This window comes from Pristiophorus japonicus, chromosome 6 (genome assembly GCF_044704955.1).
Source record: "Pristiophorus japonicus isolate sPriJap1 chromosome 6, sPriJap1.hap1, whole genome shotgun sequence".
NCBI lineage: Eukaryota > Metazoa > Chordata > Chondrichthyes > Pristiophoridae > Pristiophorus > Pristiophorus japonicus.
Window position 1 is genome coordinate 248167151 of NC_091982.1, and position 54545 is coordinate 248221695.

Below are 54545 nucleotides of genomic sequence, written 5' to 3' on the forward strand. Positions count from 1 at the left end.
ATGAAAGCTGTGAGTTGGTCAAAGCCGGAGAAGAGTTATGTCTGTTTATCAAACTTTATTTAATGCAAATAAATTGGCAAATTAACATTCAATGCTGTGATGTGGCTTTGGCATCCGGGATACATTAGCTTACAATAGCTGTGATGGATATATAGTGTGTGAAAATTATAACATGCAAAGTAAAAAGCTTAATGGAATCCAAGAGCTCCTGATGTAGCTGTGATGGCCCCCACCGTCGAATTTCCCAGCAGCATTTACTTGCAGGCCTGCCACCTCCAGTTACACCACCAGTTCAGAGTGTGCATATGGTCCAGGCGAATAACCCCCAGCGTATCGCATGCTACAGTGTCAGCCATGGCTCAGTGGGTAGCACCCTGCCTCTCCGTCAGAAGGTTGTGGGTTCGAGTCCCACTCCAGGGACCTGAGCTCATAAATCTAGGCTGAAACTCCAGTGCAGTTCCAAGGGAGTGCTGCACTGTCAGAGGTGCCGTCTTTTGGATGAGATGTTAAAACGAGGCCCCATCTACTCTCTCTGGTGGACGTTAAAGATCCCATGGCACTATTTCGAAGAAGAGCAGGGGAGTTATCCCCGGTGTCCTGGCCAATATTAATCCATCAATCAACATAACAAAGGGCAGACGGGGCCTTGGTTTAATGTCTCATCCGAAAGACGGCACCTCTGTCAGTGCAGTGCTCCGTCAGTACTGCACTGGAGTGTCAACGTAGATTTTTTTTGTGCTCAAGTCCCTGGAGAGAGAAAGGGAAGAGAGAATAAGCTTGGAAACCAGTCACACAAGTAAAGCAATTATGGTTTTCCTTGTGCGCCAGTCATCATTCTGTGAGCTTGTTTGAGATGTGGGACACACCCATGGCCTCGGGCTTAAGTTTGTTTTCGGTGGGATGAGAGGGTGGCGGAGAGGGAGGGAATATATCGAGTCTCCTCCTTTATTCTTTTGTTTCTCCTCCCCCTCCCTCTCGCACACCCTCCCTCCTTCCCTCCGTGTTTACAAGTCAAACTACTCATTTGCTCAGAGTGTCAGATGGTGAGAGCTGCATTTCTCAGTTCAATCGGGTGGAAAGAGGTTTCTGTTGACAAGAAGGGAGTACTGAAGGGACATGCACCTGGCCGAGTGGCTTTAAGCTACGGTAAGAATCCATTTAAACAGAGTGGGAACACTTGGTATTGTACAGAGTGAGAATTTTTTTGAATGATGTTTGTTTGATTCCTGTGGGTAGGTTATTTTCAATGAGAACAAGTGATTTTAAATCGCCTCCTCCTACCACCTGTTATCGTGAAGCACAAATGTTTGTTGTGCCATTTCCAGGGCTCTGAAGGTTGAATTTTATCAGGTCAAATTATTGGCTTGTGCTGCGAAAAATCAACACGTGTAAGTACAGAATATCCGTAGCCCTGTAGGTTCCGGCACTTCAAGTGCATATCCAAGTACTTTTTAAATGTTAGAAGGGTTTCTGCCTCTACCCCTTTCAGGCAGTGAATTCCAGACCACCACCACCCTCTGGGTGAAAAAAATTCTCCTCAACTCCCCTCTAATCCTTCTCCCAATTACTTTAAAGCTATGCCCCCTGGTTATTGACCTCTCTGCTGAGGAAAATCAACTCAATTTTACGTCCACCTGAGAGAGCAGATGGGGCCTCGGTTTTACCTCTCATCCGAAAGGTGGCACCTCTGACAGTGCAGCACTCCCTCAGCACTGCACTGGAGTGTCAACCTGGATTTTTGAGCTCAAGTCCCCGGAGTGGGATTTGAACCCACAACCTTCTGACTCCGAGGCAAGGGTGCTGCTGACCACTGAGAGGTAATGCAATCGTCTGGCACCACCCCACTGCCGCTCGCGAAGCGGCATTCCTTCCCAGTATCTAGAACCGTGTCTGTGTCAGCTCTTTACCGGCGCAATCACAATCGTAAATCTAAAAGTAACGGTGCAGGTTAATAAGGCTATTAAAAAAAAACAAAGCATTGCGGTTCATTTCTAGAGGGATGGAATTGAAAAGCAGAGAAGTTATGTTAACTGTATATAGAGCCTTGGTTTAGGGTGACCATATTTTCTAAATATGGACACACACAGGGTGGGAGCACAGCCAAGCAGCGAGTATGTGCTTCTGCTGGTGGAATACATGTTGAGACAACGCCATTTTCACTTTACACCGAATCTTAATCACGCGTGTGTTCTGCCAAGAGTACTGTACCATCTATACTCGTCCCCGAATACCCGAACTATTAATTTCTCAATTTCAAATCTGTTCCAAAAGTCTGAGATTTTACCTACAAGGTGTGAACCACTCTCAGTCTCAGAAGGTTTCAGAAACCTCTTCCTGGTGAGAGAATTTACAGCTCACCTTCATCATCATCATAGGTAGTCCCTCGAAATCGAGGAAGACTTGCTTCCACTCCAAAAGTGAGTTCTCAGAAGACTGAACAGTCCAATACGGGAATTACCGTCTCTGTCACAGGTGGGACAGTCAGTCGTTGAAGGAAAGGGTGGGTGGGGAGCCTGGTTTGCTGCAAGCTCCTTCCGCTGCCTGCGCTTGTTTTCTGCATGCTCTCGGCGACGAGACGCGAGGTGCTCAGCGCCCTCCCGGATGCTCTTCCTCCACGTAGGGCGGTCTTTGGCCAGGGACTCCCAGGTGTCGGTGTGGATGTTGCACTTTATCAAGGAGGCTTTGAGGGTGACCTTGAAACGCTTCCTCTGCCCACCTGGGGCTCGCTTGCCATGTAGGAGTTTCGAGTAGAGTGCCTGCTTTGGGATTTTCGTGTCGGGCATGCGAACAATGTGCCCCCCCCCCCAACAGAGCTGGTTGAGTGTGGTCAGTGCTTTGGATGTTGGCCTGATCAAGAACACTGACGTTGGTGCGTCTATCCTCCCAGGGGATTTGCAGAATCTGGCGGAGGCATTGCTGGTGGTATTTCTCCAGCGATTTGAGGTGACTACTGTGTATGGTCCATGTCTCTGACCTACACAGGAGGGCGGGTATCAGTACAGCCCTGTAGACCATAAGCTTGGTGCCAGATTTGAGGGCCTGATCTTTGAACACTCTCTTCCTCAGGCAGCCGAAGGCCGCGCTGGCACCCTGAGGGCGGTGTTGAACCTCGTCATCAACATCTGCCCTTGCTGATAATAGGCTCCCGAATTATGGAAAGTGGTCCATGTTGTCCAGGGCTGCGCCGTGGATCTTGATGACTGGGGGCAGTGCTGTGTGGCGGGGTCAGGTTGGTGGAGGACCTTTGTCTTACAGATGTTTAGTGTAAGGTTCATGCTTTCGTACGCCTCGGTGAAGATGTTGACGATGACTTGGAATCCAGCCTCTGAATGTGCGCAGATGCAAGCATCGTCCGCGTACTGTAGTTCGACGACAGAGGACAACAGACGACAGAGCTCGCCTTATTCAGTAAAAGGAACCCGATGCACCAACTTCACTCGCCCACCAGCTCTCACTGTGCCCTCGGCTTCCCCCACACATTTTAAAGGTTCCGCTCGCCCCTCCACCCCCGCCCCCCCCGGCCAGTTGGCCGAAACACGGGGTCAGTGCCCCAGAGTGCAATGCGGCCCAAGCTAGCGAGACAGTGCCCTTTCTCCGCCACACTGCATTATGGGAAGGCTGGTCCGCCATCATCGCCTCCGCTCAAGCGGCTCCTGGAACCCGTTCCTGAGCTCAAACTGGATGGGAATGGGATGAGAATGTGTACTCTCACATTTCTGGTATCATTCTTGTAAATCTTCTCTGCGCCCTCTCCAATGCCTCTATATCCTTTTCATAATAAGGCAACCAGAATTGTACGCTGTACTCTAAGTATGATCTAACCAAGATTCCATACAGGTTTAGCATAACTTACCTACTTTTCAATTCCATACCTCTAGAAGTAATCCCTAGTGCTTGGTTTGCTTTTTTTTATGGCCTTCCTAAGGGGCGATGGAACTTTTAGTGATTTGTGTATTTGTACTCCGAGATCCCTTTGTTCCTCTACCCCAGCTAAACTCACACCTTCCAAGTAATAAGTGACCTCCCTATTCTTCTTACCAAAATGTACTACCTCACATTTATCTGTGTTGAATTTCATTTGCCAATTATACACCCATTCTGCAAGTTTATTAATGTCCTCCTGTAATTTGTTGCAGTCCTCCTCAGTATTGACTATCTCCCTCCGGCCCCCCGCACCACCCCCCCCGCCCCCCCCCCAATTTGGTGTCATCCGCCAATTTAGAAATTGTGTTTTTGATTCCAAATGTCTAAATCGTTATTGTAAACAGCAGTGATCTCAGCACTGATCCTTGTGGAACACCACTACCCACGTTCTGCCACTGAATAGCTACCCTTTACTCCCACTCTCTGCTTTCTGTCTTGAAGACAGCTAGCGATCCATTTTGCCACTTGTCCCCTGACTCCGCATTCTCTGATCTTATTCATCAATCTATTAAGGGGTACCTTATTGAAGGCCTTTTGAAAATCTAGATAAATCACATCTACTGCATTACCACCGTCGACTCTCTCTGCTATCTCTTCAAAAAATTCAATAAGGTTGGTCAAGCAAGATTTTCCCTGGACATGTTCTATCTCCCTTCTTAAATATAGGTATTTAAAAAAAACAAAGACTCTATATGGGGACGAGTTTTCTGAACCGGCGACCCTTCTGGAGACATTGTTTGCTCGGGGACACAATACCTAATATGGAGACCGTCCCTCGGAAATGGGGTCGAATGGTCAGCCTACCTTGGTTAGACCACACTTGGAGCACTGTGAACAGTTCTGGTCTCCATGTTATGAAAAGGGATAGAGAGGCACTGGAGAAGATTCACAAGGATGATGCCAGAACTGGGAGGTTATAACTACCAGAAAAGATTGAACAGGCTGAGCTCTTTTGTCTAGAAAAGAGAATGCTGAGGGGCTGACCTGATAGAGGTCTTTAAGATTATGAAAGTGTTTGATGCGGTAGACGTAGAGAAGATGTGGGGAAAACCAGAAATAGGGGCCATTAAAAAAAATGATAGTCACTAATAAATCCAATAAGGAATTCAGGAGAAACCTCTTTATCCAGAGAGTGGTGAGAATGTGGAGTAGTTCAAGCAACTAGAATGCATTTATGGGGTTGCTCGATAAACACATGAGGGAGAAAGGAACAGATGATATGTTGATAACGTTAGATGAAGGTGGGCTGGTAGGAGGCTCATGTTGATTGTAAACGCTGTAGACTCAAAGTAACTTGATATATACCACTGTCACCACCCACCCACCCCGCCCCGCTCTTACCCCATCACCCTGTATCAATCCCAAACTAATCCCACTGTCCCGCTCTCTCCCCATAGCCCTGCATCAATCCCAAAACTAATCCCACTGCCCTACTCTCTCCCGATAGCCCTGTATCAATCCCAAACTAATCCCTCTGCCACACTCTCTCTCCATAGCCCTGTATCAATCCCAAACTAATCCCACTGCCCCGCTCTCTCCCCATAGCCTTGTATCAATCCCAAACTAATCCCACTGCCCCGCTCTCTCCCCATAGCCCTGTATCAATCCCAAACTAATTCCTCTGCCCCACTCTCTCTCCATATCCCTGTATCAATCCCAAACTAATCCCACTGCCCCGCTCTCTTCCCATAGCCCTGTATCAATCCCAAACTAATCCCACTGGCCCGCGCTCTCCCCATAGCCCTGTATCAATCCCAAACTAATCCCTCTGCCCCACTCTCTCTCCATATCCCTGTATCAATCCCAAACTAATCCCACTGCCCCGCGCTCTCCCCATAGCCCTGTATCAATCCCAAACTAATCCCTCTGCCCCACTCTCTCTCCATATCCCTGTATCAATCCCAAACTAATCCCTCTGCCCCACTCTCTCTCCATATCCCTGTATCAATCCCAAACTAATCCCATCGCCCCGCTCTCTTCCCATCGCCTTGCATCTTGTCCTGCTTCAAATCTTTATGCAAATTTCCCTGGAAAGCTATTCAGGTCTCTGCCTCCAACATTCCCTGGAGCAAACCATTCCATGCTGTGAGATTCTGAGTAATGAAATCGGATCGAACCACTTGTCTCACTCTGTGACAATTGTAAATTGATGTTCCTCCTTTATTACTGACTCACAATCAAAAATCTTCACAATTTTTTCTTTTAAAAAGCCTCATTAAATCTCAGTGTCTCAAGTGTCTCCTCCGAACTATAGTTTCCCATCCATGGTTAAATGTAGATTAGCCTAGAAATTGCTGTCAGTTACATTAACGAAAGAAAGACAGACTTGCATTTCTATTGCACCTTTCATGAACACCAGACATCTCAAAAGCGCTTTACAGCCAATTAAGTACTTTTGGAGTGTAGTCACTGTTGTAATGTGGGAAAAAAATCCCTGGGGAGCATAGATGCACTAATGTAAGTGTTCTCGATTAGGCCAACATCCTCAGCATCGAAGCACTCACCACACTCGACCAGCTCCATTGAGCGGGCCACACTGTCCGCATGCCTGACACAAGACTCCCAAAGCAAGCACTCTACTCAGAGCTCCTACACGGCAAGCGGGCCCCAGGTGGGCAAAGAAAACATTTCAAGGACACCGTCAAAGCCTCCTTGATAAAGTGCAACATCCCCACTGACACCTGGGAATCCCTGGCCCAAGACCGCCCTAAGTGGAGGGAGAGCATCCGGGAGGGCGCTGAGCACCTCGAGTCTCATCGGCGAGAGCACGCAGAAACCAAGCGCAGACAGCGGAAGGAGCGTGTGGCAAACCAGACTCCCCACCCACCCTTTCCTTCAGCGACTGTCCCACCTGTGATAGAGACTGTACAGAGACCTGAGAACTCACTTTTAGAGTGGAAGCAAGTCTTCCTCGATTTCGAGAGATTGCCTACGATGATGATAAATGTGGGAAACATTGGGCCATAAGCTGCGGTCGGAGGCTTCCCGCGGGCGATTGCCTCCGACCACAAAAATATTTACGAATGTACCTCGTGGTCCTGGAGGAACGAACACTGTGGCTCCAAGACCTCCATTTGCAGCCCAGCGCAGGGGCCCACATATTCCAGGAACGTATGTGCATCCTGTGTTCACGTGGGCCGGACCAACCAATGAAAATGACGTGTCCCCATTCACAGTAATGGTGAGTTCCGTTTGTACGGAGATCACCATTTCTGTGAATGGGGATACTTCCAAAAACACATAAACATGTTAAATAAATAAGAAAAACACTTTGCATATTTAAAATTAATTAAAATTGAATTTAATTTTAGACAAAAAAATTTTTTTTGAAATGTATTTTATATGTTTTAATAGGGACAGGGTTTTTAATATAAAAATTATTGATAACATTTAATTTTTCTATCTTTTAAAACTCTTATGCCGGTAAAAGCAGGCCTTACCAGGCGGAAGAGTTTGAAGGACATTCACTGGGCAGAAGTTGGGCAAATGGCCCAAATCTCGTCCGCAAAGGCCCTTCTCCCGGGGATGCGTTGGAACTGTCAAACCAAATGTTGACAGTTCGCAAGTGCCGGATTTCGGCGCATGCATATCGTGTGCCGAGAACCGGCACTTGCGCGGCTTCTATGGGTGCGTGTGCACATCATACCCGCCCGTAGAGACCGCAAATTTTTCCACCATTAATATTAGCTGTCAACCGTGGCACAGTTGCAAGACTCTCACCTCTGAGTCAGACGGTTGTGGGTTCAAACTCCACTCAAGAGACTTGAGCATGAAATCCAGGCTGATACCCCAGTACTGTACTGAGGGAGCGCTGCACTGTCAGAGGTACTGTCTTTCAAATGAGACGTTAAATCAAGACTCCGTCCCCTCTCTCAGGTGGACATAAAAGATCCAACGGCTTTATTCGAAGAAGAGCAGTGGAGTTCTTCCCGGTGTCCTGGGGCCAATATGTATCCCTCAATCAATACCTAATAACAGATTACCTGCTCACAGCCGTTTGTGGGAGCTTGCTGAGCACAAATTGGCTGCTGCATTTCCCACATTACAACAGTGACTACACTTCAAAAAGAATTTCATTGGCTGTAAAGCACTTTGGGATGTCCCAAGGATCGTGAAAGGTGCTATAGAAATGCAAGTCTTTCTTTATTTCATGTATGGTTTAAAAAGCCATCAATTGACAAATGAGACAGGAACCTACAAATATTTTTTTTTTAAATTGCATTTTTTTTTCACAGCTTCCTATGCAGCTAAGTCCAGGAGGACAGTATTTCAGACCCATGTATCCCACACCCTGACTTCACATACTTTTATAGTCCAGTTCGCGAATCAATGTCTCAAACCTTATACCAGCAGGAGCAAACCTAGGAATTGCAATAAAGCCAGTGTAATCTAATATTCCCTACATTACAACAGTGACCACACTCCAAAAAGTACTTCATTGGCTGTAAAACGCTTTGGGACGTCCGTTGGTCGTGAAAGGTGCTATCGAAATGTCTTTCTTGTTTGATGGACGTGTAGCATTTAATACCATTCTTGTGTGGACTATTGTAATGCAGTGCTTAACCGAGTTATTTGAAATATTTTAATTTCTGCGGTTAAGTGGTGGATTCGTTACAAGAGTCGGGTTTCTGCTAATATCAGTGACGGTAATTTAGACAATATTATTATGTATAGTTAGCTATACGGGTACATTTTCGCCAACACTTAGCCAAGTCAGAAGAATTCCTGGGTTGGGTGAGGCCTCGCGATGGATATGGAGACACATACTGTAAATCTGGTTCAGGGGAAAAGCTCAACAACAATTCAATAGTTGCTGCAAGCTAAAGCCAGAGTGAGCAACATTCCGAAGATATTATCGCTGTGACTGTCAAGTCATGGCCTGTTACTTTGGGGTTTGTGCGTCTAGCTAGAGGGATCCTCAGTTCCATTAAACTGTGTTGGCTCCCACCAGGAGTGTCGCCTTTATACACTGACGCTGGAAACTGTAGTTCCTGCCTACATTATATAGAGACTGCAATCCCAACACGGAGAGGAAACAGGGATTGGTTCTGGTGCAGTAGCCACTGGACTCACCATGATCAGGTGTGGGGAGAGTAGATGCCAGTGAGACGGAGGGGGAGGGTAGATGGGGGGGGGGGGTGCAGGGGGGCTCTGTCTTAAGCTGAGAAAGACTGCTCACAACCTTGGTGTTGTGTTGGACTCCCATGATGAGTTTCCATCCACACATCCGCTCCATAACTAAGACCGCCTATTTCCACCTCTGTAACATCGGCAGTCTCCGCCCCTGCCTCAGCTCATCCGCTGCTGAAACCCTCATCCATGCCTTTGTTACCTCTAGACTTGGCTATTCCAATGCACTACTGGCTGGCCTCGCATGTTCCACACTACGTAAAATTGAGGTCATCCAAAACTCAGCTAGCCGTGTCCGAACTCACACCTAACTCTGTGCTTGCCGACCTACAATGGTTCCCTGTCTGGCAACATCTCAATTTTAAATGCACATCCTTGCTTTCAAATTCCTCCATGGCCTCACCCATCCCCATCTCTGTAACCTCCTCTAGCCCGACAACCCTCCGCAGTCCCTGCGCTCCTCCAATTCTGTCCTCTTGCGCATCCCTGATTATAATCGCTCCACCATTGGTGGCTGTGCCTTCAGCTGCCTGGGCCCTAAGCTCTGGAACTCCCTCCCTAAACCTCTCCGCCTCTCTACCTCTCTCTCTTCTTTTAATACACTCCTCAAAACCTGCAATGTTGTATAAGTTTTTGGTCACCTGTCCTGATATTTCCTTAAGTAGCTCGGTGTCAAAAATGTTTTTCACTGATATCACTCCTTGCCTTGGGACATTTTACCATGTTAAATGCGCTATATAAATGTTATTTGTTGGTGCTGTAGTATGGATGGGGAGGGAGAATGGATAGGGGGAGTGGGTAGGGGGAGTGGGAACGGGAGTGGGAGTGTGGTTGGGGAGGGGAGAGGCAGGGGTAGTATAGATGTGGGGGGTGGGGGGAGAGTATGGATGGGGAGGGGGAGAATGGATGGGGGAGGGGAGAATGGAGGGGATGGGGAGAATGGAGGGGGAGGGGAGAATGGATGGGGAGAGGAGAATGGAGGGGAGGGGGAGTATGGATGGGGTGGGGAAGTATGTATGGCGAGAGGAGAATGGATGGCAGTGAGAGGGGGATTTTGGGGCCAATTGCTCCCCAGTGTTTTCACAACCCGTGCAAATTCGAAGGAAGTGTCAGTCGGACTTTTCTTGCAATGGGCTCGGATATGACAGGTTTGTTCTCCCCATCCATATCCATCTCGTCTCCTTGTGATTGTCTTGCCACAATGCTTTTAGGATTGCAGCAGCTAATTGAAATGATCCAATTTATGACTGGCTTTGATTTCTGAAAGTCCATTTGAAAAGGTTTTCTTGCAGTCTCAATGGTTTCAAATCTCTTCAATAATTCAGGAAAATCAACTGGGCGAAACCTTCATGCTTGTAGCAGAGTAACGGCCAGCATCCATTCCGAGCCAGGAGCAGCACGGTGAGACACTGCACCTGCACAGAGGATGAGGTATGAAGGGATATAACCAGCCCCCGCTGATTCCAAGTGCAACTGAAGCTGGTGGGATGGCGGGGGATGAGAGAGGATTGTTGCCACGATACATCCCGCCAGGTCGGTAACTTTCCACTGCAAGTACAGAATGAGGATCACCCCGGAGTCTCCAGGAGTAGAAGATTAATTTCCTGGACAATGCAGCGAGCAAAACCTGGGAGGGATATTAAATGTTTTTTTTAATACTCTTTAAATATTAATCTTGGAATAAGGGCCAGCCTATTTAAAACTGAGATGAGGAGGAAGTTCTTCTCTCAGAGGGTTGTAAGTCTGTGGAATTTGCTGCCTCGGACAGCTGTGGAAGCTGGGTCATTGAATACATTTAAGGCGGAGATAGACAGTTCCTTAACCGATAAGGGAATAAGGGTTATGGGGACCGGGCACGGAAGTGGACCTGAGTCCATGATCGGATCAGCCATGATCGTAATTAAATGGCAGAGCAGGCTCGAGGGGCCGTATGGCCTACTCCTGCTTCGATTTCTTATGTTCTTATGAATAATTTTGCTAATTAGTTTCAGAAATATTGGAGCGAAATTGCCCTGGCCAATATTTATCCCTCAATCAACATCAGCAGCTGGGCTGCGATTTTTTGCGCCGGGCGCAGGAGTCCGGCCCCTGCCGCTGAATTGGGCTTACCGCCGCTCAATGGAAGTGGAGAGCCCTCTCACACGTTCCACTTCCTTTGGGGGTGGTTCCCGGGGCGCTACTGGGGCGGGGAGTGAAGCTCTACGCGGATGCTCCACCAAGCACTGATGAGCTTCAACACCACTCCCTTAAAGGGGTCGGCCGCTGCGCACTCTGCAAGGCCTCTGATGGCCTCCACTAAGCCACCGCGGCAGCGTCTGACTGGGCCTGCAGTCCAGCACCCAAGGGCTGCAGGATGGCGGCCCGGACCACGCTAGGGCTACCATACTGGGGCCGACCCAAGAGTCGGCAATCCAGTAAAGATGGTGGCGCAGGGCGCTGGCGCCCTCCCCTTTAAGTACCACCCCCAGAGCGGGTGTCGGCCAACATCGCGGCCCGTGGGGCAATTTCTCCCGCAGGGCGATACACACGGGCCGCGGCACTGCATGGCAGTGCCTCCGCAAACTCCCGGGCAGTTTCCCAGGAGCCGAAAGCATCTCCCCCACCCCACCCCCCCCACCCCATCCCCACCTGCCCAGGGCGAAAAGTATCTAAAAAAAGGGGCAATTTCACCCCAGAAATTGAAGCTTTTTTACTGGGAGCGTGGCATTCGAGGCGAGAGGTCATGTAATCAGAGCTAGCCACCCCATTAGGAGGGGAGGTCGAGGAGTTTACTCTGCATTATGTGTGGTGGAGAAGTGGAATTATGTGTCCACAACTTGAGGGGAATGCAGCCGGGGGGAGATGGGGGAAGATCTGGTCAGTGGAGTCCCGCCGTGTCCTTGTGGGGCCTGCTGGTACATTCAAGCACGTGTACAACCTCAGGACACTGCAAAATGCTTTGCAGTCACTTCAAATACTTTTTGAATTGTAGATCCTGTTGTAATGTGGGCAACGTGGCAATGTGATTATTGACTAGATAATCGGGGTTTTAGTGACAATTTTTTTGAGGAATATTGTCCAGGACACTGGGGTGAACTCCCCTGCTCTTCTTCAGAATAGTGCCATGGGATCTTTTACATCCACCTGAGACAGCAGACGGGGCCTGGGTTTAACGTCTCATCCGAAAGACAGCACTTCTGACAGTGCAGCACTCCCTCAGCACTGCCCCTCTGCTCCCTGCCGTGGGACTTGAACCCACCACCTTCTGACTCAGAGGTGAGAGTGCTGCCCAGTGAGCCAGGGCTGACATTCTACACCTGTCTCTTTCACTCTGAGGACTGCACAGGAGGGCAGGAAAAAGAGTGGGAGAGCGATAGTGATAGGGGATTCAATTGTAAGGGGAATAGATAGGCGTTTCTGCGGCCGCAACCGAGACTCCAGGATGGTATGTTGCCTCCCTGGTGCAAGGGTCAAGGATGTCTCGGAGCGGGTGCAGGACATTCTGAAAAGGGAGGGTGAACAGCCAGTTGTCGTGGTGCACATTGGTGCCAACGATATAGGTAAAAAAAGGGATGAGGTCCTACGAGACGAATTTAAGGAGCTAGGAGCTAAATTAAAACGTAGGACCTCAAAAGTAGTAATCTCGGGATTGCTACCAGTGCCACGTGCTAGTCAGAGTAGGAATTGCAGGATAGCTCAGATGAATATGTGGCTTGAGCAGTGGTGCAGTAGGGAGGGATTCAAATTCCTGGGGCATTGGAACCGGTTCTGGGGGAGGTGGGACCAGTACAAACCGGACAGTCTGCACCTAGGCAGAACTGGAACCAATGTCCTAGGGGGAGTGTTTGCTAGTGCTGTTGGGGAGGAGTTAAACTAATATGGCAGGGGGATGGGAACCTATGCAGGGAGACAGAGGGAAACAAAATGGAGACAGAAGCAAAAGACAAAAAGGAGCTGAGTAAAAGTGGAGGGCAGAGAAACCCAAGGCAAAAAACAAAAAGGGCCACTGTACAGCAGAATTCTAAAGGGTCAAAATGTAATAAAAAAGGCAAGCATGAAAGCTCGGTGCCTCAATGTAAGGAGAGGGCTCTCAGCTAGTTAGAGTGGGTGAGAACTCAGATGAACAGGACCCCAAGAAAGAATGCAAAAGGCAGGAGGCAACAGAGCAGAGTAGCACTGGTGTAAGTGTAAACCACAAGGTGATAGGAAGGGACAATATGTATGAATATAAAGGGGCTGCAGGAGGGGTCAAAACTAAAAATCATGGTTTAAAAACTAGTATTAAAACACTCTACTTAAAAGCACGCAGCATTCGAAATAAAGTAAATGAGTTGACGGCACAAATCATTACAAATGGGTATGATTTGGTGGCCATTACAGAAACGTGGTTGCAGGGTGGCCAAGACTGAGAATTAAACATACAGGGGTATCTGAGAATTCGGAAAGATAGACAAGAAGGGAAAGGAGGTGGGGTAGCTCTGTTAATAAAGGATGATATCAGGGCAGTTGTGAGAGACGATATTGGCTCTAATGAACAAAATGTTGAATCATTGTGGGTGGAGATTAGAGATAGTAAGGGGAAAAAGTCACTGGTGGGTGTAGTTTATAGGCCCCCATATAATAACTTCACGGTGGGGCCGACAATAATCAAGGGAATAATGGAGGCATGTGAAAAAGGAACGGCAGTAATCATGGGGGATTTTAATCTACATATCGATTGGTCAAATCAAATCGCACGGGGTAGCCTGGAGGAGGAATTCATAGAATGCATACGGGATTGTTTCTTGGAACAATATGTTACAGAACCTACAAGGGAGCAAGCTATCTTAGATCTGGTCCTGTGTAATGAGACCGGAATAATAAACGATCTCCTAGTAAAAGATCCTCTCGGAATGAGTGATCACAGTATGGTTGAATTTGTAATACAGATTGAGGGTGAGGAAGTAGTGTCTCAAACGAGTGCACTATGCTTAAACAACGGAGACTACAGTGGGATGAGGACAGAGTTGGCTAAAGTAGACTGGAAACACAGACTAAACAGTGGCACAATTGAGGAACAGTGGAGGACTTTTAAGGAGCTCTTTCATAGTGCTCAACAAAAATATATTCCAGTGAAAAAGAAGGGCGGTAAGAGAAGGGATAACCAGCCGTGGATAAACAAGGAAATAAAGGAGAGTATCAAATTAAAAATTAATGCGTATAAGGTGGCCAAGCTTAGTGGGAAACTAGAAGATTGGGAAAATTTTAAACGACAGCTAAGAATGACTAAGAAAGCAATAAAGAAAGGAAAGATAGATTACGAAAGTAAACTTGCGCAAAACATAAAAACAGATAGTAAAAGCTTTTACCGATATATAAAACAGAAAAGAGTGACTAAAGTAAATGTTGGTCCCTTAGAAGATGAGAAGGAGGATTTAATAATGGGAAATGTGGAAATGGCTGAGACCTTAAACAATTATTTTGCTTCGGTCTTCACAGTGGGAGACACAAAAACCATGCCAAAAATTGCTGGTCACGGGAATGTGGGAAGGGAGGACCTTGAGATAATCACTATCACTAGGGGTGTAGTGCTTGACAGGCTAATGGGACTCAAGGTAGACAAGTCCCCTGTTCCTGATGAAATGCATCCCAGGGTATTAAAAGAGATGGCAGAAGTTATAGGAGATGCATTCTTTATAATCTACTAAAATTCTCTGGACTCTGGGGAGGTACCAGCGGATTGGAAAGCAGCTAATGTAACGCCTCTGTTTAAAAAAGGGGGCAGACAAAAGGCAGGTAACTATAGGCTGGTTAGTTTAACATCTGTGGTGGGGGAAATGCTTGAAGCTATCATTAAGGAAGAAATAGCGGGACATCTAGATAGGAATAGTGCAATCAAGCAGACGCAACATGGATTCATGAAGGGGAAATCATGTTTAATTAATTTACTGGAATTCTTTGAGGATATAACGAGCATGGTGGATAGAGGTGTACCGATGGATGTGGTGTATTTAGATTTCCAAAAGGCACTCGATAAGGTGCCACACAAAAGGTTACTGCAGAAGATAAAGGTACGCGGAGTCAGAGGAAATGTACTAGCATGAATAGAGAATTGGCTGGCTAACAGAAAGCAGAGAGTCGGGATAAATGGGTCCTTTTCGGGTTGGAAATCAGTGGTTAGTGGTGTTCCACAGGGATCGGTGCTGGGACCACAACTGTTTACAATATACAGAGATGACCTGGAAGAGGGGACAGAGTGTAGTGTAACAAAATTTGCAGATGACACAAAGATTAGTGGGAAAGCGGGTTGTGTAAAGGACACAGAGAGGCTGCAAAGAGATTTAGATATGGTTAAGCGAATGGGCTAAGGTTTGGCAGATGGAATACAATGTCGGAAAATGTGAGGTCATCCACCTTGGAAAAAAAAACAGTAAAAGGGAATATTATTTGAATGGGGAGAAAATACAACATGCTGCGGTGCAGAGGGACCTGGGGGTCCTTGTGCATGAATCCCAAAAAGTTAGTTTGCAGGTGCAGCAGGTAATCAGGAAGGTGAATGGAATGTTGGCCTTCATTGCGAGAGGGATGGAGTACAAAAGCAGGGAGACCCTGCTCCAACAGGGTATTGGTGAGGCCGCACCTGGAGTACTGCGTGCAGTTTTGGTCACCTTACTTACGGAAGGGTATACTAACCTTGGAGGGGGTACAGAGACGATTCACTCGGCTGATTCTGGAGATGAGGTGGTTACCTTATGATGATAGATTGAGTAGACTGGGTCTTTACTCATTGGAGTTCAGAAGGATGAGGGGTAATCTTATAGAAACATTTAAAATAATGAAAGGGATAGACAAGATCGAGGCGGAGAGGTTGTTTCCACTGGTCGGGGAGACTAGAACTAGGGGGAACAGCCTCAAAATGCGGGGGAGCCAATTGAAAACCGAGTTGAGAAGGAATTTCTTCTCCCAGAGGGTTGTGAATCTGTGGAATTCTCTGCCCAAGGAAGCAGTTGAGGCTAGCTCATTGAATGTATTCAAGTCACAGATAGATAGATTTTTAACCAATAAGGGAATTAAGGGTTACGGGGAGAGTGCGGGTAAGTGGAGCTGAGTCCACTGCCAGATCAGCCATGATCTTATTGAATGGCGGAGCAGGCTCGAGGGGCTAGATGGCCTACTCCTGTTCCTAATTCTTATGTTCTTATGTTCAAAGCACATGTCCTTGCAGGACAGAGTCCTGGGGGGACGGGAGCGGAGTGGGTACTCATGTTGAAGTTGTTCCTAAAATTCCCAGGCAGCCGATGAACACACTGTTACACCGCTCAGACTAGACATCACCCTTTTACAAAAAACAAACCTGTTGCTGTGAGTTGCTTTTGAAAGCACTCAGGAAGGGTTAAGGCTTCTTTACAGAGTAAAGGTAAATGCCAGAATGAGGGATAATCAGCTTTCATCATAAAGAACAAAGTCCAGTCTCGGTGGTTCCTGAATAACACGGTGTAATAATTGAGATTGCAACAGGAGATATAAAACAGATCCACTTCCGTCAGCTTTAAGATATGGAACGATCGGATTCGATTCACTCCTTTCACACTGCAGTTGGTGAAAGCTGAGGGCCTCTGGGCTTCGGTATTTCAGAGAGGAGAACAAAATTGCTGCATGAACTTTGAGCTCAAGTGTCACTTTTGCAAGTTATTGTTGTATTCGCAGATTACACTGAGGGCGGACACTGCAAAGTGAACTTGCTACACTTCCGGGAGCATTGGGCGTAAATGCAACTTCACCGTGCTCGATGGGCGCAAATGTTCGCACCGTTTCTTTGCTCGGTCGCCGATCAAAGGCTTCACTTCAGTATTGACATCGGGGTCATGGGTCAGTTCCAGGATCCACATGTAAATCCTGTGAAGACAAGCCGGCACTTTGTGATTCTATAATTCCCCAATCAGCGCTCCTAAAAACGCAGCTGCTGTTGCCTGCCTCTGGACTCCATTTGCGCCATAGAAATTTATGGCATAGAAGGAGGTCTTTCGCTGCATCGTGACTTGTGCCAGCCAAAAAAGTGCTTTTGTTACTGGATTACTAATCCAGAGGTCTGGACTAAGGATCTGGAGACATGAGCTCAAATCCCACCACGGCAGCTGGGGAACTTAAATTCAGCAAGTTATATATATCTGGAATAAAAAGCTGGTATCAGTAATGGTGACCATAAAACAATTGGGTTGTCGTAAAATCCCATCTGGTTCACTAGTGTCCATGTGCCAATTTCAGATCGGGACTCCTAAATCTGTTTAGACAGTCTGTCATTCGCAAGCTGTGATGAGTATTTCTGGGTCTCTGCACCAAGTCCCATTCACCCCCTATGCTCGCTGACCGACATACACATCCCCCAGTTCAGGAATGCCTCAATTTAAAAATTCTCATCCTTGTTTTCAAATCCTGTGGCCTCGCCCCTCCCTATCCGTGTAATCTCCTCCAGTCCCACAACCTCCCCCCCGGCACCCCCCGCCCCCCTGAGATATCTGCGCTCTTCGCATTCTGGCCTCATGAGCATCCCTGATTATAATTGCTCAACCATTGGTTGCCGTGCCTTCTGTTGCCTGGACCCTAAGCTCTGGAATTCTTTCCCTAAACCTCTCCACCTCTCTACCTCTCTTTCCTCCTCTAAGATGCTCCTGGAAGCCTCCCTCTTTGACCAAGCTTTTGGTCATCTGCACTAATTCTCTTATGTGGTTCGGTGTCAAAAACTTTTGTCTTATAACACTTCTGTGAAGCGCCTTGGGATGTTGCGCTAGATAAATACAAGTTGTTGTTGTTATTGATGATCACACTATTGCTGCACCACACTATTCTGGTGTTGGTTGTTGTGGTGGCTGTGCAGATCTGGTTGCTGTTGAGTCACCCTTAGAACTACACCATCGCACTGTCTGTAATTTATAATCTAGGCCGCTCGCTTCGTTCGGCCAAGCAAACAAAATTCATTTTTCATTACTTGGGATTAGAAAGTTTTTATAACTGGTATTTTAGGTTCACAAACTGCGAGTTGTTCTGTTCATTAATCGTGTGTTCTGAAGTCTGAGTAAGTGACATTTCACTGTTATTAGGCAGGGTACAAAACAAAGATAGAAAGACTTGCATTTATACAGTGTCTTTTACAACCACGGGATTTCCCAAAGTGCTCTACAGTCAATGAAGTACATTTTGGATTGTAGTCACTGTTATAATGTAGGAAACATGGCAATAAATTTGCGCACAACAAGCTCCCACAAACAGCAATGTGATAATGACCGGATAATCTGTTTTTAGTGATGTTGATTGAGGGATAAATATTGACCAGGACAGCGGAGAGAACTCCCCTGCTCTTCTTTGAAATAGTGCCATGGGAGCTTTTACGTCCACCTGAGAGAGCAGGTTTAACGTCACATCCGAAAGGCAGCACCTTCAACAGTGCAGCACTCCTTCAGTACTGCCCCTCAGACAGTGCAGTACTCCCTCAATACTGCCCCTCCAACAGTGCAGTGCTCCCTCAGTACTGACCCTCCAACAGTGCGACGCTCCCTCAGTACTGCCCCTCCGACAGTGCAGCGCTCCCTCAGTACTGCCTCTCCGACAGTGTAGCGCTCCCTCATTATTCTTCCACCGACAGTGCAGCGCTCCCTCAGTACTGCCCCTCCGCAGTGCGGTACTCCCTCAGTACTGGCCCTCCGATAGTGCCGCACTCCCTCAGTACTGCCCTGGAGTGTCAGTCTAGATTTTTTGTGCTCAAGTCTTTGGAGTGGGACTCGGAACTCACAATCTTCTGACTCCAGCGCAAGGTTGCTACCCACTGAGCCACAGCTGACACTTAACTGTTAACTGCTTGGCAGAGTAGATTTACAGAATGGTGCCCGGCCGTGAAACCAGCAGATTGTGCACCCATTATACAAACCACACCAGTTTCATTTCCAATTGCTCGTTAACTTCAGCTTTAAGCCCTGAATGGCAAGTTGAAACTCCACCCCCTGCATTTCAGAGTTCTCTCTGTTTTCTCTTCTAATATAAACCTCAACCAGCAGCATATACTTATGGTGATCTAATCTATGACTGCATTGTCATAAATATAGTTATTAGTAGCACAGGAAATGATTGCTTGAGTCTTGAAAAGGAAGAATGGATTGCAGTTATATAGCACCTTTCACAATAACCGCTGGTAGTATCAGCTTAGATTGTGTGTTCAAGTCTCTGGGGTGGGGCTTGAACCCATGACCTTCTTGAGGTGTTCCAAGTGAGTGAAGAGTTCTGACCACAACTTCGGGAATTGGCGAATGCACGGTCTAATGCGAAAATCCTGAAGTTGCGGGCAGTTATTGACAACTCCAAGACTGGTTGCACTTCACCCCCCCCCCCCCCCACCCCCGACAAAAACTTTGAATCTTCCGCAGTAAGTCCCCTGTTAAATTCCCCACTAAAAGTGAGACCCAAAGCGATTGGGTGTAACTGGGGTTTTGACAGCAGTATTGTTGCTAAATAAATGTTGAGGGCCTGGAAAACTCATTTTAATTTTGTGCAGTGTAAAATTTGTTCATTAAAACGAAAATTTGTTTAAGAAACTTAAAAAAACTGTTTACATTTTTTTTTTAAGTTTGTTTGTCTTTATTTCAGGTTTGCCTTTGCCCCATGTGAGAGCCCCTCTTTGTTTTGCCCTTTCTGACATTTTTTAAAAGTTTAAACTTTAAGGGGTTGAAATTGGGTCCCGCTGTCTTTGAGGCAGCATCAACGCCCGAGTGCTGATTTTACCGCCGGGCGTAAGGCACAGGCTCCAACTGCCAGATTCAGTTTTTACAACCAAAGATGAGAGAGCAGCGCTAAACAGTGGCATTGTACACTCACCCTCGGCCGGGAGCTCAGGAGGCCGACTGAGTTTCGCCTCGTGAGGCTGCCACCATGCTCGCTGGGAAACGGGAAGAAAAGGGAAGAGAGAATAAAAACCTCAAACTTCTCTGACCCATACACAAATTTCCCCACTGTTGCAACTAATGAGAAAATGGAAGAAATAAAGAAAGAAAAAAACTTACCTCTCTGGCCGATTCCGCCCGAGTTCCGCTGTTTAACCACCGTTGTTTTCAGGCTGTACGGCCGCCTGCCAGTACGGCAGCCGTACAAAGCAAATATCGCGACAGAGGCGCTGTACGCTGGATGACGTCACCGCGCGGGCGGCATTAACCGGTGCGGCATTGCCTCTTGGCGTCTCTGCCAAAGAGCCGGCTCAATTTCAGCTGGGGCATGGACGCTGCTTTCCGTCGAAAGTAGGTGTTTGCCGCACGTTAGCCGCCTCCCGCACGCGGTAACGGGTATCGCTATGAACTGAATTCCGACCCCCTAAGTGCTTACTCACTTCCTGGTTCGCTGTCTGTGGGAATTCTGCATTTTGACATCGGCAGCTTGTTGACATCACAGCAGCTCGCACTGGGGGGTCCCCACTAACCTCCATTGATCTGAATTGAAGGGCGGAAGCATCTCGACACAGGGATTGCGAGAGCTTTGTGCAGAGCGTACTTCGTGGCCAGCTTTGCCGCCGGCCGCAAATTCCTGGCCAATATTTCTTTATTTGATTACTTAAGGGGCAGCTCTGAGCTGTCAAGGCACCACAATACACCGACAGATATAAAGCTCAAACCTGCTGTTATACTTGCAGCTCTCCACATGGGATAATCTGATATCACCTGTAAGAATTGTTCTCGAAATGCACATTGAGTTATAATTGCACTCAGAGTGCAGGTAAACCTCTTGTTAGGGGATGGAGGAACCTCATTTAATTACAGAAATGAAACTTTGTTTTGATTGGTTACTGGCTGAAAGCCTGCTCAAGCGACCAATGATATGACTGCTGATGCTGTGATATGATCCTGTGCTTGTTATAAACCGGGTCTGAGTGTGAGGATGACTGCGTGGAAGGTTTGTACCAATTCTTTACAATGAATCATAATGAGGTATCTTGTCTTAATGATTGATTTTTCTTAGTGATTTACAAAGGTTTCAGCATGGGTGAGTGAGCACTACTAACTTCCTGGGGTCAGTTGTTTTGTTTCTGTCGAGACAGATGTTTATCAGATAACAAACTTGTGCTTGTGTGTTCATGTTGGGAGGAAGTAAGATATCAAATGAGAATTAGTACTTTGTTAAGAGTTTCTGACTGAATTGACTTGTACTTAAAATCAATTTGCTGAGTTCTTCGGGGGTTTTGGCTGCCGGCTTTTCGTGTGCAGGTAGGTCCTTCATGAGCGCGTAAGTCTTTGGTCCGCAGCTGGTCAGGGGATGAGCCCTTCGCTTGTCGGCCGCTCCATCCCCCAGCCATTCTTTTGTGGCGGGGCTTTGCTGGAGCCTCTCGATGGGGTCGTCCCAGTCTTCCCCAACACCGTTTCTCTGTGCTGCCGGTGGCCATTCTCGTGGGTCGTGAATTCCCGTTTCTCGTCGCCAATGTAAAGTCCTTGCTCTACGGTGTGAAACCACACGGGGCACATTCTGGGGACAGGGTCACTCTGACCATAACGCTTTATTCACAGGACTCCAAAGACGATGACCCCACGTGGGACCTCCCTTTTTATACCTGTGTGATCAGGTTGGGAGTGTCTCCCACAAGTTCACCCCTTGTGGTCAAGGCATGCAACTAGGTTGAGTGTACACAGTAATACAGTGGTGTTACATTGTGGTTACATACATGACAAAAATCAGCCAAAGGTCCTGCTTCTGATCACTGACCAATGACCCCTGGGTTAGAGAGAGGGGAAATCAGCAAGGGTTAGATAAAGAGAGAGAAAGAGAGAGATCTCTGTGTTACAGCACAGCACAGCACAGGACAGGAGCAGGAACTGAGGCCATTACAGCACATACATGCAAATATTGGTTCACAAGGCACTGTCTGCGATCTCGGTGAGAGACACCATTTCTCGTCCAGCATTTACCAGGGAATACAGTTGGGGATTCGAGCAGAATCGGAGTGAGGTGGTGAAACTGCGACCCATCACCATGAGGGATTGGCTTTCCCTGGTGTTGCCCTGTGTCTGTGTTACTGGGACTGGTAAGTCAGTGTCTTTCCCTATTCCTATTCCTCCCGTGTGTAATAGTGGAATGAAAGTACAGAGGCGCTGCCATTCAGGGAGTGCAGCAAAGGTTCACCAGACTGATTCCTGGGATGGCAGGACTGTCGTATGAGGAGAGATTGGGTCGACTATACCTGAATTTAGAAGAATGAGAGGGAATCTCATTGAAACGTACAAAAATTCTGACTGGGTTGGATAGACTGGATGCAGGGAAGATGATTCCCCTGGTTGGGACGTCTTGAACAAGGGGTCACAGACTCAGGATATGGGGTAGGAAATTTAGGACTGGGATGAGAAGAAATGTCTTCACTCAGAGGGTGGTGAACCTGTGGAATTCTCTACTACAGAAGGTTGTGGAGGCCAAGTCACTGAATATATTTAAGAGGGAGATAGATAGATTTGTAGAAACAAAAAGCATCAAGGGGTATGGGGAAAAATTGGGAATATGGTGTTGAGATAGAGGATCAGCCATGATCATATTGAATGGCGGTGCAGACTCGAAGGGCTGAATGGCCTACTACTCCTCCTATTTTCTATGTTTCAGGCCATCCACACCCTCCCCTCTCATTCTTCCACCCCACCGGCAGGTGTCTTTGTCCGCCTCCCAAGGAATTGCTCCCGAAACCCATCTGCCTTACTCCGTGTTACTGCTTCTTTGAAAAAATGTATCCAAGGTTCCTGCTGCTGATCACTGTCCAGTGATACCTGGGTTAGAGAGAGGGAAAATCAGCCAGGGTTCCTGCTCCTGATCACTGTTCATTTATCCCTGGGTTAGAGAGATGGAAAATCAGCCAGGGTTCCTGCTCCTGATCACTGCCCAGTGACCCCTGAGTTAGAGAGAGGGGAAATCAGCCAGGGTTCCTGCTCCTGATCACTGTCCAGTGACCTCTGAGTTAGAGAGAGGGGAAATCAGCCAGGGTTCCTGCTCCTGATCACCGTCCAGTGACCCCTGGGTTAGAGAGAGAGTAAATCAGCCAGGGTTCCTGCCTCTGATCACTGTGCAGTTACCCCTGGGTTAGAGAGAGGGAAATCAGCCAGGGTTCCTGCTCCTGATCACCGTCCAGTGACCCCTGGGTTGGAGAAATGGGAAATCAGCCAGGGTTCCTGCTCCTGATCACTGTCCAGCGATCCCTGGGTTAGAGAAATGGGAAATCAGCCAGGGTTCCTGCTCTTGATCACTGTCCAGCGACCCCTGGGTTAGAGAAATGAGAAATCAGCCAGGGTTCCTGCTCCCGATTACTGTCCAGTGACCCCTGGGTTAGAGAGAGGGAAATCAGCCAGGGTTCCTGCTCCTGATCACCGTCCAGTGACCCCTGGGTTGGAGAAATGGGAAATCAGCCAGGTTTCCTGCTCCTGATCACTGTCCAGTGATCCCTGGTTTGGAGAAATGGGAAATCAGCCAGGGTTCCTGCCCTTGATCACCGTCCAGTGACCCCTGGGTTAGAGAGAGGGGAAATCAGCCAGGGTTCCTGCTCCTGATCACCGTCCAGTGACCCCTGGGTTGGAGAAATGGGAAACCAGCCAGGATTCCTGCTCCTGATCACCGTCCAGTGATCCCTGGGTTGGAGAAATGGGAAATCAGCCAGGGTTCCTGCTCCTGATCACCGTCCAGTGACCCCTGGGTTGGAGAAATGGGAAATCAGCCAGGGTTCCTGCCCCTGATCACTGTCCAGTGACCCCAACTGTTAATGGAGTGAGCGAGGGTTACCTCTCATTGCCTGGCTGATATCTCGCTTCAGAGTGAAGTCCAAGACCGTTGGCATTCTTGGGACCAGGCATCACCCTCCTCCCATCCAAACGGCAGCCAGATCAGGTTGGGACGGCAGGTTCCCTTCTCTGAAGCACGTCAGTTAGTTTTTTTTGGCAAGGATTCACAAGGATGTTACCAGAACTTCACAGATCGACCAGCTGACGGGCCCTTCCCTCCAGAACCTGCTCATTTGTTTCATACTGACCTGCAAGTTCGGTCGAGTAGGAGAAAATTCATCCAGTTAGATTTGAAAATAACAATTTGCCTTTATATAGCGCCTTTAATGTAAGAAATTGTCACAAGGCACTTCACAGTGGCATTATCAAACACAATTTGACAGTGAGCCATGGAAGGACATATTAGGATAGCTGACCAAAGTTGGTCAAAGAGATAGGTTAAAAGGAGGAGAGAGATGAAGAGGTTTCGGGAAGAATTCCAGAGGTTGGGCCTCAGGTAGCTGAAGGCAAAGCAGCCAGTGGTGGAGTGATGAAAATCGGCGATGTGGATGAGGCCAGAATTGGAGGAGCGCAGAGATCTCTGAAGGTTGTACGGGCTGGAAGTGGTTACCGAGATAAGAAGGGGCGAATCCGTGGAGAGATTTGTAAACAAGGATGTGAATTTTAAAATCATTGCTGGACCAGGAACCAATGCAGGTCAGGGTGATGCTGTAAAGAAAAACTGCATCTAATAATAAGTAAAAACAGGATGATTGAAAGGTTCAGCAGGTCGGGTGACATCTGTGGAGAGAGAAATGGAGTAAATGTTTCAGGTGCTGCCTAGTCTGCTGAGTGTTTCAAGTATTTTTTGTTTTTACTTCCGATTTCCAACATCCGCAGTATGTTGCTTTTGTAAGAGCGGGTCAGAGGCGGGGTATTCTGCGGCGAGTGTCTCACCATCTGACTTCCCAAAAGCCTTTCCACCATCTAGAAGGCACAAGTCAGGAGTGTGATGGAATACTTTCTATTTGCCTGAATGAGTGCAGCTCCAACACTCAAGAAGCTCAACACCTTCCAGGACAAAGCAGCTCACTTAATTGGCACCCATCCACCACTTTAAACATTCACTCCTTCCACCACCGGCATACCGTGGCTGCAGTGTGTACCATCTGCAACTTGCCAAGGCTTCTTCGCCAACTCCTCCCAAACTACCGACCTCTACCACCTAGAAGGACAAGAGCAGCAGGCGCATGGAAATACCACCACCTGCAAATCATGCACCATCCTGACTTGGAAATAAATTGCTGTTCCTTCATCGTCGCTGGGTCAAAATCCTGGAACGTCCTAACAGCACTGTGGGAGCACCTTCACCACACGGACTGCAGCGGTTCAAGAAGGCGGCTCACCACCACTTTCCCGAGGGCAATTCGGGATGGGTATTTAAGGAAGGATATACTTGCATTGGAGGCTGTTCAGAGCAGGTTCACTAGATTGATTCCACAGATGAAGGGGTTGATTTATGAAGGTGGGTTGAGTAGGTTGGGCCTATACTCATTGGAGTTCAGAAGAATGAGAGGTGATCTTATCAAACCAATAAGATAATGAGGGGGCTTGACAAGGTGGATGCATTGAGAATATTTCCACTCATAGGGGAAACTAAAACTTGGGGACATAGTCTGAAAATAAGCGGCCGCTCATTTAAAACTGTGAAGAGGAGGAATTTCTTCTCTCAAAGGGTAGTTAATCTGTGGCATTCTCTGCCCCGGAGAGCTGTGGAGGCTGGGTCATTGAATATATTTAAGGCGGAGATAGACAGATTTTTTAGCAATGAGGGAATAAAGGGTTATGGGGAGCGGGCAGGGAAGTGGAGCTGAGTCTATGATCAGATCAGCCATGCTCTTATTAAATGGTTTTAGCAGACTCGAGGGGTCAAATGACCTACTCCTCCTATTATGTTATTTTCTTATTTAATAAATACTGGCCTTGCCAGTGACTTTCACATCCCATGAACACTTTTTTTTAAATGAAGAGGGATGGGAGGAGGCTCGTTGCTTCTGTGCTGTACATTCTACGTAATTCTATGTTCTCAGTCTTTTGTTTATTCTTCACAACCTTCGGTTGTGTGCGCTGTTAGCAGGACAATGCAGTTCTGTGATGTCACAAAGTGGTGGAACAGAGGTTTAATTTCCCCACTCTGCTAAATTCTCAGACAGATCACGGTGGGGATGTGCCTAGTCTCCACTCAGCATGAAATGTTTTGAATGTGTTGAAACCTTTGAATGTGTCTTTCGAAAACCGCAAAACATCCGCAGAAAGCTCAACAGCGGCCAATTAAAATGACGGCCCAGAAATCCCGGTCGGCTGCTTCCCGCGGGCGATTGAGGGAAAAACTTAAAGATGTGCACTTCCCTGAAGCTGCTGCGTCCAAGCCTCCACTGACTGCACGTTGCAGCGCGTACACCTCAGGACGTGCACAGGGCTAGAGCTGCAGTCACATGGCTCTGGGCAGCCAATCAAGGTAAAGTATGTTCTCATGGCAACGCCATAAATTGGAGTTCCCATGAAAAACCTCCCACAAACATGAAAACACTAATATAAAAATACAACACATATTTTTATTAATTTAAATTGAAGTTATTTATTGATTATGAAAAAACTATTTTTCCGAGATTTTCTAATTATAGTTTAAAATAAATTTACCGTAGTGGGGAGGGTTTTTAACAATAAAATGTGTTTTTATAATTTTATTTTAAAATGTTTTCGTGTATTTTAAAACTTTTGCGCCTGTACAATTAGACTACGTGCCTGCTTTTATCAGGCGCAAAGGTTTCAGGACATTGGCTGGGTAAGATCTGGGCAAATACTGCAATCTTGCCCATGCAAATGTCCTGGCTGCCGAGATACAGAGGATCTGTCGAGCTCCAGATCGGAAAAGCTGGTTTTCAGCGCATGGGCATTGTACGCTGAAAACCGGCTTTTGCAATGCTTTCCCGGGTCCGTACACACTCCGTACGGACCTGGGAGGCCGGAATTTCTGGGCCGATATTACTAGTCCAGTCAGCACAGCTGAAGCTAAGCTTCGTACCTGCAGGAATCAACAGAAGTTGTTCCATAATGTGTTTTGTGGAGGGGGTAAACTCATCCTCGAGTTTCTGTTGCAAAGTGGATATATGTTTGTGTTGATTTTTGTAAATTGTGTTATTGTGCACAAAGTAAAGTGCACAAGAAGCGAACTTCGAAGGCTACACATGGTATTGCATTTTAACAGAAAGCCATCAGTTTAATCTCATTCGTCTTGAAGATTTTCTTGAAACAACAAGTTTGCTTTGACCGACACAACAGTAGTGTTAATTAATCAATTATCCTGAGGGAGTTTATAATCCCGAGCATCTTGTGGTACTGTTGGAGGCGGCACCATTGTCCCACAAGAGTACCATTGTGACACCTGACTGGTTAAGGTCTTGCTATTCAATCTGCAGCATGTGGCACACAGGCAGGCAGCCTCCTGCAGGCCTTCTCGCCACACGTCGAAGGACAAGATCGCAATCTGTGGACAGTGACTTTAATTGGCAGCTATTTCTGAGACTTTGGAAAAAAGAGGGCAGGTCCTTGATGGACTTGAGCCCTGTGTGATTGACAGCTTGGTCGGAAGAGACTTCGTCAACAGTTATAAGATGCCAATTCTCAGAGAGAAGACATTTACCGAAACAGTCATCATATCTGTAACTATAGTCACCAGCTATAAGGCTGAGTTCTGTGCCAGCCAGATGAGCAGAATCAGGTTAGTCTAAAGTTATAGTAAGTAAATGTACGGGTAACAACTATATTTCATGAGTAAGCAGGTCAAGTCTTTGTTGTTTTATATATCGAAAACTGTACTGTTGGTTTAACTTTCTCATGTGACCAAAACCAGTAGTTGGTGATAAATCTTCAAGTCAGCTTTTCATAGAATCACAGAATTAGAGAAGTTTACAACACGGAAAGATGCCATTTTGGCCCATCGTGTCCGTGCCGGCCATCAAGAAGCTATCCAGCCTAATCCCACTTTCCAGCTCTTGGTCTGTAGCCATGTAGGTTACAACACTTCAAGTGCACATCCAAGTATTTTTTAAATGTGCTGAGGGTTTCTGCCTCTACCACACTTTCAGGCAGTGAGTTCCAGACCTCCACAACGCTCTACGTGAAGAAATTTCCCTTCAAATCCCCTCTAAACCTTCTATCAATGACTTTAAAATTATGCCCCCTGGTTGTTGACCCCTGCTAAGAGAAATGGGCTCTTTCTATCCACTATATCCAGGCCCCTCATGATTCTATATACCTCAGTGAGGTCTCCCTTCAGCCTCCTCTGTTCCAAGGAAAACATACCCAGCCTATCGAATCTGTCCTCCTGGCTAAGATTCTCCACTCCTGGCAACATCCTCGCAAATCTCCTCTGCACCCTCTCCAGTGCAATCACGTCCTTCCTGTAATGCAGTGACCAAAACTGCACGCAGTTCTCCAGCTGTGCCCGAACCAGTGTTTTATACAGTTCAAGCATAACTTCTCTGCTCTTGTATTCTATGCCTCGGCTAATAAAGGCAAGAATTCCGTATGCCACCTTAATCACTGTGTCTATCTCGCCTGCTACCTTCAGGAATCTGTGGACATGCACTCCAAGATCCCTTTGTTCCTCTACACTTTTCAGTGTCCCAGCATTTAATGTATATTATCTTGCCTTGTTAGCCCTCTCCAAATGCATTGCCTCACACTTTTCCAGATTAAATTCCATTTGGCACTGTTCTGCCCACCTGACCAGTTTGTTGATATCTTCCTGCAGGCCGCAGCTTTCTTCCTCATTATCAACCACACAACCGATTTTAGTATCATCTGCAAACTTCTTAATCGTACCCCCTGTGTTCAAGTCCAGATCATTGATGTATACTACAAAAAGCAAGGAACCCAGTACTGAGGCCTGCGGAACCCCACTGGAACATCCTTCCAGTCACAAAAACACCCACCAACTATTACCCTTTGCTTCCTGCCTCTTGGGGTGGTAACTCAGTGGAATTCCTCTCCTCCTCAGCTGTGGGTAGCATTCTCATCTCTGGGTCAGATTATTGTGGGTTCACGTCCCACTCCAGAGACTTGTGCACATAATCCAGGCTGACACTGCAGTGCAGTACTGAGGGAGTGCTGCACTGTCGGGGGTACCGTCTTTCAGATGAGACATTAAGCCGACGCTCCATCTGCTATCTCAGGTGGACATAAAAGATCCCACAGCACTATCTCGAAGAAGAGCAGTGGAGTTCTCCCTGGTGTCCAGGCCAATAATTATATCTCAATTATCATAACTGATTATCTGGTCATTTAAGTAATTGATGTTTGTGGGAGCTTGATGTGCGCAAATTGGCTGACACATCTTCCATAAGGAAGGATATACTTGCATTAGAGACTGTTCAGAGAAGGTTCACTAGGTTGATTCCGGAGATGAAGGGGTTGACTTATGAAGAAAGCTTGAGTAGGTTGGGCCTATACACATTGGAGTTCAGAAGAATGAGAGGTGATCTTATCGAAACATATAAGATAATGAAAGGGTTCGACAAGTTGGATGCAGAGAGGATAATTCCACTCATAGGGGAACCAAAAACTAGGGGGCATAGTCTCAGAATAAGGGGCCGCCCATTTAAAACTGAGATAAGGACGAATTTCTTCTCTCAGGGTTGTAAATCCATGGAATTCTCAGTATCAGAGAGCTGTGGAGGCTGGGTCAGTTAATATATTTAAGGCGGAGATAGTTAGATTTTTGAGCAATGAAGGATTAAAGGGCCCAAGTTTCAGCTCGAGTTGCTCCTATTTTTTTTGGAGCAACTAGTTTAGTATGAAGTATCTTAGAAATCGCTATTCTCGGCATTTAGTTTGCTCCAATTCTAGTTAGGTAGACTAGTTTCATTTTAGTACAGTTTATTTTTCAAAAGGGTGTGTTACCAGACACTTCTACCTGTTTTGCAAGTTTAGGCAACGAAAAATTACCCCAAACTAACTTAGACCTGAGTAAGTGTCGATTTTTGTATGCTCAGAAAAACCTTGCCGACACTTTATAAATTAGGCGCAGGTAGCAAGAGATGCAGGGGGCAGGGGGTGCGGGAAGGGAAGTTAGGGGATTTTACAAAGCATTAACGCTTCACTTTTACCAATAAAGAGCCGTCATCAATAATAAATGACAAATAAATCAACAAATCAACCAATAAAGCAATCAATCAAAAAAAAAATTAAAAGTTTCTGCTCATCTGCTGCAGCACCGGGAGCCCTCCAACAGCCTGGCGAAGAGCTGGTCGGGTGGGGCCCACCACCGGAGAGGAGTGCTCGGGCGGGCCTCGCCACCGGGGAGGAGTTCAGGCGGGGCCCACCACCAAAGAGCTGCTGGTCGGGTGGGCCCCGCCGCAGAGGAGGTAAGGGCAGGCCGGCTTCTCGGCCCGGAATAGGGGCAAAGTCCCTTCGGCCAGGGATAGAGTCGCCCTGAGAAAGGACGCGCTGGGAGGGCCAGGAGCTACTGCGCATGCGTGCAGCTGCTGGCACTCTTTTTGGCACAGGGCTGTAGCTCCGCCCCCAGCTGCTTGAGTTGCGCTGCGTTGATTGTGAAACAAGCCTGCTGGACTCCGAGAACCGCGAGGTAAGTTTTAGCCGCTTTTTTTACTCTAAAAACAATAGGCGGGCCTCGCGGACTGTGCCGTTCAGGGAGGACATCTGAAATTTGGGCCCAAAGGGTTATGGGGAGTGGGAAGGGAAGTGGAACTGAGTCCCAAGATCAGATCAGCCATGATCTTATTGAATGGCGGAGCAGGCTCGAGGGGTTAAAAGGTCGACTCCTGCCCCTATTTCTTATGTTATGTTCTTATTACAACAGTGACTCCACTTCGACAGTACTTCATTGGCTGTAAAGTGCTTTGGAACACCCTGAGGCCGTGAAAGGCACTCTTAAAATGCAAGACTTTCTTTGTCTTTTTTTATATTCTCTGCTCCTAGACGGCCCAAAAATCCGTACTTTTCCACCACACATTTCCTTAATGTAAAATTTTTGTGAGAAATGTCACACACAACTCCTGGCAAATCTTGCTCTGAAAATGTTGCTTGCGCTGCGTGGCATCATCCCACCATTCAGTCTTTCCAGGTTGTCTTGTGCATCTTTCACGAGCTGCTTGGCTTCATCCCGTAGGTTCTCCGCTTTGTGTTGAGCATCGAAAACCGTGCTACTCTTCTGGTCTATAAGACCATGCACAATTTTATACTTGCCTGTGAGCTGTCCGTCCAACATCTGGAGTAGAGCGGTGATAATCGAGTCGGCAGCACGTTATACGTCTCTCCCCATTTTCATTTCATTTGAAGTTACTCGGGAGAGATGTAGGCCGATTGGCTGTCACCTGTTTTACACCATTGCACAAAGTCAAAATCTACGCCCCATCAGTTTTACACCACAACGAACGGAAAATACCAATCAGTTTCAGCTCAAGAACTTTTCTCTCTCCCAAAGTAAAGCTCCATCACATTTCCAATGGGACTCTATTGTCTGGGATAGTACATTGGCAGGATTTGTGTGCAAAATTGATTGGTGCACTGAGCAGTCAGTTCCAGTGCAAGCTTTCATCAATTATAAAACAAGATGAAACAAAATGCCGGCAACGCATAGCACATCAATTTTTAGGGGCGATTTTAATCAGGTTTCCACCAGGTGGGCGGGCAGTTAAAATCGTCCAGGGGACTTAGCTGTTGACGTCCTGCTCACCTTCCACAGGCTACGGTTATAACCTGCTCTTTCGACCAGGCGAGAAGGACTCTCGCCAGAAACTGGCAGGGTCATAGAATTGTATAAACAGAAAGAGGCCATTCGGCTCTTCGTGCCTATGCCACCTCTTGGAAAGAGCTCGCAGGGTCATAGAATTGTATAAACAGAAAGAGGCCATTCGGCTCTTCGTGCCTATGCCACCTCTTGGAAAGAGCTATCCCATTAATCCCACTCCCCCGCTCTTTCCGCAAGCGCAGTTTTTCTTTTAACCGCCTTTCCATCGCGCGCATGGTTGAGAGCTTGGCTCTTTTCAGTTGTCCCTGTTTGGCCCCGTTGACTTTATCCCGTGCCATTGCCGCGGTTACTTCTGCCCGCGCTGCCACCAGGCTGTTGTTGGCTCATTTCATTTTCAGTGCATCGATTCTGTTGTCCAGCTGCGTCAGTCGGTCCATGGCTTTCATCAGCTCTCTCTCCTGCACTCACTGTTTCACTCCATATCTGTGAAAATAGAGAGAGGCAGAATACTTACTATCATTGGGACCCCAGCCACGTGGGTCATAATAGTCTTTATCTCATCAGCTGACATGAGAAAGGATACTGCTGAACATTATGGCACAGCTAAATAGGTATGAATGAATCAATGAATGGAGCAGCAGACAAAACAAGGTGTCAGACTCGAAATGCTACAAGATTCGAATGATCGGATAATGTGAAATAAGAGGAGTACAGTGCATCCATAAAAAGGCATGATCTTAAAATATTTAGGAGTGAAATCAGCAAGCACTTCTTCACACAATGGGTAGTGGGAATCTGGAACTCTCCTCCTCAAAAGGCTATGGATTCTTGGGATCAATTGAAAATGTAAAGACTAAAATAGATAGATTTTTGTTGGGTAAGGGTATTAAGGTATATGGAGCAAAGACGGGTAAATGATGGAACAGGCTTGAGGGGCTGAATGAGCCTCCTCCTGTTCCTGTATAATAGGCTCAAAGGGCTGAATGGGCCTCCTCCTGTTCCTGCACAACAGGCTTGAGTGGCTGAATGGCTTCCTCCTGTTCCTATGTTCTGTGTCCCAACTCAAAGAAGTTAAGAAGGGGACAGAATTAGTGAGAAAAGGTCACATGATTGAACACTCCTTCCTTACCCCGCTCAGTGTCTGATCGGTGTCTTCTAAGTCTCCTTTTGCTGGTCTGATTGCATTTTGTGCAGCATGCTGAGCTCGGTCAGCCTCCTCCAGGGCTAGCTTCACCACCTCTGCTGTCTTCTTCAAAAATTTTGCACGGCTCCAGCACAGTTAAAGAAAGATAAAAACAGACTATAGATTTTCGGCAAACGAACAATGCTGGGGAATTAGCGAGTTGTGTGTCTGAGTGAATGTGAGCGTGTGTGTGATTGTGTGAGTGAGAGTATGTATTTGAGAGTCTGTGTATGCCAGAGTCTGTGTACGCCAGAGTGCGTGAGTGCGTGTGCAAGTGCATATAAACATACAAGCGTGAATGTGTGCGCACATACATGTGTGGGGGGAAAGAAACTGAGGGCAGAACCTTGCATTACCCCACTCTGGGACAGGGTGTCAGGCTCCAATACAGGGGCAGGATTTCGAAACCAACTGCAGTAAAATTGTCTTCTTCTATTTGATGTTCCCAAGTTGTGTTGAGACAGGTGAATACACCACACATGGCAGAGACTGTCTCTACCATGAACGTACCGTGCCCTTCTTGCGTCCTGAAGGAGTTGCTCCGCTTTCCTCACGTCATCAGCGGTCTGATCCAAGATAGTGTCTACGTTAGACAAACTGTTTACCTTGTCTTTGATCTCCTCTGTGAGGTAGTAGTGATGTTGGGGAGGGCATCAAACAGGAAATTAGGGGTGCATGCAATAAAGGTGCAGTAGTTATAATGGGTGACTTTAACATGCACATAGATTGGGCTAACCAAACTGGAAGCAATACGGTGGAGGAGGATTTCCTGGAGTGCATAAGGGATGGTTTTCTAGACCAATATGTCGAGGAACCAACTAGGGGGGAGGCCATCTTAGACTGGGTGTTGTGTAATGAGAGAGGATTAATTAGCAATTTCGTTGTGCGAGGCCCCTTGGGGAAGAGTGACCATAATATGGTGGAATTCTGCATTAGGATGGAGAATGAAACAGTTAATTCAGAGACCATGTCCAGAACTTAAAGAAGGGTAACTTTGAAGGTATGAGGCGTGAATTGGCTAGGATTGATTGGCGAATGATACTTAAGGGGTTGACAGTGGATGGGCAATGGCAGACATTTAAAGACCGCATGGATGAACTACAACAATTGTTCATTCCTGTCTGGCGTAAAAATAAAAAAGGGAAGGTGGCTCAACCGTGGCTATCAAGGGAAATCAGGGATAGTATTAAAGCCAAGGAAGTGGCATACAAATTGGCCAGAAATAGCAGCGAACCCGGGGGCTGGGAGAAATTTAGAACTCAGCAGAGGAGGACAAAGGGTTTGATTAGGGCAGGGAAAATGGAGTACGAGAAGAAGCTTGCAGGGAACATTAAGACGGATTGCAAAAGTTTCTATAGATATGTAAAGAGAAAAAGGTTAGTAAAGACAAACGTAGGTCCCCTGCAGTCAGAATCAGGGGAAGTCATAACGGGGAACAAAGAAATGGCAGACCAATTGAACAAGTACTTTGGTTTGGTATTCACTAAGGAGGACACAAACAACCTTCCAGATATAAAAGTGGTCAGAGGGTCTAGTAAGAAGGAGGAACTGAGGGAAATCCTTATTAGTCGGGAAATTGTGTTGGGGAAATTGATGGGATTGAAGGCCGATAAATCCCCAGGGCCTGATGGACTGCATCCCAGAGTACTTAAGGAGGTGGCCTTGGAAATAGCGGATGCATTGACAGTCATTTTCCAACATTCCATTGACTCTGGATCAGTTCCTATCGAGTGGAGGGTAGCCAATGTAAACCCACTTTTTAAAAAAGGAGGGAGAGAGAAAACAGGGAATTATAGGCCGGTCAGCTGACCTCAGTAGTGAGTAAAATGATGGAATCAATTATTAAGGATGTCATAGCAGCGCATTTGCAAAGTGAACAACCTCACATTTATCCACATTATACTTCATCTGCCATGCATTTGCCCACTCACCTAACCTATCCAAGTCGCTCTGCAGCCTCATAGCATCCTCCTCACAGCTCACACTGCCACCCAACTTCGTGTCATCCGCAAATTTGGAGATACTACATTTAATCCCCTCGTCCAAATCATTAATGTACAATGTAAACGGCTGGGGCCCCAGCACAGAACCTTGCAGTACCCCACTAGTCACCGCCTGCCATTCTGAAAAGTACCCATTTACTCCTACTCTTTGCTTCCTGTCTGACAACCAGTTCTCAATCCATGTCAGCACACTACCCTCAATCCCATGTGCTTTAACTTTGTACATTAATCTCTTGTGTGGGACCTTGTCGAAAGCCTTCTGAAAGTCCAAATACACCACATCAACTGGTTCTCCCTTGTCCACTCTACTGGAAACATCCTCAAAAAATTCCAGAAGATTTGTCAAGCATGATTTCCCTTTCACAAATCCATGCTGACTTGGACCTATCATGTCACCTCTTTCCAAATGCGCTGTTATGACATCCTTAATAATTGATTCCATCATTTTACCCACTACCAATGTCAGGCTGACTGGTCTATAATTCCCTGTTTTCTCTCTCCCTCTTTTTTTTTAAAAGTGGGGTTACATTGGCTACCCTCCACTCGATAGGAACTGATCCAGAGTCAATCGAATGTTGGAAAATGATTGTCAATGCATCCGCTATTTCCAAGGCCACCTCCTTAAGTACTCTGGGATGCAGTCCATCAGGCCCTGGGGATTTATCGGCCTTCAATCCCATCAATTTCCCCAACACAATTTCCTGACTAATAAGGATTTCCCTCAGTTCCTCCCCCTTACTAGACCCTCTGACCCATTTTATATCCGGAAGGTTGTTAGTGTCCTCCTTAGTGAATACCGAACCAAAGTACTTGTTCAATTGGTCCGCCATTTCTTTGTTCCCCGTTATGACTTCCCCTGATTCTGACTGCAGGGGACCTACGTTTGTCTTTACTAACCTTTTTCTCTTTACATATCTATAGAAACTCTTGCAATCCGTCTTAATGTTCCCTGCAAGCTTCTTCTCGTACTTCATTTTCCCTGCCCTAATCAAACCCTTTGTCCTCCTCTGCTGAGTTCTAAATTTCTCCCAGTCCCCGGGTTTGCTGCTATTTCTGGCCAATTTGTATGCCACTTCTTTGGCTTTAATACTATCCCTGATTTCCCTTGACAGCCACGGTTGAACCACCTTCCCTTTTTTATTTTTACGTCAGACAGGAATGTACACTTGTAGTAGTTCATCCATGCGGTCTCTAAATGTCTGCTATTGCCCATTCACAGTCAACCCCTTAAGTAACACCTCCCTGCCCCTGTACTCAAATCCCCTCGCTATGAAGGCCAACATGCCATTTGCTTTCTTAACCACCTGCTGTACCTGCATGCCAACCTTCAATGGGGGGGGGAGGGTGTCTCCGATCGCAGGGGCGGTGTCTCCGATCGCAGGGCCGGGTGTCCGATCGCGGGGGAGGGATTACGATCGCAGCGAGAGAAGCGGGTCAGCTTGAAGAGCGGGGGCTGGGGGAGCACTGCTGCTCCTCCTGGCCCACCAGCAGTGCTGGAAAAGCACTTGCCTCTTCCTCACCTCCCTTTAGTGCCGGGTTTCCCCAGGCTCGGGAAACCCGCCCGGCTTGTGTTAAAGCTGGAAGAGCGATAAAATGTGCGGCTCGCAGCCTGATTAAAATATTAAATGAGTTACCGGCCTCCTGAGAGCAGGTTGGTTGCCTGCCTCCATTAAAACCGGGAATGGGTGGTTCGAGGCGGGTTGGGTTTGGGTTTGAGATTTCTAAACTTTTTAACATCCCACCCGAAACAAGTCCAGCCGTTTTTGGGGTCAACATTGTCCCCTATTTCTCTGGAGTTTCTGCCTGAGTTAGGGTGGCAGATCGGGGAAACCCCTGTAGAAATTCCATCACATTATTCTCGATGATATGGTTTCAGGTCATGGACTCAAATTGACAAAGAAAGCAAGAAAGAATTTTGTATTCCAGAGATGAGGAGGTTGACTTATGAGGAAAGGTTGAGTAGGTTGGGCCTCTACTCATTGGAATTCAGAAGAATGAGAGATGATCTTTTCGAAACGTATAAGATTATGAGGGGGCTTGACAAGGTGGATGCAGAGAGGATGTTTCCACTGCTGGGGGAGACTAGAACTAGGAGGCATAATCTTCGAATAAGGGGGCGCCCATTTAAAACAGAGATGAGGAGGAATTTCTTCTCTCAGAGGGTTGTAAATCTATGGAATTCGCTGCCTCAGAGAGCTGTGGAACCTGGTACATTGACTAAATTTAAGACAGAAATAGACAGTTTCTTAACCGATAAGGGGAGCGGGCAGGGAAGTGGACCTGAGTCCATGATCGGATCAGCCATGATCGTAATAAATGGCGGAGCAGGCTCGAGGAGCCGTATGGCCTACTCCTGTTCCTATCTCTTCTGTTCTTATAATGCCTCTCGCAATGTCCCAACATGCAATGTCCAGGAGATTCATCTTTAATTCCCGGAAACTCCAAGGAAATCCTGGTGAGTTGTAAAAGCTAATCCCCAAATCTCCAATATTCAACAGTGGCTGATAACCCTCCACACTGACAATCCTGCCATGGCCCTGTAGCCCAAGAGCCAATATTCCCGCTTTAAATCTCTTCATAACACCTCAATTTAGACTCTTCACCAGATATTTTTAGGTTGTTTATCAGCACAGGATTGACTGTCCTTCTATTATAGTTAACTGGACAGAAAATTGTTGCTAAAATTCATAGAATGATATAGCACAGAAGGAAGCCATTCGGCCTATCATGTCTGTGCCAGCTCTTTGAAAGAGCTATTCAATTAGTCCCACTCCCCCCTCCTGTTTCCCCATAGTCCTGCAAATTTTTCTCCTTCAAGTATTTATCCAATTCCCTTTTAAATGTTAATTGAATCTGCTTCCACCGCCCAGGGGTGTCAACTGTGGCTCAGTGGGTAGCACTCTCGCTGCTGGGTCAATAGGTTGCTAGTTCAAGAGATTTGAGCAGGAAAATCAAGGCTGACACTCCAGTGCAGTACTGAGGGAGTGCTGCACTGTTGGAGGTGCCTTCTATCGGATGAGATGTCGATCAGGTGTGATACGTCCTTACTATACAGTATAAATGCACACGAGGCCCATGCTTGAGAGAAGGTCAGTCTGTGACCTGTCCTTTATTTCTTAGCACTCAAGTCATGAAGGTGAGTGGAGCTTCCCCTTTTGTACCTGAAGGTCCAGATTAGGAGTGTCTCCCACCTAGTGGTCAGTGTTCTCACGGTGTACAACTTAGGTCAGATTATACATGGGTTACAATGCTGGTTGAATACATGACATCACCTCTCCCCTAAAGTCTTATTGGGATCACAGGTTGAGTCTCTCTGGTGGCTTACGCTCTCTTGTAGAGTGCCTGAGTTGGGGCTCCGGTTGTAGGGCGCTGGCCTGAGTGTCTGCTGTTTGCGGTGCCTCAGGCCTATCCAGACTGCCCACAGTGAGTGGGCTCTCCTCCCTTTGGTTCCGGTGTGCGGTCACCTGTGGTGGAGTGAACTCTACATCGTGTTCTTCCTCTGCTTCTTCTATGGGGTTGCTGAACCTCCTTTTTGTTTGATCCACGTGTTTGCGGCAGATTTGTCCATTGGTAAGTTTAACTACCAGAATCCTATTTCCCTCTTTGGCAACCACAGTGCCTGCGAGCCATTTGGGCCCTGCAGCGTAGTTGAGGACAAAAACAGGATCATTTACATCAATACATCGCGCCCTCGCATTCCTGTCATGGTAGTCATATTGTGGCTGGCGCCTGCTCTCGACAGTTTCTTTCATGGTGGGGTGTATAAGGGATAGCCAGGCTTTGAGCATCCTTTTCATTAGCAGCTCTGTGGGTGGAACCCCTGTGAGCGAGTGTTGTAGGGATCTTTAGACCAACAGGAGGCGTGATAAGCGGCTTTGTAGGGAACCCCCTTGGATTCTCAGCATCCCCTGTTTGATTATCTGCACTGCTCGTTCTGCCTGGCAGTTTGAGGCCGGCTTGAATGGTGCCATTCTGACATGGTTAATTCCATTGCCTGCCATGAAGTCCTGGAATTCAGTGCTTGTGAAGCAAGGGCCATTGTCCCTGACCAAGGCATCCGGTAGACCATGGGCGGCGAACATTGCCCGTAGAATTTCTACCGTGGCAGAGGATGTGCTTGAATTTAAAATGTCACACTCTATCCATTTGGAGTAGGCGTCTACTAAGACCAAAAACATTTTTCCCATGAAAGGACCTGCGTAGTCCACATGGATGCGTGACCATGGCTTGGCGGGCCAGGACCAGGGGGTAAGGTGGGCTTCCCTGGGCACATTGCCCAGCTGGGCACACGTGTTGCACCTGCGAACACAAAGTTCCAGATCTGCATCTGTCCCTGGCCACCAAACGTGTGACCTGGCAATTGCCTTCATCACAATGCCCGGGTGCTCATTGTGGAGTTCTCTGATAAACACCTCTCTGCCCATCTGGGGCATGACTACTCGGTTCCCCCATAGTAGGCAATCGGCCTGAATCGAGAATTCATCCCTGTGCCTGTGAAATGGTTTAAATTCCTCAGGGCATGCCCTGTACGTGGCTGCCCAGTCCCCATTCAGGACACATTTCTTGACTAGAGACAATAGCGTGTCTCTATTTGTCCAGACTTTAATCTGATGGGCTGTCACGGGTGAGCCTTCGCTTCCGAAAGCTTCAACAGCCATGACCATCTCAGCAGCATGCTCGGTAGCCCCCTCAGTGGTGGCTAGTGGGAGCCTGCTGAGTGCATTGGCGCAGTTTTCAGTGCCGGTCTGTGCCGAATTGTGTAGTCATAGGCGGCTACCGTGAGTGCCCACCTCTGTATGCGGGCCGATGCGTTTGCATTTATGGCCTTGTTGTCGGCCAAAAGAGACGTTAGGGGTTTGTGATCTGTCTCCAGCTCAAATTTCCTGCCAAACAGGTACTGGTGCATTTTCTTTACCGCATATACACATGCGAGCGCCTCCTTTTCTACCATCCTGTAACCCCTTTCTGCCTGGGACAGACTCTTGGAGGCATAAGCTACCGGCTGTAACTGACCCTTGACATTGACATGCTGCAACATACACCCGACACCATAGGACGACGCATCGCACGTTAACACAAGTTTCTTACATGGGTCGTATACTGTTAACAGAGTGTTGGAACATAACAAATTGCATGCTCTATTAAAAGCCCTTTCCTGGCTGTCCGCCCAAAGTTACCAAAATAATTCAGGAGCCCCAGGAACGAGCGCAGCTCCGTCGTGTTACAGGGTCTGGGTGCTCTCTGGATCGCTTCCTTCTTGGACGCAGTTGGGCTGATCCCATCTGCTGCTACCCTCATCCCCAGGAATTCTACCTCTGGAGCTAGGAAGACGCACTTCGCCTTTTTCAGTCGCAGCCCTACCAGGTCCAGTCCGCGTAGCACCTCCTCCAGGTTGTGGAGGTGTTCTTCAGTATCGTAACCCGTGATGAGGATGTCGTCCTGAAAAACTACCGTCCCTGGAATCGACGTGAGGAGGCTTTCCATATTTCGTTGGAAGATCGCGGCAGCCGAGCGAATCCCAAACGTACATCTGTTGTACTCAAACAACCCCTTGTGTGTCGTGATGGTGGTCAGCTTCTTCGACTCACTCATCAGCTCTTGGGTCATGTAAGCTGAGGTCAGGTCCAATTTTGAAAAAAGTTTGTCACCGGATAGCGTTGCAAAGAGGTCCTCCGCTCTCGGTAGCGGATACTGGTCTTGGAGTGACACCTGATTGATGGTGGCCTTGTAATCACCATATATCCTGACCGACACATCCGCCTTGAGCACCGGCACAATCGGGCTCGCCCAGTCACTGAATTCGACTGGCGAAATGATGCCTTCCCTCAGCAGGCGGTCCAATTTTCCTTCTATCTTTTCCCACATCATGTACGGCACTGCTCTGGCCTTGTGTACTGGCCTGGCGTCCGGGTTTATGTGAATCGTTACCTTGGCCCCCATGAAAGTGCCGATGCTGGGTTGAAATAATGAGCCAAATTTGTCCAGGATCTGTGAGCATGATACTCGCTCCACAGAGGAAATTGCATTGACATCATCCCATTTTCAGTTCATGACAGCAAGCCAACTCCTCCCCAGTAGTGTGGGGCTGTCCCCTGGGACAATCCAGAGTGGCAACCTGTTCTCCGAATCTTTGTGGGTCACGACTACTGTGGCGCTGCCTAGCACCGGAATGATCTGCTTTGTGTAAGTCCATAGCTGTGCGTCAATCGGCGATAATTTTGGCCTCCTGGCCTTGGACGCCCACAACTTTTCGAACTGTTTGTTACCCATGAAGGACTGGCTGGCCCCCGTGTCTAGCTCCATTGATACTGGGATGCCATTGAAGAGCATTTTCATCATTATCGGTGGCGTCCTGGTGTATGAACTGTATACGTGCTCCACATGAACTCGCTGAACTGCAGCTTCCAGCGATTTCCCCCAGCGTTCATTTCTGCAATTTCTGCAGGTATTTTGCTCATCTCTGCAAACTCCGGCTGAGTGTGTGCCTCCACGCCTCCAACATGAGCTGCTGTTGGAAACAAAATGTCCCTTGGCAGTCGATCGTCCCTGACTGCCCCTGTGACTGTCCTTGAGTGCGCCATTAACAGATGTTGATGGCCCCATTACTGGCCGCATTGTCCCTTGCAATGGCATGAATCGCCGTTCAACTTGCCATTGTCTCTGTCGAACTCCCCCTCTGGGTTCGACTACATGTTGGGGCATGCCCGACTGCCCTTGTCTGCCTGGAGAACTGTGTGCTGCTCTAACAATGTTGAATCTCTGTACCAACCATTCCTTAACACAGTACCTCTCGTCTGTTCTGCTCGTGGCCATGCTCGCATGGTTTAAATCCCAGTTTCTCATCGCCATTGATACGTCCTTACTATACAGTATAAATGCACACGAGGCCCATGCTTGAGAGAAGGTCAGTCTGTGACCTGTCCTTTATTTCTTCGCACTCAAGTGATGGTGAGTGGAGCTTCCCCTTTTATACCTGAAGGTCCAGGTTAGGAGTGTCTCCCACCTAGTGGTCAGTGTTCTCACAGTGTACAACTTCGGTCAGATTATGGATGGGTTACAATGCTGGTTGAATACATGACAAGGTAAATGTAAAGGATCCCATAGCACTATTTTGAAGAAGAGCAGGGGCAGTTATCCCTGGTATTCTGGGCCAATATTTATCCCTCAATTAACCAACACACAAAACAGATTATCCGGTCATTATCACATTGCTGTTTGTTGGAGCTTGCTGTGCGTTAATTGGCTGCTGCGATTCCTACATTGCAACAGTGACTACACTTCAAAAGTACTTCACTGGCTGTGGAGCGCTTTGGCCCTCTGGTGGTTATGTAAAGGCGCTATATAAATGAAAGTCTTTCTTTCTTTTGTTCCTTTCAGGCAGCGCATTCGAGATCATAACAACTCGCTGCATGAAAAATTAAAAAGAATGTTTCCTCTCATGGCCTCTGGCAAATCAGATTAGTTGTTTTTGAAAATGCAAAAATATACTTTTTAATCGAACGCAAAGTTAGATTAATCATGGGAACATTTCCTCCTCTGAATGCTTGATCATCCATTGTTGAATCACACTAAGGTTTTGAGTCTCATCGCCCGATGTCATAGGTCAGAGGTCAAATCCAAGGTGGGTATTTGGGACGAGACGAGCAGGGTTTTACAAAACCCTCATTATTAATTTCTTCTTCAACGTATTTGTTTGGATTTTCAAACCGCTGTTTATTTGGTTCTGATCTACACTGAACGCACGGCAGCAAGTATTGGTGATGGACTCCAAAAGAACAATTGACGGTCTCCATGGAGACCAACAAGTCAACTCAGCTTGAATCAGTCTTTTGTTTGCTGCCTGGCACATCTGGCATCAGACAGCGGTCGGTGTACCTGGAGCTGGTGAGAGGTAGCTAGCCCATCTTGTTTCTTTGCCCTGCACACACACGGCCATTTTAGGCCATCTTGCCGAAGGTCAGGAAAAGAACATAAGAAATAGGAGCAGGAGTAGGCCATTTGGCCCCTCGAGCCTGCTCCGCCATTTAATAAGATCATGGCTGATCTGATCATGGACTCGGCTCCACTTCCCTGCCCGCTCCCCATAACCCTTTATTCCCTATCGTTCAAAAATCTGTATCACCGCTTTAAATATATTCAATGACCAAGCCTCCACAGCTCTCCGGGGCAGAGAATTCCACAGAGTTACCACCTTCTGAGAATAAATTCCTCTTCATCTCAGTTTTAAATGGGCGGCCCCTTATTCTGAGACTATACCTCCTAGTTTTAGTTTCCCCTATGAGTGGAAATATCCTCTCTCTATCCACCTTGTCTTATATGTTTCGATAAGGTCACCTCTCATTCTTCTGAACTCCAATGAGTAGAGGCCCAACCTACTCAACATATCTTCATAAATCAACCCCCTCACCTCTGGAATCAATCGAGTGAACCTTCTCTGAACAGCCTCCAATGCAAGTATATCCTTCCTTAAATACGGAGACCAAAACTGTACGCAGTACTCCAGGTGTGGCCACACCAATACCCTGTACAGTTGTAGCAGGACATCTTTGCTTTTATACTCGATCCCCCTTGCAATAAAGGCCAACATTCCATTTGCCTTCCTGATTAATTGCTATACCTGCATACTAACTTTTTATGTTTCATGCACAAGGATCCCCAGGTCCTCTGTATTGCAGCACTTTGCAATTTTTCTCCATTAATTATAATTTTCTTTTCTATTTTTCCTGCCAAAGATGTTAACCTCACATTTTCCCACATTATATATCATCTGCCAAATTTTTGCCCACTCACTTAGCGTGTCTATATCCCTTTGCAGATTTTTTTGTGTCCTCCTCACAATTTGCTTTCTCACCCATCATCAGCAAACTTGGCTACATTACACTCGGTCCTTTCATCCAAGTCATTTAATATAGATTGTAAATAGTTGAGGACCCAGCACTGATCCCTGTGGCACCGCACTAGTAACTGTTTGCCAACCGGAAAATGACTCATTTATCCTGACTCTGTTTTCTGTTAGTTAGCCAATCCTCTCTCCATGCTAAAATATTACCCCCAAACTCATGAACTGTTATCTTGTGCAGTAACCTTTTATGTGGCATCTTATCGAATACCTGTTTTACTTTGGAGCTGGCCAGTTTTCCCGTTCTTTCGGATGAAACGTTCAACCAGGGTCCCCTGGGTCTGCCCTCTCGGTGGACCTAAGGGATCCCACGGCCGAGAACAGCAGGGAGGACTTCTCCCCGGTGTCCTACGCCAATATTTATCCCTCAACCAACATCACTTTTTATTTTTAAAAACAGATTATTATCAGGTCATTATCACATTGCTGTTTGTGGGAGCTTGCTGTGTGCATATTGGCTGCTGCGTTTTGCTACATTACAACAGTAATTACACTCCAAAAAGTGCTTCATCGACTGTAAAGCACTTTGAGATGTCCGTGGTCATGAACAGCACTATATAAATGCAAGTCTTTTTTTTTCTCTTTCTACTGAGAGCCCTTGTATTTTCTTAAAAGCCTTCAATTTATACAACACAGCTGTTTGAATATCGCCACCCGCAGGCATGTGATTGGAGAACACTTCCACGACTATTTCCAGCGTTTTCTCCTTTGGTGCCTTATTTTTTGTGTTTGAGGCAGCAATTCTCTGCAGGTCAGATTTTGTCACTGCCTTCGCTTGCCCCCCACTATATTGCGGTGAACCCCGTTGTGTCTAATTTCCCACCAAGAGAAGGAGATGTGAACCAAATTTTCCTAAAATGTCAGATGGACCTACACGAATGCAAACACGTGTCAGCTGTGGCTCAGAGGGCTGCACACTTGCCTCTGGGTCATAAGGTTGTGGGTTCAAACCCCACTCCAGGGACTTGAGCACATAAATCTGGACTGACACTCCAGTGCAGTGTTGAGGGAGTGCTGCTCTGTCGGAGGTGCCGTCTTTTGGATGAGACATTAAGACTGAGGCCCTGTCTGCCTTCTCAGGTGTATGTAAAACATCCCATGGCACTCTTGAAGACAAGCAGGGGATCTCTCTGGTTCTCTGGCCAATATTTATCCCTCAATCAACATAACAGTTTATCTGGTGATTATCACATTGCTGTATTTGGGAGCTTGCTGTGAGCAAATTGGCTGCCCCGTTTCCCACATTACAACTGTGACTACATTTCAAAAAGTACTTCATTGGCTGTAAAGCACTTTGAGATGTCTGGTGGTCGTGAAAGGTGATATATATATATATATATATTTTATACATATATGCAAGTCTTAGGGGGAGAGGGAAGTTACCCTCACTCTGCTGCTGTTGTGGCTGGAAGCAGCTACTTGTGTCGTTTCTTGGTGGGGAGCTCGACTGGTTCCCCACCAAGTTATGGAGGAACACCAGGAGAACCTTGTGGAATTTCAGGACCGGGATATTCTACAGAATGAGAGGACATGAGTTTTGAGGGCTTTCGATAGAAATGAGGAGAAACTGTTTCCGGGGCAGGAGGGTTGGTAACCCGAGGACACAGAATTAAGGTCATTGGCAAAAGAACCAGAGGGGGAGATGAGAATTTTTTTACACAGCAAGTTGTGATCTGGAACGCGCTGCCTGAAAGGGCAGTGGAAGCAGATTCAATAGTAACTTTCAAAAGGGAATTTAATACACACTTGAAAAGGAGAAATTTGCAGGGCTATGGGGAAAGAACAGGGGTAGTGTGATAGCTCTTTCAAAGAGCCGTCACAAGCAAGATGGGCCGAATGGCCTCCTTCTGTTCTGTATGGTTCTATGAGTTCAAAAGGAATTAGCCTCACGTTTTCTTCCCATTAGATACAAATTATTGGCAATGTGGAATAGACGCCCAGTTGAAACAGAGTTAATTTTATTCTATATTTGAAAAGTGGTGATGAATATCTGGTTGAACAGGTTGATAGTTACAAAGGCAGATGAGTAATATCACCCTAGGGTCAGCCACTGACTAAGGATGAATAATGTGGAATAAGGTTAGAATGCTTTGCATGCTTTCGCTATGGAAATCAGGCATCAATGCTGCTAACTGATGCCTTTCAGGAGAAGCTAGATAAACACGAGGGAGAAAGGAATAGAAGGATATGTTGATGGGGTGAGATGAAGAGGGGTGGGAGGAGGCTCGTGTGGAGCATAAACACCGGCATGGACCTGTTGGGCTGAATGGCTTATTTCTCTGTTGATAATTCTGTGTAAACCTTTCTTTCAAGAGGTGAAATGGGTTCGGTGTGGTCTCTGATTTTTTTTTTTTATTCGTTCATGGGATGTGGGCGTTGCTGGCAAAGCCGGCATTTATTGTCCATCCCTAATTGCCCTTGAGAAGGTGGTGGTGAGCCGCCGCCTTGAACCACTGTTCTTTGTAATGATTTGGTAGAAGTACAACTTGTGAGGCCATTTCAGAGGGCAGTTCAAAATCAACCACATTGAAGTAGGTCTGAAGTCATATGTAGGCCAGACCAGGTAAGGATGGCAGATTCCCTTCCCTAAAGGACATTCATGCACCAGATGGGTTTTTACGACAATCCGGTAGTTTCATAATAGCTTTTTATTCCAGATTTATTTTAGTTAATTGAATTGAAATTCCCCAGCTGCTGTGGTGGGCTTTGAACTCCTGTCTCCAGATCATTAATCCAGGCCTCTGGATGACCAAAAGCTTGCAGGAGGCCAGAAGTGGAGGAGCGCAGAGATGTCTGAGGGTTGTGGAAGAGGTTGCAGACATAGGGAGGGAAGGGGCGAGGTGCCATGGAGGGATTTGAACAAGAGGATGAGGATTTTAAAATCAAGGCGTTGCCTCAATGTACGGCAGCGAGGGCATGTTTTCCTAAGTTTGTTTTTTTTGAGTGGGTGGTCCCTTTATTGGGCTGCACAGCCCATAGGTGTTTGTGCAAAATCACCCATTTGAAAAGCCTGTCCGGGGCTGTGCGTGGCCCCAGACAGCCACACAGCCAGACAGCTTGGCGGGAATGTTCGTGATGGATGAATGAGACTCGGTGCGAGTTAGGCTATGAGCAGCAGAGCTTTGGATTGAGCTGTAATCCTTCTCCACCCCAAAAGAAAAGTTTGCCAAATACTTTTTATGAGAACATTGAGCCATTTAGTCATTTGCTTGACATCTCTGTGTTTCACTGCTTCATGTTGGTGTGAAGAACTAATTTTGTTTGTGTTTTCAGTCTTGCAGGAACCCTGACTACAATGGGATGCAGATCCAGCTCTCACTGTATGTAACCTTGGAAGAAAAGGCTGTGATTTGAGGTGCAGCAAAGATGGCGGCTGTTTTCTGTGAGAACTGCATAAAAATTGACAGCAGCCTGTATTTCTACCAGGTGATTGATGGCAGAAATCTATTGTTGGTGGTCCTCTTCGCAAAGGTCCTCCTCAACTGGCTCATCTTGAGCGTAAAGCGAAGCAAGCTCCAGAGTTTAATTGGCTATTTCTGCATCTCCTTGTCACTAATGGACCTTGCATTATTCGTGAACTTGTTGATAGTTTCATGTTTGAAGGCCAGTGTGGTGTTCGGAACTCAAATTGGCACCCAACACATCTGCCTGCTTCTAAAGATCTTCTCGTCTGCGTACAGTGTCTTGCATTTGCCCATCTTCTTCCTCTCTGCTCTTGATTATTACCTAAACCTACCTCATCTCCACAGACCTGCCAGCGCCTCCCGGAGAATCCTCTACGTTTTTACCATGGCGGTGCTGTGGATTGCAGCCTTTGTCTATGTCTTTGGCATCCACAACCTCTACCCACCATCGAAAGCAATCTTCTACCACTTGTTGTTCCAATGTGACATCTCCACCAGCTTCCAGAGCCACTTTCTGTCCGTCGTGATACTTCTGACTGTGATCGTTGTGACTATTTACTGTTGGTCTGGTTTGAGTTTCCTTGTCAGATCTCTGAGAGTGATTTCCTACTTGGAAGAGATGGTGGTGCTATGCTCGCACTCGACCGCGTGGCTTCAGTCCCAGTCGGTCAGGAAACAACTCCTGACCAATGTCGCCATGTGCTTCCTCTTGACCTGGACCCCATTCGTGCTGCTTCAGCTGACTGTGGTTCTGATCTGGGCCCCGCTGCCTGCCTACATGGACTTGAACGTCCCCTGGCTTTGTTTCATGAACAGCTTCCTCATCGGAGGGGTCTACTGGCTGAAGCACCGTGACATCTCTCAGGACATCATTTCCTTGTTTCCCGACGGTTTCTGCCACTGGAAGTTCTGCCACATTCACCAAGTTTGCACTACGGATAATGCGGGGTGGATCTCGGAGAAAGGAGACAACAATTCAAGCATTCCAATGGCCTGACTGTTCTGCCTGCAAGTGTCACTCTGTAATGATGAAACGAGTAGAGATACTGATTACTGTCTTGATAAGAACATTAGCAACCATTAATTTGGGTGATTTTGAGATTTGTGCAAGAGTAGAATTATTAACAGACATTTTTAAGTCTTTGTCTCCTCACATATCTACCAATCTCTCTAAGGACATTGGATTTCATTCCTCTGGGCAGTGATCCTACTATCTGTGCCTTCCAAGCAGCTATTTTTATTTTAGGATGTATTTTGTCTTCATGTTTATCAAGCACTTTGTGCAGGGAAAAAGGCCATCATTATTTTTTTCATGCTTAAAATGATTTGCAAAAACCTTAACAACTGGGATTATTTTCTTGGTGCATTTGGCAACTACACTCCTCTCAGTTCTCCGTTCGTGGCATATTTAACTTTGTTTACAACTGATGAAATGTCAAGAAATTAAAAACGCAGCCTAGGCAAATAAGTCGAGCATTTCTTTATGGGTGCTCAATGCAGTGAGATGGAGGGTGACAATGATGAGGAATACAATGGTTTGTGCTCTTTGTGCCTGCCAGATGTATTCTGTGATCAGACATTTCTGCTATATGCAGCGGGGCACAGCATCGTTTACGTGGCTTCACTAACCCCCCCACCCCCATTGCTCTGTTCGTCACCTCCTCTGCTGACATGACATGAGCTTCCAACCTCGCTCTGCATCGCACCACCATCGCGAATGTTATTCCCAGTGCCCACTCTTGTTCTGGCCCTGAGACGAGGAATGGTGGAATGAATGTTGTTCAGCCCGTCGAGCCTCTTCCTCCTTCATTCACCAAGCGGTCTGCTCTATCATGGACTCCACCAGCTCTGTTCATCGCTAGAATATTTTCTGAGATGAAGGGATTGACTTACGAAGTAATTTTGAGCAGGCTGGGCCTGTACTCATTGGAGTTTGGAAGAATCAGAGGTGATCTGATTGAAACATATAAGATACTGAGGGGGCTCGACAAGGTAGATGCAGATAGGATATTTCCACTCATGGGGGAATCTAGAACTAGGGGACATAGTCTCAGAATAAGGGGTCACCCATTTAGAACTGAGATGAGGAGGAATTTCTTCTCTCAGTGGGTTGTAAATCTGTGGAATTCTCTGCCCCAAAGAGCTGTGGAGGCTGGGCCATTGAATATATTTAAGGTGGGGATAGACAGATTTTTGAGTGATAAGGGAGTGAAGGGTTATGGGGAGCGGGCAGGGAAGTGGAGCTGAGCTCAAGATTAGATCAGCCATCATCTTATTAAATGGCGGAACAAGCTCAAGGGGCCAAATGGCCGAGTCCTGCTCCTATTTCTTATGTTTTCTTCGTGCACCTTAACCCCAAATCGTACATCAAGCAAAGCTCCTACTCTTGCCTCTCAAGCCTGCCCAGTTGCTAACTCATATTGGACATTGGGCTGGCGTTGAAAGCACTGGAACTTTGTGTCCTCCGGGAATTCCATCATGTATGATATATCCCGAGAACTTTCAATCTCCTCCCTAAACAGTTAACTAGCAATTTTTAAAAGTAGTACACGGATGAAGCATTAAATGGGAGTAATTTCTGCATGTCGACCACCTCCTGAATCCTTCTACTCTGAAATCTGGTTTAATGCTTGTTCATTTTGAACTTGTGTCCTCGAGTTCCAAAAGCCCCCTTAGTAATGATGTAAATACAATGTACAAGCATTTAGTGGACTTTCCACAAACTGTTACGATGTTCTCTTACGGGTTGGTAATTTTTTGGGAGGTAGGAGACAGAAGGTAGGGATAAAGGGTCCAGTCTCTGATTGCCGGGACGTGACAAGTGGTGTTCCACAGAGGTCTAGACTGGGGCCTCTGCTTTTCACAATGTATATTAACAACTTGGATGAAAGTTTGCAGAAACACCAAGTTGGGGAGCACAGTAAGTTGTGTGGATGGGAGGAGCAAGTTACAAAGAAAGACGACCACCGTTTGTCTCAAAGCGCTTTACAGCCAATGAAGTATATTAGGAGTGTAATCACTGTTATAATATGGGAAATGCTGCAGCCAATTTTCAATGTGATAATGACCGGATAATCTGTATTTGTTAAGTTGATTGGGGGATAAATATTGGCCAGCACACTGGGGATAACTCCGCTCCCGCCCCCCCTGCTCTTCTTCGAAATACTACCTTGGGATCTTATACGTCCACACTGAGAGAGCAGACGGGGCCTCGGTTTAATGTCTCATCCAAAAGACGGCACCTCCGACAGTGCAGCGTTCCCTCAGCACTTCACTGCACTGTCAGCCTAGAGTTATGTGCTCAGGTCCCTGGAGTGGGACTTCAGCCCACTTGAGCCCAAAGGGTCATAGACAGACTAAGTGAGTTGGGTGAAACTATGGCAGATGGAGTTCAACGTGGGGTAAATGTGAGGTCTGAGAGTGTTTGGATTCATGAAAAAATGAATCAAAATACTAGTGAGAGACGAGGAGCTCTGGAATCACTAAAAGCCAGTGCATATAATCGACTGGGATGATGGCTTTTATTTCAAGAGGAGTGGGATTCAAAAGTGAGTAAGTGATGCTGAAGTGTTGCGAATACTTGCTCATTCCCCACCTGGAGAACTGCATCAGATTTGGGGAGCAGACCTCGAACGATATATTGGCCCCAGAAAGATGACAGCGCAGATTCACCAGAATGATACCAGGGCATAAAGGGTTAAATTCTGAGGACCGGTTGCATAAATGTGGTTCGCATTCTCTTGAGGATAGAAGGCGGACAGGTGATTTAATCGGGTTATTTAAAACGATTAAGCAATTTGATAGGGTAGATACAGAGAAACTATTTCCTCTGGCGGCGGAATCTAGAACAAAGGGGTCATAATCTTAAAATTAGAACCAGGCTGTTCAGGAGTGAAACGGGAAAGCACTTTTTCACACAAAGGGGAGTGAGAATCTGGAATAAAGGGGGTCAATTGAAATTTTCAAGACTAAGATCAATAGATTTTTTATTAGGTAAGTGTCATGATTGATTTTGAATTGGTGGAATAGGTTTGAGGGGCTGAATGGTCAACTCTTGTTCCAATGTTCTCTTCCCCTCTACCTCTCACAAAATAAATCCCATTAAAAATCAACAAACTGACTGACCTCTTGTTTTTGCTCTTCCTCCATCTGCTCCCGACAGATTTGTTCAGTGAACGTTGACACTATTGTATTTACTGATAAGTTTGGAAGTAACATTGATATCGCTATGAACGTTCTTACCTGATCATAAGATAGTCACTAATAAGTCCGATAGGGATTCAGGAGCCACTCACAATGCAACAGCTCTACAACTATTTTGTGTAAAACAATAAATCAAGTGACCTCAACTAGAGGGGCACAAAAACCGACAAATTAATCAAATTAACTTTTACATTATTGGTTCAAATTTAAATTTGGTTGCCAGGGGTGATGATGAATTCCAATCCCTCCAGACACCACGTGCTCCATCTCCAGGGACACCCTGGCTCGAATGTACCCGCGGAAGAGAGGCAGGCAGTTGGGCTGAATGGCCCCCTGCTGCTTGGTCCGGTTAATGGCCACCTTGGCCAAGCCAATCTGCGACCATACTCACAAGTGCATACATTACAGGATGGGAGGCTTATTTGGGCATAAACCACTTGGGCCAAATGACATTTCTCTGCTGTACATTCTCTGTAATTCTATTTCTGTTCAGCCTGATCTTTGGCATTGCTCTTTCTGATAATTCACCAAGATCTCTGGCTTGGTGTCTGATTTCTCTGTATCATGTATGTGATGTATCTTAACTTTCTCCACATGTGCTATACCCAAAGTTCTCCTGAGCTAGTTGCTACCTTCCCCTGTAGTTTGCCCCGACCACCATTTTATTTTTCTTACAATATGCCTGCCCTCGTCCCCTCCCATCATGTCCAGTGGGAAATGCCAACACAGGGTGGGCCAAGGAGATTGCCGATGGATTGGTTCCCCTTGCATTTACTGGCCATGCCATGCTGGGGAGTCAGCACAATTGGAGAGGAAAATCAAGGCCAGTGGTCTGGAAATCAGATCGCGCCCAACACTCACGGCAGCTTTTATTTAATTTATTGGCCCTTGAGAAAGTGGTGGTGAGCCGCCTTCTGAACCGTTGTTCCTTGTAGCGGTTTGGTACACCTGAAGGGCTTGTTGGGCCATTTCAGAGGGCAATTAAGAGTCAACCACATTTCTGTGGGCCTGGGGTCACATATCGGCCAGACCAGGTAAAGATAGCAGATTTCCTTCCCTGAAGGACATTAGTGAACCAGATGGGTTTTTAACAACAATCTTGATACTAGCTTTTTAATTCCAGATTAATTTAACTGAATTTAAATTCCCCAGCTGCCGTGGCAGGATTTGAGCTCACATCAACGGATCAATAGTCCGGGCCTCTGGATTACTAATCCAGTAACATAACCACTATGCTACCATTCCTGTTCCCATCAATGCAGGTGGCAGCTAATATCTGTACTGCCAGCTAAGGAAAGAACTGGTATTTCACTACCTCAGAACATCCCAAAGTGCTTTACCGACACTGAAGTACTTTTTGGAGAGTAGTCACCGTTGGATAGGTTAGGTGAGTGGGCAAATGCATGGCAGATGAAGTATAATGTGGATAAATGTGAGGTTATCCACTTTGGTGGTAAAAACAGAGCGACAGATTATTATCTGAATGGTGACAGATTAGGAAAAGGGGAGGTGCAACGAGACCTGGGTGTCATGGTACATCAGTCATTGAAGGTTGGCATGCAGGTACAGCAGGCGGTTAAGAAAGCAAATGGCATGTTGGCCTTCATGGCGAGGGGATTTGAGTACAGGGGCAGGGAGGTGTTGCTACAGTTGCACAGGGCCTTGGTGAGGCCACACCTGGAGTATTGTGTACAGTTTTGGTCTCCTAACTTGAGGAAGGACATTCTTGCTATTGAGGGAGTGCAGCGAAGGTTCACCAGACTGATTCCCGGGATGGCGGGACTGACATATCAAGAAAGACTGGATCAACTGGGCTTGTAGTCACTGGACTTCAGAAGAATGAGAGGGGATCTCATAGAAATGTTTAAAATTCTGATGGGTTTAGACAGGTTAGATGCAGGAAGAATGTTCCCAATGTTGGGGAAGTCCAGAACCAGGGGTCACAGTCTAAGGATAAGGGGTAAGCCATTTAGGACCGAGATGAGGAGAAACTTCTTCACCCAGAGAGTGGTGAACCTGTGGAATTCTCTACCACAGAAAGTTGTTGAGGCCAATTCACTAAATATATTCAAAAAGGAGTTCGATGTAGTCCTTACTACTAGGGGGATCAAGGGGTATGGCGAGAAAGCAGGAATGGGATACTGAAGTTGCATGTTCAGCCATGAACTCATTGAATGGCAGTGCAAGCTCGAAGGGCCAAATGGCCTACTCCTGCACCTATTTTCTATGTTTCTATGTAATGTGGAAACCCGGCAGCCATGTACACAGCAAGCTCCCACAAACAGCAATGTGATATTGACTAGATTATCTGTTTTTCCTACGTTGATTCAGGGATAAATATTGGTCAGGACACAAGAGATAACTCCACTGCTCTTCTTCAAAATAGTGCCATGGGATCTTTTACTTCCATCTTAGAGAGCAGACAGGGCCTCAATTTAACATCTCATCTGAAAGACAGTACTGCACTCCATCAGAGTGTCAGCCTAAATTTATTCATTCAAGTCCCTGGAGTGGGACTTGAATCCATAACCTTCTGACTCAAGAGGCAAGTGTGTTACCCACTGAGCCACAGCTGACATTAAGTAATTGGCTAAAGGATTAGAGGGGACTTGAGGAGAACTATTTTCATCCAGAGGATGGTAGGGGTCTGGAACTCAGTGCCTGAAAGGGTGGTAGAGGCAGGAACCCTCATCACATTTGAAAAGTGCTTGAATATGCACTTGAAGTGCCGTAACTTGCAGGGCTACGGACCAAGAGCTGGAAAGTGGAATCAGGCTGGATAGCTGTTTTTCAGCCGGTGCAAATGCGATAGGGCCAATGGCCTCCTTCTGAGCCATAAACTTCTGTGATTCTATCTATGATTATCAGCGTCACCCACATCATGTGAATTAATGAAGATTAAAAAAAGCTTCAAGAACATTTTCTTTAAAACGCTTTTTATTAACTGAAAGCATTGGCACATGAGGGGGAAGGTGAATGTGAGGCTTATGGTCACAAGATTCTCAGCTGGTTGGGTTCGCACATACACTTTGCCAGAGGCATGGTGTGGCACAGTGACAATCAGGCCCTTAAACAACGATTGCACATTGAACGAATAAAAATACACCGAGTACAAAACAGTATAATGCAATCATTCATCTCGAAAGCCGCAACATTTTCTTTTGGCTACAGAATGATGTATTACTTGGTGGGGTGAGTGCACAAACCACCGGGGTGATGCCCTCAGTGAGCGTGGCAATGTGATTCGGCCTGTGATATCTTCCTCGTTCAGGGGGTGCTATTTACAAACACGAAATAACTTCTCAAAA

General features: G+C 46.8%; 1 protein-coding gene across 1 annotated transcript; it reads left to right on the forward strand.

The window, feature by feature from the left end:
- Nucleotides 1–1070: 1070 nt before the first annotated feature.
- Nucleotides 1071–48872, forward strand: gpr160 (G protein-coupled receptor 160). The gene is made up of 3 exons (XM_070882457.1): nt 1071–1146; nt 10380–10485; nt 46904–48872. Exon 3 carries the CDS (start codon nt 46997–46999, stop codon nt 48029–48031), a length of 1035 nt encoding a protein of 344 aa, XP_070738558.1. The 5' UTR covers nt 1071–1146; nt 10380–10485; nt 46904–46996; the 3' UTR covers nt 48032–48872.
- The last annotated feature ends 5673 nt before the right edge of the window (nt 48873–54545 follow it).

Bases quoted from the DNA above. Each gene is read 5' to 3' on its own strand.
- gpr160 (XM_070882457.1), top strand. From the start codon at position 46,997: ATGGCGGCTGTTTTCTGTGAGAACTGCATAAAAATTGACAGCAGCCTG.